The sequence below is a fragment of the Eleutherodactylus coqui genome, chromosome 6 (assembly GCF_035609145.1).
Source record: "Eleutherodactylus coqui strain aEleCoq1 chromosome 6, aEleCoq1.hap1, whole genome shotgun sequence".
Taxonomy (NCBI): domain Eukaryota; kingdom Metazoa; phylum Chordata; class Amphibia; order Anura; family Eleutherodactylidae; genus Eleutherodactylus; species Eleutherodactylus coqui.
The window spans coordinates 221168673-221240761 of NC_089842.1; the positions used below are offsets into that span (position 1 = coordinate 221168673).

The 72089-nt window shown below is 46.9% G+C and overlaps 1 protein-coding gene across 1 annotated transcript; it reads right to left on the minus strand.

Moving 5' to 3' along the window:
• Nucleotides 1–23105: 23105 nt before the first annotated feature.
• On the minus strand, nt 23106–50560 carry LOC136631617 (C-X-C chemokine receptor type 6-like). Its single transcript, XM_066605904.1, has 3 exons — nt 50528–50560; nt 28708–28798; nt 23106–25501 (listed from the first exon to the last, which is right to left on the minus strand). The coding sequence occupies exons 2-3, from the start codon at nt 28756–28758 to the stop codon at nt 24482–24484; spliced, it is 1071 nt and encodes a 356-aa protein (XP_066462001.1). The 5' UTR covers nt 28759–28798; nt 50528–50560; the 3' UTR covers nt 23106–24481.
• Nucleotides 50561–72089: the final 21529 nt, after the last annotated feature.

Below are 72089 nucleotides of genomic sequence, written 5' to 3' on the forward strand. Positions count from 1 at the left end.
TAACATTTCAGTTCCAGCAGTGCAGACAGACCCCAGTAAGATTTCAGTAGTATTAGTAGGGACAGACCCCAATAACATTACAGTAGTAACAGTAGGGACCGACCCCAGTAACATTTCAGCAGTAACAGTAGGAACAGACCCCAGTAACATTTTATTGGCAGCAGTAGGAACAGACCCCAGTAACATTTCAGTTGCAGCAGTGCAGACAGACCCCTGTAACATTTCAGTAGTATCAGTAGCGACAGGCCCCAGTAACATTTCAGTTCCAGCAGTGCAGACAGACCCCAGTAACATTTCATTAGCAGCAGTAGGGACATACCCCAGTAACATTTCAGTAGTATCAGTAGCAACAGACCCCAGTAACATTTCAGTAGTATCAGTAGCGACAGGCCTCAGTCACATTTCAGTTCCAGCAGTGAAGACAGACCCCAGTAACATTTCATTGCCAGCAGTAGCGACAGACCCCAGTAACATTTCAGTAATATCAGTAGCAACAGGCCCCAGTAACATTTCAGTTCCAGCAGTGCATCAGACCCCAGTAACATTTCATTGGCAGCATTAGGGACAGACCCCAGTAACATTTCATTGGCAGCAGTAGCGACAGACCCCAGTAACATTTCAGTAATATCAGTAGCGACAGGCCCCAGTAACATTTCAGTTCCAGCAGTGCAGACAGACCCCAGTAACATTTCATTGGCAGCAGTAGGGACAGACCCCAGTAACATTTCATTGGCAGCAGTAGGGACAGACCCCAGTAACATTTCAGTACTAACAGTAGGGAGAGACCCCAGTAACATTTCAGTTCCAGCAGTGCAGACAGACCCCATTAACATTTCAGTAGTAGTAACAGTATAGACAGACCCCTTTAACATTTCCGTAGCAGCAGTGTAGGCTGACCCCAGTAACATTTCATATGCAGCAGTATAGACAGACGCCAGTAACATTTCAGTAGCAGCAGTCTAGGCAGAGCCCAGTAACATTTCAGTAGTAACAGTATAGACAGACCCCAGTAACATTTCATTTGCAGCAGTATAGACAGACTCCAGTAGCATTTCAGTAGCAGCAGTCTAGGCAGAGCCCAGTAACATTTCAGTAGTAACAGTATAGACAGACCCCAGTAACATTTCCGTAGCAGCAGCATAGGCAGAGCCCAGGAACATTTCATTTACAGCAGTATCGACAGACCCCAGTAACTTTTCAGTTGTAGTAACAGTATAGACCGACCCCAGTAACATCTCCGTAGCAGCAGTATAGGCTGAGCAGCACATTAACATTTCCGTAGCAGCAGTGTAGAGAGAGCACAGTATTTGTAACATTTCAGTAGTAGCAGTACAGACAGACCCCAGTAAGATTTCCGTTGCAGCAGTATAGGCAGAGCAGCAGATTAACATTTCCGTTGCAGCAGTATAGGGAGAGCCCAGTATTTGTAACATTTCAGTAGTAGCAGTATAGACAGACCCCAGTAACATTTCCGTAGAAGCAGTATGGGCAGAGCCCAGTATATGTTACATTTCAGTAGTAGCAGTATAGACAGCCCCAGTAACATTTCCGTAGTAGCAGTATAGGGAGAGCCCAGTATTTCTAACATTTCAGTAGTAGCAGTATAGACAGACCCCAGTAACATTTCCGTAGAAGCAGTATGGGCAGAGCCCAGTATTAGTAACATTTCAGTAGTAGCAGTATAGACAGGCCCCAGTAACTTTTCCGTAGAAGCAGTATGGGCAGAGCCCAGCATTAGTAACATTTCAGTAGTAGCAGTATGGACAGGCCTTAGGAACATTTCCGTAGAAGCAGTATAGGCAAAGCAGCAGATTAACATTTCCGTTGCAGCAGTATAGCGAGAGCACAGTATTTTTAACATTTCAGTAGTAGCAGTATAGACAGGCCCCAGTAACATTTCCGTAGAAGCAGTATGGGCAGAGCCCAGTGTTTGTTACATTTCAGTAGTAGCAGTATAGACAGGCCCCAGTAACATTTCCGTAGCAGCAGTATAGGCAGAGGCCAGTATTAGTAACATTCCAGTAGTAACATTATACACAAATCAAGGTAACATTTCAGGAGCAGAAGTATCGGCAGACCGAAGTTACATTTCTGTTGCAGAAGTATAGGTAGACCCCTCTAGCATTACTGTGGCAGAAGTATAGGTAAGCAGAACAGAGTTACATTTCTGTAGCAAAAGTGTAGGCCGACCCCAGACACATTGGTGTACCATGAGTGCAGGCGAAGCCCATAAAAATTACTTGAATTACATTGTAGGCGAGGGCCCAAAAAATTGGTCTACCGACAGTACAAATGTACCCCAGAAAAATTGCCCATGCCCAACCCAGAGGGCAGGTGAAACCCATTAATTGCTTAGCTTACTGTGGCTTAATTTGTAACTAGGCCTGGAGGCAGCCCAGTTAAAATAAAAATTGGTTCAGGTGGAAGTTTCAATGCTTTAATGAGAATTTAAACGTATAAACATTGTTTACAAAAGTTATATGAGCCTTTTGGGCCACCGAAAAATTGCCCGTTCGGGGTGATTACATGAGGTTTCAGGAGGAGGAGCACGAATATCATACACAGATTGACAAAGGTAAAGGTCCCCATTTTTTACGGTGATAGAGAACAATGCTTGCATCCGCGGTTGCAGCGAAAATAATCTTTAGGTACCGCTGCTGTCCGCTGGTGGAGAAGAGAAGTCTGGGGAAATCCAGGCTTTGTTCATCTTTATGAGTGTAAGCCTGTCGGCACTGTCAGTTGACAGACGGGTACGCTTATCCGTGATGATTCCCCCAGCTGCACTAAACACCCTCTCTGACAAGACGCTAGCCGCAGGGCAAGCAAGCACCTCCAGGGCATACAGCGTGAGTTCGTGCCACGTGTCCAGCTTTGACACCCAGTAGTTGTACGGAGCAGAGGCGTCAGGGAGGACGGTGGTACGATCGGCTACATACTCCCTCACCATCTTTTTACAGTGCTCCCTCCGACTCAGCCTTGACTGGGGAGTGGTGACACAGTCTTGCTGGGGAGCCATAAAGCTGGCAAAGGCTTTGGAGAGTGTTCCCCTACCTGCGCTAAACATGCTGCCTGATCTCCACGTCTCCCCTGCTACTTGGCCCTCGGAACTGCGCCTTCTGCTGCTAGCGCTGTCAGATGGGAAGTTTACCATCAGTTTGTCCACCAAGGCCCTGTGGTATAGCATCACTCTCGAACCCCTTTCCTCTTCGGGAATGAGAGTGGAAAGGTTCTCCTTATACCGTGGGTCGAGCAGTGTGTACACCCAGTAATCCGTAATGGCCAGAATGCGTCTAACGCGAGGGTCACGAGAAAGGCATCCTAACAGGAAGTCAGCCATGTGTGCCAGGGTACCTGTACGCAACACATGTCTGTCCTCACTTGGAAGATCACTTTGAGGATCCTCCTCCTCCTCCACAGGCCATACACGCTGAATGGATGAGAGGCAAGCAGCATGGGTACCCTCTGCAGTGGGCCCAGCTGTCTCTTCCCCCTCCTGCTCCTCAATGCGCTGAGATATAGACATGAGGGTGCTCTGACTATCCAGCGACATACTGTCTTCCCCCACCTCCGTTTCTGACCGCAAAGCGTCAGCCTTTATGCTTTGCATGGAACTTCTCAAGAGGCATAGCAGGGGAATGGTGACGCTAATGATTGCAGCATCGCCGCTCACCATCTGGGTAGACTCCTCAAAGTTTCCAAGGACCTGGCAGATATCTGCCATCCAGGCCCACTCCTCTGTAAAGAATTGAGGAGGCTGACTCCCACTACGCTGCCCATGTTGGAGTTGGTATTCCACTATAGCTCTACGCTGCTCATACAGCCTGCCCAACATGTGGAGCGTAGAGTTCCAACATGTGGGCATGTCGCAAAGCAGTCGGTGCACTGGCAGATTAAACCGATGCTGCAGGGTGCGCGGGGTGGCAGCGTCCGTGTTGGACTTGCGGAAATGTGCGCTGACTCGGCGCACCTTGCCGAGGAGGTCTGACAAGTGTGGGTAGCCTTTCAGAAACCGCTGAACCACCAAATTAAAGACGTGGGCCAGGCATGGCACGTGCGTGAGGCTGCCGAGTTGCAGAGCCGCCACCAGGTTACGGCCGTTGTCACAACCATGCCCGGTTGGAGGCTCAGCAGCGAAAGCCAGCGGTCGGTCTGCTCTGTCAGACCGTGCAACAGTTCGTGGGGCGTGTGCGTCTTCTCTCCTAAGCTAAGTAGTTTCAGCACGGCCTGCTGACGCTTACCCACCGCTGCACTGCCGCGCGACACGGACTGCTGGTGACGTGCTGCTGCTGACACATCTTGATTGCGAGGTAGAGGTTGCGTAGGAGGAAGAGGAGGAAGGTTTAGTGGAGGTGGCATACACCGCCGCAGATACCAGCACCGATGTGGGGCCCGCAATTCTGGGGGTGGGTAGTACGTGAGCGGTCCCAGGCTCTGACTCGGTCCCAGCCTCCACTAAATTCACCAAATGTGCCGTCAGGGAGATATAGTGGCCCTGTCCGCCTGTGCTTGTCCACGTGTCCGTTGTTAAGTGGACCTTGGCAGAAACCGCGTTGGTGAGGGCGTGTACAATGTTGCGGGAGACGTGGTCGTGCAGGGCTGGGACGGCACACCGTGAAAAATAGTGGCGACTGGGGACAGAGTAGCGCAGGGGCCGCCGCCATCATGTTTTTGAAAGCCTCAGTTTCCACAAGCCTGTACGGGAGCATCTCCAGGCTGATAAATTTGGCTATGTGGACATTTAAAGCTTGAGCGTGCGGGTGCGTGGTGGCGTATTTGCGCTTTCGCTCCAACGATTCTCTTAGCGACAACTAGACGCTGTGCTGAGAGACATTGCTGGATAGGGGCCGAGGACAGCGGAGGTGAGGGTGTGGGTCCAGGCCAGAAGATGCTCGTGCCTGTGTCGTGAGAGGGGGGTTGGATCTCAGTGGCAGGTTGGGGCCCAGGGGGAGAGGCAGTGGTGCAACCCGGAGGCGGTCAACGGCCTTCGTCCCACCTTGTGGGGTGCTTGGCCATCATATGCCTGCGCATGCTGGTGGTGGTGAGGCTGGTGGTGGTGGCTCCCCGGCTGATCTTGGCACAACAAAGGTTGCACACCACTGTTCGTCGGTCGTCTGCGGTCTCAGTGAAAAACTGCCACACCTTAGAGCACCTTGGCCTCTGCATGGTGGCTTGGCGCGAGGGGGGGGTTCGGGAAACAGCTGGTGGATTATTCGCTCTGGCCCTGCCTCTACCCCTGGCCACCCCACTGCCTCTTCAAACCTGTCCTGCGGCTGCAATTGCCTCCCCCTCTGAAGACCTGTCCGCAGTTGGCTTATCACACTTGGTGGGGTCAGTTACCTTATCGTCCAGCGGCTCTTCCTTCGAATCCTCTGTGCGCTCCTCCCTCGGACTTAATGCCCTTACTATTGCCTCACTGATAGACAACTGTGTCTCATCGTCATCGTCCTCCTCACCCACTGAAAGCTCTTGATACAGTTGCTGAAAGTCCCCAGCCTCATCCCCCGGTCCCCGGGAACTTTCCAAAGGTTGGGCATCGGTCACGACAAACTCCTCAGGTGGGAGAGGAACTGTTGTTGCCCAATCTGGCAGGGGCCCGAGAACAGTTCCTGGGAGTCTGCCTGCTCCTCAGAATGTGTCTTTTTCATGTAGTGAGGAGGCTGGAAGGAAGGAGGAGCAGCAGCGAGAGGATTCAGAGTTGCAGCAGTGGACGGCGTAGAAGACTGGCTTGTCGATAGATTGCTGCATGCACTTTCTGCCATCCACGACAGGACCTGCTCACACTGCTCATTTTTTAATAAAGGTCTACGATGTGGACCCAAAAATTGTGATATGAAGCTGGAGACCACAGAAACTTTCCTCTCTCCTAATCCCGCAGCAGCCGGCTGCGATTCACCTGGACCAGGAACTGGGCCTATGCCCACACCCTCACGTGGAACTCTGCGTCCTCGACCGCGTCCTAGTCCTCAGCATGGTGGATTAAGAATCGCGCAGACACTGAGCGGTGTAAAAATTTTTGTGAATTATTGCCGCGCAGTTGGTGGCTGCCAGCGGTTATATAACTCAAAATGAAGCCAGAGATAAATTATAAGGAAGGATGCAAGCAGGACTAGCTGTGCAATATGCAATTGTGATGCACCTGAAGTCCCACAGGCCACGCAGTGAAATGCACTGGGTCACAGGCAGCCGTAAAAAGGATTTCTTTTTTAAATTATGTTTTTTTGAATGCAATGCAGGCTATACAGCGTGTATCGGACTTTCCCTCTATGGGTGTCTGTCACCGTACACTGTGCAGGCAGCTGACGACTAACACAGAGCGGTGTAAAAAATGTTTTGTATGTTGGCGTGCACTTGGCGGCAGACAGCGCTTACATTACGCTAACTGCACCGAGCAAAAATTTTTACTGAAGGCTGCATGCAGGCCTTGCTGCGCACTATGCAGTTTTGATGCACCTCAAGTCCCACAGGCCACGCAGTGAAATGCACTGGGTCACAGGCAGCCGTGAAAAGGATTTCTTTTTTAAATTATGTTTTTTTCAATGCAATGCAGGCTATGGAGCGTGTATTGCACTTTCCCGTGTATGGGTGTCCGTCACCATACACTGTGCAGGCAGCTGACGGCTAACAGAGCGGTGAAAAAAATTTGTGGTTTCTTGGCGTGCACTTGGAGGCAGACAGCGCTTACGTTAACTAACTGCACCCAGCAAAAAATGTAACTGAAGGCTGCACGCAGGCTTTGCTCTGCAATACTGAGGTACTACAACTCCCAGCAACCATGGAGTTAAATGCACACGGTCACAGGTAGCCCTAAGGAGGACCGTTGGGATTGTTGTAGACAGAATTCCACACTACCACTGTCCCTGCCTCACCAATACTTCCCCTATACTACATAGTACAGACTACAGCCTGAGAACGCTATAGCTGTAATGGGGCTGCACGCCCGATATACAAAAAAAAAGTGCACAACTGCTCCCAGCAGCCACAACAGTAGTGCCCTAGGTGAGCTGTGGCTCTAAGAAGGACCGTTGGGGTTCTTGTAGACACTAACACTCTCCCTATAGCAACAGCAGCACTGTCCCTAATCTCTGCCAGCGTGTGTCTGCGGCGAGCCGCGGGCGGGCCCACTTTATATACTCGGCGGTCACTTGATCTCGCCAGCCACTCACTGCAGGGGGGTGGGATAGGGCTGGAACTTCACAGGAGGAAGTTGTAATGCCTTCCCTGCATGTCTATTGGCCAGAAAATGGCGCAAATCTTTCAGGGAAGGAAATGGAATTGACTCGAACACCGCGTGATGCTCGTCACGAGTAACGAGCATGTCGAACACCCTAATACTCGAACGAGCATCAAGCACGGACGAGTACGCTTGCTCATCTCTAATTTTGAAGCATTACATGGTATTCATTAAACAATATATGCTTTTACATCAGCCTTCTTTTTTGAAAACTAAAAATTCCCAGATTCCTTAACCGTTCCTCAAAGGACAGGATTTGCAGACCGCTCACCATCTTGGTAACTCTTCTCTGAACTTGCTCCAGTTTGTCTCTGTCTTTTTAAAAGTGGGGTGCCCAGAACTAGACACAGTATTCCAGATGAGGTCTGACTAAGGAAGAGTAGAGGGGGATATTTGCCTCACATGATCTAGACTCTGCTTCTCTTAATACATCCCAGAATTGTGTTTGCCTTTTTGGCTGCTGCATCACATTGTTAACTCATGTTCAGTCTATGATCTATTAGTATAGTCTTTTTCACATGTGCTGCTGCTCATCCCAAAGTAAACTACATCCAGGCCAGACGTTTAGTATGAACTTAGTAAATTCGTCTTTTATCGCTCATCGTTCAGTTTAAACAGCAGCCGTTCAGTAGTGAACAGCCGCTGTGTTATCTCAATGGAGAGGGGTGGGGGAGTGAGAGGAGAGAAATCTCCTTTACTGCCCCGCCCCCTTGCTGGCCACTCCGTGAGCGAGACAGCTCTGCTAGCTCTGGTGCAGGAGCACAGGAGCGAGAAAACACAGGGACGAGTGTCAGGCATCGTTTGCCCGACATTTATCCCGTGTAAAAGGACCCTAAGTATACAAGCCAGTATTTATGGGATTAATCCAATAGATAATAATGTCTGATTTTATCTTTTTTGCTGTGTTGGCAGCATGTTTTTAGCTTTCCTCCTTGGCAACAAGGCAAAAACTATGTATGGCTTGGTAACAGTTCATGCCCACGGAAGTGACATCAGGTGGACTGGAAGAGATGTTAGGCAGGAATCCGTGAAGCAGGGAGCAAGAGCAGGGGAGCATCGGAGAGGCACCAGAGCTGCCAGCTGCAAGAAGTCGAGGAGAGCCATGCTGGGAAATGCCGTCCAGTGTGCTACTTGTCCAATCGAGGGTGTATACTGTTGTGCAAGATGCATGCTTGTCGAAAGTTTGGAAGTCCAGATCCTGGGTCTACAGTAAATGACCGAATGGCAACACTGAGATCCATTGACAAAATGGAAAGGGATTTGCTGCTCACTGAGCAGGCACTTGCCAGAGTAGATGCGGGGGTGTATGGTAGTTCGGGAGAGCAGGGGGAGCAGGCAGCTAGCTAGCTGACAGTTAGAAGGGGTAGAGGGAAGGGAATCAGGGAGGCTAGTCCCGCACTGGCACACCCCAACAAGTTTGCAAAGTTGGCAGACGGGGGGCCGCCATTACAGGGTTAGCAGTGCTGCAGCACGACATGCCCTCTGACCACCAGGGGGATGACTGATCCAGTAAAGAGGAAAATAGGAGAGCAGGGCAGGCTAGAATGGACCTAGTGGGGGGGGGCTCAATTATTAGGGGGACAGACGGGGCAATCAGCCACAAAGACTGGGATCGTTGAACAGATCTTCCTGGCGCTCAAGCTCAACACATCACGGATCGTGTTGACAGATTACTGGGAGAAGCTGGTGAGGATCCAGTAGACAGTGACCTGGAACGAAGTAATAGGAATGGGGGTCGAGCGGGGGGTGGAGTTAGTACATTTAGAACCGATAGAACAGCTAATAGGACCATAAATAGCATAATGAGTATGAAGAATAAGAATAACTGTATAAATTGTATGGCAATGAATGCAAGAATTCTGATCAGTAAAGTGGTTGAGCTTGAAGAGAGAATGTCTGAAGAAAATTACGATATAGTAGGAATAACGGAAACCTAGCTTGATGATAAGTGCGATTGGGTAGTAAATTTACAGTTTTACAATCTCTTGAGAAGAGACCAGGGGAATCAGAAAGGGGGAGGGGTATGTCTGTACGTTAAATCCTACTTAATGCCGAGGCTGCAAAAAGATATAGGTGTAGAAGATGAACACGTAGAAATACACGGAGGGAAAAATAACAAAATCCTGACTGGGGTTTTCTATAGGCTATCAAAAATAACAATAGAAACTGAAAACCTATCAATAAGACAAATAGAAAAGGTGTCAAACCGCAATAAAGTAATTATTATGGGAGACTTTAATTATCCAGATATAATATGGGTAGATGAAACCTGCGGGGCTCACAAGGGCGATAAGTTTTTGAGAATAGTTAAAGATAACTGCCTATTCCAACTTTTGCGGGAGCCAACTAGAGAAAGGGTCCCTCTGGAGTTATTATTAACTAACAAACCGGACAGAATCACAGGGTGCAGGTTAAAGGACACTTAAGAAATAGTGACCACAATATAATTAATTCCCAGTTGCCATTCAATAAGAAGCCTTATCAGGGAACAACAGAAAAACTAAACTTTAGTAAAGCAAATTTTGATCAGCTCAGAATTAATCTTGCCAACATTAATTGGGATAATATCCTCAAAAATAACAGTACAGACAGCAAATGGGAGAAATTTAAAAACATCCTATTAACCTTATATTGGCAGTTCATACCCTTTAAAAATAAAACAACTGCAAGAAGAAGGAAACCAATGTGGCTCAAAAAGAATGCAGGGGGTCAATAAGTGAAAAAGAGAAAGCATTTAAATGACTAAAAAAAGAAGGCAGTGAAGAAGCACTTAAAACATACAGGGAAAAAATGATGTAAGGAAAAGATCAAAACTGCCAAGGAGGAGGCAGAGAGACTGATTGCCAAAGAGAGCAAAAATAACCCTAAACTATTTTTCAATTATATAAACGGTAAAAGGATTTGCACGGAAAGCACTGGGCCATTAACAAATAATGCAGTAGAAACCATAGATGATAATGAAGGGGGGGGGGGGGGGGGGCAAATCTATTAAATAGTTTTTCCTCAAGTGTTTTCACGAACCAAAAAAAAAAATGTCACACGAGATGCAGGGGGATAAAATGAACCCCCCACTAAATATCACCTGGCTAACTAAGAAGGAAGTGCAGAGCCTTTAAAAAAATCAAATCACCAGGCCCAGATGAAATACACAGAAGGGACCTAAGGGAACTAAGTGACTGATAGACAGGCCACTATTTCTTATATATAGGGAAACTATGGAGACTGGAGTTCCACCAGTAGGTAAAATGAGACAGCTCGGTCTGGGCAAAAACATATGCAGCTGGGTAAAGAAGTGGCTCAGAGATAGAAAGCAGAGGGTGGTAATAAATGGTTTGTACTTTGATTGGGCCACCGTCACTAGTGGGGGCCACAGGGTTCAGTATTCAGTATTTGTTAAATATATTTATAAATGACATGATAGAGGGGCTGCACAGTAAAATATCAATATTTGCAGATGATACAAAATTATACAAGGTAATTAATACAATGGAGGACGATATATAGCTGCAAGTGGACCTAGATAGGTTGGGGGCTTGGGCAGAAAAATATTAATAAATGTAAAGTTATGCATATGAGCATGAGAAAAGGATGTCACCAATATACACTAAATGGGGCGCTGCTTGGGAAAATTGATATGGAAAAAGACCTGGGGGTACTAGTGGACTGTAGACTTAACTGAACAAATCAATGCCAATCAGCTGCTACAAAAGCAAATACAGTCTTGGGGTGCATTAAAAGAGGCATAGGAGGGAGTGATGAAAACATTATTCTTCAACTATATAAGGCACTTGTCAGGCCCCATATGGAATACTGTACAGTTCTGGAAACCGGTGCTCAGGAAGGATGTTACAGTGCTTGTGGGGGTTTAATGAAGGGTAAGTAAATTAAGAGACAGAATGGGAGGACTGGAATACCCAGAAAAGCGATAAAAATTGGGATTATTCACCCTGGAAAAAAGACGGTTAAGGGGCGACCAAATAACTTTGTATAAATACATGAGGGGACGATACAAGGATCTGTTTATATCTAGGACTGCAATGGTCACAAGAGGGCATCCTCTACGTCTAGAAGAAAGAAGGTTCCATCACCAACACAGAAGGGGATTCTTTACTGTAAGAGCAGTGAGACTGTGGAACTCTTTGCCTGAGGATGTGGTGATGGCAAAATTGAGTTTAAGAGGGGACTAGATCCCTTTCTAAAGTGCTATGATATTACAAGTTATAGACATTAAATAAACAGCGGGGTTGTGATCTGGGTCTTGGAGTCGGGTTGGAACTTTCAAGAGGTTGATCCAGGGATTATTCTGACTGCCATTATGGAGTCTGGAAGGAATCATTTCCCCCAAATGGGCTAATTGGCTTCTGCCTCATTGGTTTTTTTTAATTTCTTCTGGATCAACATGGGGGAGTGGATACAGGCTGAACTAGATGGACATTGTCTCCCTTCAGCCTAACATACTATGTTGCTATGTTATTTCTAAACTTTAGATTACTACTGTTTGTTCTTTATATATCACCTAGAGATATGTTAGGGATCAAGTCATGTTCTATGGGGTCACCCTTTTCAGAGCTGGAGTAGGGCCAGTTAAGGCAGATTAAGAAAAATAACTTGCTTCCATTTCTACCCCTGTCAGTTACGTTGCTTTTTACCCCTTCCTGTCTTATAATCATTTTACATGGCATTCAGCCTGTCTTCGTCCTTTGTTTCTACATCTGTTAATAGGTTACACCAACAGGACTGAATGGACGAGACAGGTGTGTGTATGTACGTCTACAACCACATTATCAACCGTTCAACCATGACCTCTTCTGACCACAATGATGTCATACATGACTGTCATGCCCATGACAGACAAAATCACCAATGATTGTGATTGACTGCAAACAATGTCCAGGGTCACCAGCTGGCACTTTTTTTCAGTGATCCAGGGATTATTCTGACTGCCAATATTGAGTCGGGAAGGAATTTTTTGCCCCACATAGGCTAAATTGGCTTCTGCTTCATATGGACTTTTTTTTTGCCTAACTCTGGATCAACAAAAGGGATGGAAACAGGCTGAACTAGATGAACATTTTCTCTTTTCAGCCTAACATCTTATGTTAGGGCTTCTTCACATGGGCTCTGCGATTTTTGGCAGCCTGTGTCTACGGCCGCAGTGTGGCTGAAAATCACATGAATGAGAGGTAGCCGTGACCAAGTCGTAGCTACATCTCCCGTTTAAGTGCCCATTCAGACTGCTCCAGGTGTGACGTTTATATGCCCTAGCACGGAATACCATTGGGCAGGGGTAGAGATTTTAGTTCTGCTAAACTCCCTCTCTCTTCCCTCCCCCTCCCCCCCTTTGCCAGCTGTCTCTTGCGCCATCACTAGAGATGAGCGAGCACCAAAATGCTCGGGTGATCGTTACTCGGGACGAAATTATCGCGATGCTCGAGGGTCCATTTCGAGTAACGAACCCCATTGAAGTCAATGGGCGACCCGAGCATTTTTGTATTTCGCCGATGCTCGCTAAGGTTTTCATGTGTGAAAATCTGGGCAATTCAAGAAAGTGATGGGAACGACACAGCAACGGATAGGGCAGGCGAGGGGTTAAGTGTTGGGCTGCATCTCAAGTTCACAGGTCCCACTATTAAGCCACAATAGCGGCAAGAGTGGGCCCCCCCCTCCCAACAACTTTTACTTCTGAAAAGCCCTCATTAGCAATGCATACCTTAGCTAAGCACCACACTACCTCCAACAAAGCACAATCACTGCCTGCATGACACTCCGCTGCCACTTCTCCTGGGTTACATGCTGACCAACCACCCCCCCCACGACTCAGTGTCCACAGCGCACACCAAACTGTCCCTGCCCAGCCTTCAGCTGCCCTCATGCCATGCCACACTCATGTCTATTTATAAGTGCGTCTGCCACAGGAAAAGCAGGCACACACTGCAGAGGGTTGGCACGGCTAGGCAGCGACCCTCTTTAAAAGGGGCGGGATGATAGCCCACAATGCTGTACAGAAGCAATGAGAAATATAATCCTGTGCCACCGCCATCAGGAGCTGCACACGTGGGCATAGCAATGGGGAACCTATGTGCCACACACTATTCATTCTGTCAAGGTGTCTGCATGCCCCAGTCAGACCGCGGTTTTTAATTCATAGACACAGGCAGGTACAACTCCCTATTGTGAAGTCCCTGTGGACCGACAGCAACACAGCTGAGGTAGTAATGTTGTGCTTAATGCAGGTGGGCTTCGGCCCACACTGCATGCCCCAGTCTGACTGGGGTTCTTTAGAAGTGGAAACAGATGCATTTATAATTCTCTGTGGATCCACAGCATGGGTGGGTGCCAGGAAGCCACCGGCGGTACATAAAAATATCCCATTGCATTGCCCAACACAGCTGAGGTAGTAATGTCGTGCTTAATACAGGTGGGCTTCGGCCCACACTGCACGCCCCAGTCTGACTGGGGTTCTTTAGAAGTGGAAACAGATGCATTTATAATTCCCTGTGGACCCACAGCATGGGTGGCTCCCTGGAACCCACCGGCGGTACATAAAAATATCCCATTGCATTGCCCAACACAGCTGAGGTAGTAATGTTGTGCTTAATGCAGGTGGGCTTCGGCCCACACTGCATGCCCCAGTCTGACTGGGGTTCTTTAGAAGTGGAAACAGATGCATTTACAAGTCCTTGTGGACCGACAGCATGGGTGGCTCCCTGGAACCCACCGGCGGTACATAAAAATATCCCATTGCATTGCCCAACACAGCTGAGGTAGTAATGTTGTGCTTAATGCAGGTGGGTTTCGGCCCACACTGCATGCCCCAGTCTGACTGGTAATATATACCTTAACAGTAACCTCGTTGGTGGTAATGTGGTGGTGACTGCGGACCTGGTAGCGCGGTTTTATGTAGTTGGTTTTCGGAATGTGGCCAGGATTAAGTGGGCCGTGGCGGGGGGATGGTGGTGGTGCTCTCTTGTGTCATTAAAGGTGAAATTCTTGGACTGCCACCAGACGGACCAATGCAAAGGTATTTGCCAAGAATGTTTTCATTGTTGGAGGAGGAGGGGGATGTTTTGGAGGCACTATGTGTCCTCTACACGTGTCCGTGGTTATATGCACCTTAACAGTAACAGTGTTGGAGGGAAATGGCCTCGCCGCCATCTGTCTTTGTGAAGCCTCTGTTTCCACACCCCAGTGACATACCATTAGCAGTGGTATAGGCAGAGCCCAGAATTATTAACATTTCAGCGGTAGCATTAGGGACAGGCCCCACTAACATATCACTAGCAGCAGTATAGGGGGAGCGCAGTCTTAGTTCCATTTCAGTAATAGTAGCACTCAAGACAGGCCCCAGTAACATTCCCATTGCAGCAGTTTAGGGAGATAACAAGCAAAAAATAAACTGTCCCACCTTGCTTCTTGTGCTGCAGCTTTAGTCCCATAAGCAGGTATACTCACACGCCTTCACATTGCCATCCGGCTACTTTGGCTTAGTTAGACACACATAATTCATATGCAGGAATCCGGCTTTCGTGAAAAAACCTTGCTTTTATTCCAGTAACTTTGTGCTCATGAAAGACAGAGTACGCGTTTCGGTTCACAGAACCTTGCTCACCTCTAGAGGTGAGCAAGGTTCTGTGAACCGAAACGCGTACTCTGTCTGTCATGAGCACAAAGTTACTGGAATAAAAGCAAGGTTTTTTCACGAAAGCCGGATTCCTGCATATGAATTATAGGGAGATAACAGTCTCTTTCACATTTCAGTAGCTGCAGTATAGACAAGGCCACAGTTACATTTATGTAGCTAAAGTGTAGGCCAACCCCACACACCTTTCTGTACCATGAGTGCAGGCGAAGAACATAGAAATTACTATGATTACACTGTAGGTGAGGGCCCAAAAAAATTGGTGTACCAACAGTACTAATGTACCTCAGAAAAAATTGGCCATGCCCAACCAAGATGGCAGGTGAAACCCATTAATCGCTTTGGTTAATGTGGCTTAAGTGGTAACTAGGCCTGGAGGCAGCCCAGTTGAACGAAAAATTGGTTCAAGTTAAAGTTTCAACGCTTTTAAGAGCATTGAAACGTATAAAAATTGTTTAGAAAAATTATATGAGTGAGCCTTGTGGCCCTAAGAAAAATTGCCCGTTCGGCGTGATTACGTGAGGTTTCAGGAGGAGGAGCAGGAGGAGGAATATTATACACAGATTGATGAAGCAGAAATGTCCCCGTTTTGGATGGTGATAGAGAACGATGCTTCCATCCGCGGGTGCAGCCTACGTATTGCTTAGGTATCGCTGCTGTCCGCTGGTGGTGAAGAGAAGTCTGGGGAAATCCAGGCTTTGTTCATCTTGATGAGTGTAAGCCTGTCGGCACTGTCGGTTGACAGGTGAGTACGCTTATCCGTGATGATTCCCCCAGCCGCACTAAACACACTCTCTGACAAGACGCTAGCCGCAGGACAAGCAAGCACCTCCAGGGCATACAGCGCGAGTTCAGGCCACGTGTCCAGCTACAACACCCAGTAGTTGTAGGGGGCAGAGGCGTCACCGAGGACGGTGCTGCAATCGGCTACGTACTCCCTCACCATCCTTTTACAGTGCTCCCGCCAACTCAGCCTTGACTGGGGACCGGTGACACAGTCTTGCTGGGGAGCCATAAAGCTGGCAAAGGCCTTGGAGAATGTTCCCCTGCCTGCGCTGTACATGCTGCCTGATCTCTGCGCCTCCCCTGCTACCTGGCCCTCGGAACTGCGCCTTCTGCCACTAGCGCTGTCGGATGGGAAGTTTACCATCAGTTTGTCCACCAGCGCCCTGTGGTATAGCATCATTCTCGAACCCCTTTCCTCTTCGGGAATGAGAGTGCAAAGGCTCTCCTTATACCGTGGATCAAGCAGTGTGTACACCTAGTAATCCGTAGTGGCCAGAATGCGTGTAACGCGAGGGTCACGAGAAAGGCATCCTAACATGAAGTCAGCCATGTGTGCCAGGGTACCTGTACGCAACACATGGCTGTCCTCACTCGGAAGATCACTTTCAGGATCCTCCTCCTCCTCCTCCTCTGGCCATACACGCTGAAAGGATGACAGGCAAGCAGCATCTGTCCCCTCAGCAGTGGGCCAAGCTGTCTCTTCCCCCTCCTCCTCATGCTCCTCCCCCTCCTCCTCAACGCGCTGAGATATAGACATGAGGTTGCTCTGACTATCCAGCGACATACTGTCTTCCCCCGCCTCCATTTCTGATTCCAAAGCGTCTGCCTTTATGCTTCGCAGGGAACTTCTCAAGAGGCATAGCAGAGGAATGGTGACGCTAATGATTGCAGCATCCCCGCTCACCATCTGGGTAGACTCCTCAAATATTCCAAGGACCTGGCAGATGGCTGCCAACCAGGCCCACTCTTCTGTAAATAATTGAGGAGGCTGACTCCCACTGCGCCGCGCAAGTTGGAGTTGGTATTCCACTATAGCTCTACGCTGCTCATAGAGTCTGGCCAACATGTGGAGCGTAGAGTTCCACTGTGTGGGCACGTCGCACAGCAGTCGGTGCACTGGCAGATTGAACCGATGTTGCAGTGTCCGCAGGGTGGCAGCGTGCGTGTGGGATTTGCGGAAATGTGCGCAGAGCTGGCGCACCTTTCCGAGCAGGTATGACAAGTGGGGGTAGCTTTTCAGAAAGCGCTGAACCACCAAATTAAAGACGTGGGCCAGGCATGGCACGTGCGTGAGGCTGCCGAGCTGCAGAGCCGCCACCAGGTTACGGCCGTTGTCACACATGACCATGCCCGGTTGGAGGCTCAGCGGCGCAAGCCAGCGGTCGGTCTGCTCTGTCAGACCCTGCAGCAGTTCGTGGGCCGTGTGCCTCCTATCTCCTAAGCTGAGTAGTTTCAGCACGGCCTGCTGACGCTTGCCCACCGCTGTGCTGCCACGCCACGTGACACCGACTGCTGGCGACGTGCTGCTGCTGCTGACACATCTTGATTGCGAGACAGAGGTTGCGTAGGAGGAGGAGGAGGGTGGTTTAGTGGAGGAAGCATACACCCCCGCAGATACCACCACCAAGCTAGGGCACGCAATTCTGGGGGTGGGTAGGACGTGAGCGGTCCCAGGCTCTGACTCGGTCCCAGCCTCCACTAAATTCACCCAATGTGCCGTTAGGGAGATATAGTGGCCCTGCCCACCTGTGCTTGTCCACGTGTCTGTTGTTAAGTGGACTTTGGCAGTAACCGCGTTGGTGAGGGCGCGTACAATGTTGCGGGAGACGTGGTCGTGCAGGCCTGGGACGGCACATCGGGAAAAGTAGTGGCGACTGGGAACCGAGTAGCGCGGGGCAGCCGCCGCCATCATGCTTTTGAAAGCCTCCGTTTCCACAAGCCTATACGGCAGCATCTCTAGGCTGATCAATTTTGCAATGTGCACGTTTAACGCTTGAGCGTGTGGGTGCGTGGCGTCGTACTTGCGCTTGCGCTCAAACTGTGGCGCTAGCGACGTCTGGACGCTACGCTGAGAGACATTGCTGGATGGGGCCGAGGACAGCGGAGGTGAGGGTGTGGGTCCAGGCCAGGAGACGGTAGTGCCTGTGTCCTCAGAGGGGGGTTGGATCTCAGTGGCAGGTTGGGGCACAGGGGGAGAGGCAGTGGTGCAAACCGGAGGCGGTGAACGGGCATCGTCCCACCTTGTGGGGTGCTTGGCCATCATATGCCTGCGCATGCTGTTGGTGGTGCCTCCCCAGCTGATCTTGGCGCGACAAAGGTTGCACACCACTGTTCGTCGGTCGTCAGGCGTCTCTGTGAAAAACTGCCACACCGTAGAGCACCTTGACCTCTGCAGGGTGGCATGGTGCGAGGGGGCGCTTTGGGAACCAGTTGGTGGATTATTCGGTCTGGCCCTGCCTCTACCCCTGGCCACCGCACTGGCTCGGCCTGTGCCCACATCCTGACTTGGGCCTCCGCGTCCTCGCCCGCGTCCACGTCCTATAGGCCTACCCCTACCCCTCAGCATGCTGTATTACCAGTGATTTGATTTCCCAGGCAGGAAATAAATTAGCGCAAGCCTGCTGTTAAACGTAGCTGGCTGCGTATGATTTTTGTTTACGTTCTCCACCCACCACACACGTACCCAGAACGCTGAGGACTGTCAGAGGCAGGCCAAATAGAATGTTTCCCTTTTTTTTTAAAGAAAAGGCCCACTGCGTATATTCAATCAATAATAAATATGTCTTCTGGCCCTGCAAATGTGTCACAGAACTGCAGGGTTGCAGAGTTATTAACTACAGCAGAGCGGTGATTTTTCCCAGGCAGGAAAGAAATTGGCGCAAGCCTGCTGTTAAACGTAGCTGGCTGCGTATGATTTTTGTTTACGTTCTCCACCCACCACACACGTACCCAGAACGCTGAGGACTTTCAGAGGCAGGCCAAATAGAATGTTTCCCTTTTTTTTTTTAAAGAAAAGGCCCACTGACTATATTCAATCAATAATATATGTCTTCTGGCCCTGCCTACACAATTCTGTCCCTGTAGTATTACTGCAGGGCGCAATGCTCTGCACAGCCGATTTAAAAAAAAATAAAAATATGCAACACTGCTAACAGCAGCCTGCACAGTACTGCACACGGTTAAATGTGGCCCTAAGAAGGACCATTGGGGTTCTTGAAGCCTACACTCTCTACTAACACTCTCCCTGCCTAACCACCACTTCTGTCCCTGTAGTATTACTGCAGGGCGCAATGCTCTGCACAGCCGATTTTGAAAAAAAAAAAAAAAAGGGCAACACTGCTAACAGCAGCCTCCACACTACTGCACACGGATAGATGTGGCCCTAAGAAGGACCGTTGGGGTTCTTGAAGCCTACACTAACTCCTAACGCTCTCCCTATAGCAGCACCAGCACGATAGTACGTTCCCTCAGCTAACTCACAAGGCATCTGAGGCGAGCCGCGGGAGGGGCCAACTTTTATACTCGGGTGACACCTGATCTCGCCAGCCACTCACAGCAGGGGGGTGGTATAGGGCTTGAACGTCACAGGGGGAAGTTGTAATGCCTTCCCTGTCTTTCAATTGGCCAGAAAAGCGTGCTAACGTCTCAGAGATGAAAGTGAAAGTAACCCGAACACCGCGTGGTGCTCGTTAAGAGTAACGAGCATCCCGAACACCCTAATATTCGCCCGAGCATCAAGCTCGGACGAGTACGTTCGCTCATCTCTAGCCATCACTTATGGCCGGCCATTTTTACACACCGGACAATCGCCTATCTGAACAGATGCATTGGGACTCAGATGGTTGCTGCTATAAAATGCTCATGTGAATACAGCGTTACCATGTGTTTTCGCAGCTTATTAGAAAAGCTACCTTTCCTCCTTAGGGACCTAGAAAGTAAGTGAGTGAGGAGACTTATAAGGTCATTCATGCTCCTCTAGGTAATATGCAAATAAGGAAGATGGAACAATACCTCTGCAGCACCAACTATTGGAAGGCAGTATTCCTGCAAATCAATGTTAGACTCTTTATCCAAGCCTCGTAACAATGACTGTGAATTGAAAGCAAAGCCAGAATCCACACATAGACAACTGTTTGCCCCTCATCAGTGTGTAGTAGGTTGCTGGCTGGCCTAGCAAGAGGCCTGTTATTTGGGTAAGCAACGCTATCTTTTCTCCTTAGGGAGAGAACCTAGAAGGTGAGGAGTGAAGAGACTTATCAGGTCATTCATGCTCCTCTGGGTAATATGTAAATAAAGGAGATGGAACAATACCTCTGCAGCGCCACCAATGGGAAGGCAGCATTTCCAGTCATTGTTACAAGGCTTGTATAAAAAGTGTAACATTGACTTGCAGGAATGCTGCATGAACGTGTGATATGCTGGCATGTGCAGTGCACTCGTTACAGAGTCAGTCAGTTACAGAGTCTGTCCATTCCATAGTCCGTCCGTCTGTCCCTCAGTTAGTCAGTCAGTCCTGTAGTCCGTCTGCCTGTTAGTCATTCCTTTAGTCTGTCCCTCCCTCAGTTAATCAGACAGTCCTATAGTCTGTCCATCTCTCAGTTAATCTTACAGTCTGTCTGTCTCTTAGTCAGTCAGTACCCTACTCTGTCTGTCCCTCAGTTAAGTCAGTCGGTCCTTTAGTCGCGCTGGCTAATGTGTGATCCTTTATGGCCCCCTGTCCTCGGCCATCGTGCATGCGCAGAACAAAATTCTTGCCCCGTGATAAGCCACACCCCAAGTCACCCCCTCTTTTAACCATGGATGGTATTTTTTCAGGAAAAAGGTGGCAACCCTGCCCGAAACCCAAATACTTAACTTCCCCTGGTTTTCAGAGTGCCGCAGCAGCGGGTGGAATTGTGTGCGCCTGGCTGTCTTCTCTCCTCTCCTGTACTCCTGCGGGACCAATGAGGAGAGGTCAGGGAGGGAAGATCCCGGGTGCACACACTGCTGTCAGTGAGTGCATCCCGCAACAGAGCCTGCAGAGTGCTTACTAGCCGGGGAGCAGCAGCTGGTAATCACCTTCATGGTGACCCCATGTCCTGAAAGTGGGACAAAAGCAGGACAGATGTCCCGAAAGTGGGACCCTGGGGAAGGTGGGACTGTCCCACTTTTGTCCTAAAGCAGGACTGTTCCACCTAACTAAATCAGGACATCTTGTCACCTTAGTTTTACTCATATGCCTGTGAGCATGAACTGGGTGAGGGCAGCTGGGTTACTTTATATGTCTGATATTTGTCACACCTGGTCACATTTGGGTCACACAGCCTTTCCCACATAGGAAGTCTCCTTTCCTGCAATGCCACAGCAGTGATGGCTCCTCACACTGGGTCCTGCATCTATCTGACTGAGGTCAGCTGGACATTGGTGTTGTTGTGCCTTTATCTGCTTGAGGGTGAGATTCATGAGAAGAAATCAAAACTTTTTTTTCCTTCAAAATAAGTTAGATGAAAATTAAAGCGAAGAAAGTAAACGTTCCACTGTTATCAGGAGATCTTTATTAGACAGAAGGAACAAATTAAGGGATACAATATAAATGGACAAACCTTTGGTAAACAATTGGAAATAACATTGAAGTTCTCAGGCAAAGGGTACGGCTGGACCCTCACAATGGTCTGGCAGCCAAAACTAAGCCCCTAAGTAATCGCGAAGTAATGGCTGCATAACTTGGCGAAATAAAAAAGGTAATATTACCAGCAAAATCATGTGACCCCTGATAACTGAAAGTAGGCATGGTATCAGCCATATGTGCCTGCCATAGCATGAAAGTCTGGTCTTACACTCGGCGCCTGAATGAGTGAAGGAAAGAGGGCAAAAAAAACGATACAGTGGCGCAACTTTTTTTTTAGAAAAATGTGCACATATTAGAATAAAAATGTCGTTCCTTTATTAAAAATGGTGGATATTAACCCTAATAACAGTATATTTCAGTGTGGAAACAGTTCAGTGGGACTGTTTTGTGTCTTCCTCTGATTTCTGAATAGGGGAGCATAAGTGCTGATATAGGCTTTGCATTCTTATCCCATATAGATGAATCGGAGTCCTATAGTTGTTGAGGCCATGTGCAGCGTCCTTTCTTCTAGAGGAAATCTACATTTAATAAGTGACCAACATTTTGCAGTGGTTTGGTTGCCAAAGGTCATTCACATGGTGTGGTTGAGATGTAGTGAAAACTGCACCAAAAAAGACTCTAGGGACAGGTTTGCTATGATTCATTATGGTTGCCAATCCAGCTGCATTGAAAATTGTGACCGCGTTGAAAACCATTCTAAAAAGTGGTTTTCCTGATACAGTTTTTGGTTGGTTTTGACAACACCTCAACAGCACAGTATAATATAGCTTTAATATAGAAGTCATGTACTACAGACTTACTAGAAGGGTGAATTCAGATGAACATACTTTTATCCCCTTATGTAATAATCAGGGCTGTATAATGGGACAAAACCAAACCACTGATCTGTATGGGATCTCAATAGGATTTCAGTGCTTTGGTTTTCATGGCCGTGATTTGTACATTTTTAATGTCAGGACATTTCGTGCTGATCCATTATAGACTAGCAATAATATAATGGGCAGCACAGTCACTCTGTCACTATTTATATGTATATTACCCATTTTTTAGGGCACATAACATTTCTCAGCAATAACGATGAGGTGTTTATACAGGGACATGAGTATTTTCTGGTTATCATCTCTGCTACATCCACAGGGCCAGAAATAAGCCTAGTTTGACATAGCTCTAAGTTTAAGGGTACGTCATGGCAGGCTGGTACTTCCGCAAAATGATGTACCCTTACGTCATCGGGTTAGCGCGAGATCATGACTGATCTCGCGCTATCCCGCAGCGGGAGCCGGCTGTCAGTGGTAGCCGGCCTCCTGCTGTTAACCCCTTCCCTGCCGCGATCTAAGTAGATCGCGGCAGGGAAAGAGTTCACAGAGGGAGCGCGCTCCCTCTGTGTCTTCAGCCGGCTCCCGCGATGTTATCGCGAGAGCCTGGCCTGTCGCCACGGCAACAGGACGCCAGACACTGGCGTCCTGTAGTGCCAATGCCTATGATCGGTGTATAAGCGATAAGGCATGGCAGGGCAGTAGCTCTGCCATGCCTTATCACAGCGATCATAAGTGCTGTGGTGCAAGTCCCTCAGAGGGACTCAAATAGTGTAAAAAAAAAAGAAAAGAAAAATGAAAAAAAAATAAAAATGTAAAAAAAATGTAAAAAAACCCCTTTTTTCTGCTTTTTCTAATATTAGCATAAAAAAAGGTAAAAAAAAATTTAAATTGCACATATTTGGTATTGACGCATCCGTAACGACGTGTACAAAAAGTTGAGCATGCTTTTTATTTTGTACGGCAAAAAAAGGGAAAAAAAAAACGCTAAAAAACAGAGGCAAAATGCAAATTTTTAGCATTTTGCCTCCCAAAAAATGCAATAAAAGTGATCAAAAAAGCCGTATATTCCCCAAAATGGTACCAATAAAAACTACAGCTTGTCTCGCAAAAAATAAGCCCTCACAGAGCTACGTACATAGAAAAATAAAAAAGTTACAGGACTTTGAATGCAGCGATAGAGAAAAAAAAAAAGATTTCCAAAAAAAGGGGGTTTTATTGCAAAAAAGTGGAAAAACCTAAAAAAATATAAGAATTTTGGTATCGTTGTAACCGTACTGACCCGCAGAAAAAATTTAGTGTGTCATTTATGCTGCATGATTAACGCTGTAAAAAAAAAAAAAAAATCTCTGGCAGAATTGATGTGTTTTCTCTCCCTGTTATCATAAAAAAAATAAAAGTTTTACGATATAGTCTATGTACCCAAAAGGGGCACCGATAAAAACTACAGATCGGCACTCAAAAAGAAAGCCCTTATACGGCCGCATCGACAGAAAAATAAAAAAGTTATGGCTTTTGAAAAATGGAGATGGAAAAATACCAAAAATCGCTTGTTCCTCAACGCCAAAATAGGCCGTGTCATTAAGGGGTTAACAGCATCTATGACATATATGACGGGTCCTCAATGAGTCATTATTTTCTCCGACTGACTTATAAGTATCTTGTGGGTAGATATGAGCAGCAGGCTACATGAATCTGACTATTAAGAAGCAACAAAGCTCTAGAACAGAACTAATAGCAAAGTGTAAATGGAGCCAGAGGAAGTAGTTACGCTGATCATACACCTTAGACGGAAGCAGGTTAGATGGTTGAACAACCATTGGACAATCATTTCACACATGCAGACATACACACTTTGGCCAATATTGGCTATTACAGTCCTTCAAATTGATCATACATGTTCAATCACAATGGGCAACGGACAAAAAGATCTTTCTGGGAATCTTTCAATGAAAGATCGTTCGTTCACATGAAAATGACAAACGTGGCTGGCAGTCTGTCATCGATTGGATGAAGAATTCATTTATTGTTAACCCTTTCCAATCCAATTTGGATTCAGAGTTTCCTAAAAGGCTTTCTCTTTTTGCTGTTATACAACAGTGCCATCTGCTGGCTAAAGCCAGTATGTGTGCACCAGAGAGGATCCGACTGTGGAGTGGCCGACAATAGACGGTAAGAATACCCGGCCGGACGTCTTCTGAAATTGGAGCTGTACAAGCTTCAATCAGAATGTAGGAAGACGTCAGACAGTGGATTGGAAAGGGTTAAATGTCCCCTGGCAAAGGATTGTTTTGATTGCAATTGTCCATTTTAATCAACTTTGGTCTAATGTGTATGAGCAGCTTTACATTCACTGCTTCTCTTGACTTTCTATCATAGGACGCCTTCATGCACATAACCCTTTACACACTTGTTGTACATATGTTTGTTGAAGCAGACACATTCTTAGAGTCTCCATCTGTGGTCCGGAGATGGTCAGTGGTCTCCTCTCGTGCCTTACTAATACCTAAACGTTTCAGCATTTTCCAGAAATGCTTTCTAAATTTTGTACCAACAAAAAAATACAGGATGGGGTTGAGGCAGGAGTGAATGTAAGCAATGGCCTCCATTATGATGCTCACCGTTCTAAAGGATATGTCTGACTGAAGTGTCTTATCTAGGGTGTATGCCAGGACAAGGGCATTATGGGGCAGCTGTGTAGCTATAAACACAAGCACTATGGCCACTATTATCTTAATTGACTTTTTTTTCTGGACGCCTCTCGCATTAACCAAAGTCCTTGCAATGAAACTGTAACAAATGATCATGGAGGTCAATGGCAATATAAAACCCACAGTCATTTGACATGAAACCACCACAAGCTCCACGGTGGGAGGCTCATAGAACTCAAAGCATTCTGCTCCGTTATGAACCTTGTTGTACAGAAACTGGGGGATGGCAAGGAGCAGTGCCAGAGCCCAGAGGGCGGCACATACGCCAGTCCTCCACTTGTGTTTAGTCACTTGGTATTTATTTGCCTTAGTAACTCTACTGATAGATACAAATCTGTCAAATGTGATGGAGGTGAGAGTCAACATGGATGTATAAAGGTTGACTCTGTATGAGCCCCTTACAATCCTACACATGACATTACCAAACACCCAACCGTGTGCTGATTCATATACCAGGAAAGGGAGAGTGAGCAGAAAGAGGATGTCTGCGATGGCCAAATTAACCAAAAATGCATCTGTGAGGGTCTTCACCTTCTCATATAACACAAACACAATTATTATCAGAACATTTCCAACAAGTCCAAGAACACACGTTGTGGAATATGCTGCAGGTAGAAACAGGCTGTGGAGCGGATCGGGCCCATTGGTGAAATTCAGATGGTCTTCATAAACCTTGTTGTTCAGGTGAGTTGGGTAGTCTATATCTTCCATCTATAGTGTAATTAGAGAGAAGTGTAAAAGAAACTGTGATTTTCATTTGGTGATTACAAAGCTAAGATCTGTTATATATGTTCTCAGTGAAAACCATACACTGGCAAAAATCTTACCACTATGACTACTTGGACCAGTAAGGCTGGAGATATCACAGCAGCTATGTAGCACATGCATGTGCTGGAACATATTGGTTTTTACACAAATACATGCACAATAGAGATTAGTGTAAAGCACAGCTAGATAGAAGATCCGTGAGAATTAGGCTTGGTTTCTGTATATTGGATTGTCCTACTATGTAGTATTGTCCTACTATCTTAAACATGTAGAGTATGCAAAATGATTGACTTAAAGGGTACCAGGCCAATTATGTACTTATGCCTAACATACATTTTCCCTTCTCCCTAATACATTGATATGAGGGGTTCATAAATATGTAGTGGGTGTTGCCTATGGAATCCATTCATGCTGGACAGGCTCTGGGGGTGAAGTATCTTCTTCTCTGCACTCAGCCCCCTTGTGGGAATATCTAGGGCAGTGGTGGCAAACCTATGGCACGCGTATCAGAGGTGACACGCAGAGCCCTCCCTGCTGGCACGCACTGCCATTGGCTGCTCACCCCATTAGTGAATACTGGCAGGGGCCACGGCTTCACTGCCGGTATTCACCCAGCCCCTCTGCTAGCAGTGCTAATTCCAGCACACACTGTGATGTCAGTGTGCAGCCGGGATCCTCCTCCCCCCTCCCCTGACGTTTCCTCTTAGGTTCCGCGAGAGCAGGGGAAGGAGGCATCTGGCAGCACACTGACGTCACAGTGTGCACAGGGATCAGTGCTGCTAGCGACGCACTGGGCAGAGGAGCAGCAGCGCTTCCATGAGCAGGAGGGGGTAAGTATGTGGGTCTGAGGGGGGCACTATTACTGCTGCGGGCCACTTTGGGGTGTCTACATTGCTACAGGGGGCAGCTGTTGGGGGTCTCCATTGCTACAGGGGGCCGCTGAGGGGTGTCTCCATTGCTACATGGGGCTGCTGAGGGGGGTCTGCATTGCTACAGGGGGCCATTGAGGGGGTCTCCATTATTACAGGGGGCCGCTGTGGGGGGGCTCCATTGCTACAGGGGGCTGCTACGGGGGGGTCTCCATTGCTACAGGGGGGCACTGAGGGGGTCTCCATTGTTACAGTGGGCTGCTGTGGAGGGTCTCCATTGCTACAGGGGACCACTGAGGGGGGTCTCAATTGGTACAGGGTGCCGCTGAGGGGGGTCTCCATTGCAACACGGGGCCGCTGAGGTGGGTCTCCATTGCAACAGGAGGCCGCTGAGGGGAGTCTATGTTTCTACAGGGGGCCGATGAGGAGGGTCTCCATTGCTACAGGGGCTGCTGAGGGGGGGGGGGTCTCCATTGCTACAGAGGGCCACTGAGGGAGTATCCATTGCTACAGGCAGCTGCTGAGGGGGTCTCCATTGCTACAGGGGGCCACTGAGGGGGGTCTCCATTGCTACAGAGGGCCACTGAGGGGGGGTCTTCATTGCTACAGGGGGCCACTGAGGGGGGTCTCAATTGGTACAGGGTGCCGCTGAGGGGGGTCTCCATTGCAACAGAGAGCCGCTGAGGTGGGTCTCCATTGCAACAGGAGGCCGCTGAGGGGGGTCTATGTTGCTACAGGGGGCCGATGAGGAGGGTCTGCATTGCTACAGGGGCCACTGTGGGGTATCTCCATTGCTACAGGGGGCTGCTGAGGGGAGGCTTCATTGCTACAGGGGGCCGTTGTGGTGGGGTCACCATTGCTACAGGGCGCCACTGTGGGGGGGGGGGGTGTCACTATTACCACTGGGGCCGCTGTGGGGGGTCACCATTACCGCTGGGGCTGCTGTGTGGGATGTCACTACTACCGCTGGGGTATGTTTACACATGACAGAAATGCTGTAGAATGTCCTCAGTGGAAATTTCCGTGACAAATTCTACAGCATTTCCGGATCTAAAAGCAGTCAAAATCTGCACCCTGTCTATTTTAAAACAGCCCTGTACCTTTTATAACGACGGGGGTAAAATCATACGTTGTGATAAGCCCCACCCCCTGATGTGTTGGCACTTTGCGATAAATAAGTGGGTTCTGGTCTGCAGTTTGGGCACTCGGTCTGCAAAAGGTTTGCCATCACTGATCTAGGGAATGGATGGGACAGCTGGTTTTGATAAAAGGAACAGTACTGTGCAAAAGTTTTAGGCAAGTGTAGAAAAAAAATGCTGCAAAGTAAGAATGCTTAAAGGGGTTCTGACATAAAAAAAAATGTTTTAATTACCATGCCTGGCTAGGACCGATCGTCAGGCATGTCCCCTCCAATCGGCATCCTCTTCTGTGGCTTCTTGAAGCAGAGCTGGAGTGGTCAAAATGACCACTTCCTACTCTGCTCCGTCCGTCAGCTACTTCCAAGGTCAACGGACGGGCCGACCACGTCACAAGCAGTGCTTGCTGTGGGCGGCCCGTCCGTCCTGCCTGAACTCCCGAGTGCTGCGCATGCGCAGTGGAGAGGTGGTCCGCCCTGGCTCCTGTCACAGGGCACCTCTCTTCTGCGCCTGCACGCAATCCCGCACGTCGGAGGAAGAAGACTGCCTGCTGGGAGATGACCCCCGCAGCACAACAAAAACGGGACACAAGGTAAGTATTAGTTTTCGTGCTTCAACAGGCCAAAAGTCGTGGGTTCCCTGTCTCCATTAGGCAGACCAGGGAACAATTTGTGAAGGATCTCGGCAGGGAGGTTGTTCCATACATCATGGAGAACTAAGCACAGATCTTCTGTGGATGTCGGCTCACTCCAATCCTTCTGTCTCTTCATATAATCCCAGACAGACTGGATGATGAGATCAGTGGGGGCCACATGACTACATCCAGGACTCCTTATCCTTCTTCACACTGAGGATGGCTCTTGATGACATTGGCTGGATGGGTCGTCTTGCTGCAGTATACATTTGGAGCCGATCAGATGATTTCTATTTTTTTTTTAAAAAAATCTTACTTTGCAGCATTTTTTGCACACCTGCCTAAAACTTTTGCGGAGTACTGTACATTTTGATAACTTTGTGGCTACTGGAACATCAAAAAGCAAAAGAACTCTGAAAATATCAGCTTTTTTCCAGGTTGGCTTTTTGCTTGGAGAAGCTGTATATGTCCCCCAGAACTATCACTGCTGGGTGCTGTGAAGTCACTTACATTGTGGAGACTTATCCTGCTGTCCTGTTCAGAGCTGTAGACGTATTGCATTGCGTTCTGCGGGGCTGCAAGGGTATTGGTGCAGATCTCCCTGTAAATAAACATCATAATATGCATATGATAGAGAAAAGATACAGGGCAGGAGGTGACTGATTTCTATTAAAGCTTTCACAACTGATAAATAGTGACATTAACCCTTTCCAATCCAATTTCTATTCTAGTTTTCCTAGGGGGCTTACTCTTTTACTGCTGTTATACAACGGCGCTATCTGCTGGCTAAAGCCAGTACTGCATGAGGTGACACGTTGGATAGGCTCCGACAGCAGAGAGGCTGGCAATATACAGTAAGAGAACCCAGATGAACGTCTTCCAACATCCAAGCTGTAGAGCCTTAAATCATAATGTCTTCAGAGGTCAGACAGTGGATTGGAAAGAGTTAAGTGGGTTCATTGCGTTATCCGTGGTGATAATTTGGCCACAGGTAAAGCAGTGCACGCTTTCCATAGCGTTGCAATGGAAAGCACAGCCCTACTGTCCACGAGCGATATTCCGTCACGGACGTGGACAGGGGGCCCTAAGACTTGGGGAGTAGGAAAGACACTCAGAGCTCTCCTGCCTCCTGAGCATACTGCAGGTTCACCGAGATGATCTCCCAATTACTACTTGCCTATAGGTCAGCACAGTTGCTATGAGAAAGAAGTTTACATCTAATCTGATGATAAAGCAAATTATTTCACTATCTGATTTCGGTACTGACTCAAATGTGATTATTTCTATAAATCTGTCCAATTGCCCTGACAGTAATTACGTTCCCACAATAGAGGATTCCTTCACATACAATTCTGACTAAATGGAATCTATCATCACAAAATAGTGGTCATTAATGGCTGCACATCCAAGTGGAAGAATGTATCAAGTGGGGTACCACAAGGCTCTGTCCTAGGCCCAGTGTTGGTCAACCTTTTTATAAATGATCTGGAGGAGGGAATTGATGGGAAACCGATCAAATTTACCGATGACGCAAAGCTAGGAGGGATAGATAACAATAGGGAAGAGAGAGAGAGTATTCAGAAAGATCTAGAAAAGCTTGCACAGTGGGCAGCGACTAACAGAATGGTATTTAACAAGGAGAAATGGAAAATCCTACATCTGGGCAAGAAAAATGAAAAAAGCACATACAGAATGGGAGGAATTGGGCTAAGCAGCAGCACATGTGAAAAAGACTTAGGTATACTAATAGATTATAGACTGAACATGAGTCAACAATGTGATGCAGCAGCCAAAAAGGCAAACACAATTCTGGGATGTATTAAGATAAGTGTAGAATCTAGATCATGTGAGGTAATTATCCCCCTCTACTCTTTCTTAGTCAGACTTCATCTGGAATACTGTGTCCAGCTCTGGGCACCCCGATTTAAAAAAAGACATAGACTTTAGAGCATGTTCAGAGAAGAGTTACCAAGATGGTGAGCGGTCAGCAAATTATGTCTTATGAGGAACGGTTAAAGGATCTGGAAATGTTTAGCTTGCAAAAAGGATGGCTGGGGAAGAGACTTAATAGCAGTCTACAAATATCTGAAGGGCTGTCACAGTGCAGAGGGATCAGCCCTATTCTCATCTGCACAAGGGAAGACTAGAAGCAATGGGATGAAACTCAAAGGGAGAAGACACAAATTAAATATTAGACAGTGAACGGGGTCGATGAGTGGAACAGGTTACCACGGGAGGTAGTGAGTTCTCCTTCAATTGAAGTCTTTAGAGACTGGACAGACATTTGTCTGGGATGATTTAGTGAATCCTGCACTGAGCAGGGGGTCGGACCAGATGCCATGGAGGTCCCTTCCAACTCTACCATTCTGTGATTCTAAATGCCTCACTTGAAGCACCTGTTTAGCATCACTCGCCGCTGCTAAACTCCCTCCCCCTCCCCTTTTAGTGTTTTTTGGTTCAAAGACAGGGCTAGTCCTATATTTTTTGGCAGCATGAAATTTCGGTCGCTGATGTTAAGCACATATGTGCTATATTTTTTAGTCTGACATTTTTGCGCGGCCAAAAAATTGTTTGCCTGAATGCATATATTGGAACCCAAAGCTTCAGATTTTCACAATTTTTTTGTGCTGCTAAATTAACTGAGATGAAACACTCATGTGAATAAGATCTTACAGCTGACACCCACCTGCAACAGCTGCAATCAGCTTTCACGCTGATCACGGCTGTTAACCTTTCTGACAGCATGCCCTGATCGGAGTTTGGGGGTCCCAAACGAACCCCGTGATGATATTGCAGGGTACTGTTCAGTTGCTATGGCAGCTGGGGGCCTTCTGAAAGCTCTCAGGGCTGCCATTGCAGATTGCATATCAGCCATAGTGGTTTAATGTAATACTACTGTATTACAACATACTGCAGGAGTGATCAAGGCATCACAAGTTCATGTCCCCTATAGGGGCTAAAAAAATGTAAAAATCACTTTAGAGAAGTTTTAATATTTATTAAATAAAAGGTAATAAAAGTAAAAAAAAAAACATACAAGTCTGACCTATCAATGTAGCGCATTATTTACGACACACGGTGAACGTAGTAGGAAATAAAAGAAAAATATAATGAAAAGTGATCAAAAAGTTGTATGAACTCCAAAATCATAGCAATAGAAGCTAGAGCACATCCCGCAAAAAAGAACCCCCATACAACTATGTCGGCAAAAAAAGAAAAAAGTTATGGCAGTCAAAAAATGGCAGCAGAAAATAATAAAAAACAGCAAAAAGTTATATAAAATTTGGTATTGTTATAATGGTACTGACCCCCAGAATACAGATACCATGTATCATATTTCTGCTGCCGTGTGTTCACAGTAGAAACAGGAACCCCCAAATATGGCGAAATTGTCCTTCTTTTTGCATTTCATTTATTTTTAAGTTTTTCAGTAGAGTACATTACATAGTACCATTGAAAAGCATAACTCGGCCCACAAAAAAACAAACTCTCAGACAGCTATGTGAATGGATAAATAAAGGAATTACGATTTTTTGAAAGTGGGGAGAAAAAATGAAAAAAAAAAAAAGGGGCCACGAGGAGATGTCCCGAGGCAGCAAGTGGGGTTATACACTTCTGTATGGCCATAATAATGCACTTTGTAATATACATTGTGCATTAATTATGAGCCATACAGAAGTTATAAAAAGTTTTTTACTTACCTGCTCCGTTGCTAGCGTCCTGGTCTCCATGGTGCCGACTAATTTTTGGCCTCCGATGGCCAAATTAGCCGCGCTTGCGCAGTCCGGGTCTTCTGCTGTTCTCTATGGGGCTCCGTGTAGCTCCGTGTAGCTCCGCCCCGTCACGTGCCGATTCCAGCCAATCAGGAGGCTGGAATCGGCAGTGGACCGCACAGAAGAGCTGCGGTCCACGAAGATAGAGGATCCCGGCGGCCATCTTCAGCGGTAAGTATTGAAGTCACCGGACCGCCGGGATTCAGGTAAGCGCTGTGCGGGTGGTTTTTTTAACCCCTGCATCGGGGTTGTCTCGCGCCGAACGGGGGGGGGGTTTAAAAAAAAAAAAAACCCGTTTCGGCGCGGGACATCTCCTTTAAGGGGTTAAAACTGTGTAGTGTCCAATTGATGTTTCCAAAGCCAGTTTATAAGATCCAACCTATTAAACAACGGAATAAGCAGCTTGAGCGCTTGTGATATGAGTAGAGATGAGCGAACCTACTTGTTTCGAGTAATTACTCGATCGAGCACCGCGATTTTCGAGTACTTCCGTACTCGGGTGAAAAGATTCGGGGGGCGCCGGGGGAGGCGTGGCGGAGCGGGGGGTAGCAGCGGGGAACAGGGGGGAGCCCTCTCTCTCTCCCTCTCCCCCCACTCCCCACTGCAACCCCCCACTCACCCACGGCGCCCCCCGAATCTTTTCGCCCGAGTACGGAAGTACTCGAAAATCGCGGTGCTCGGGCGAAAAAGGGGCATGGCCGAGTAGGTTCGCTCATCTCTAGATATGAGCAGACACCGCTACGGTACAGTGCTGATGTTGTCCCCCCTTCGTCAGCTCCGAGGACCAGTGCAAGCCGTTCAGATATAAGAGAATGGCTGGTGTCTCTAATGCTCCTCACAGATCATCTGTATGCACATTTTAACAAAGAGCAGTGGTTGTTGTCATGTGGTTAGCCTCACACAACCTGGGGAGCCGCACCACCTTTATTCATCCTTTAAGATGAAAAGCTTTTCTGCCTGCTCATTTTTTATATTTTAAAAGGGATCTTCCAGGGCTAGAATATAGGTGATAAGGCAGCAGAAACACACTCCTAAGCTCTTGCTCATGACCTGAAGGTTGCAAGTACAATCCCTGATTGGTGTTGGTAGTCAGCTCAAGCTTGACTCAGCCTTTCAAGGTCAGTGAAATGAGTACTCAGCTTGTTGGAAGGCAATAGCAAAACATTCTACCTAGAAATTAGTCATGATTTGGTGCGTGCTTTACCTTTATCCTTCGGACAGATCATCAAATCCGATCTGTGGGGTCTAAGGGCTACTTCACATGTAGGCTGTGAACAAGGCTCTTGCGTAAGTATTGGTGCATTTTACTGTACTTTTTGCACTTGCAGGGCAGGTTCAATGGGTGCAAGACACTTTTTTCCCTCCACCATTTCAAAATTCTCTTTAGTCTAATGAGGTCCAGATTTGTTTTTTCCTCACAGTTTTGTGCACTGTTTCACGCATCCCGTTGCATATTATGTGCACATTTGCGCACCCTCATAGACTTCGGCACTGTCACAGTGCAGAGGGATCAGCCCTATTCTCATCTATACAAGGAAAGACTAGAAGCAATGGGATGAAACTGAAAGGGAGGAGACAGATTAGATATTAGAAAAAACTTTCTGACAGTGAGGGGGATCAATGAGTGGAACAGGTTACCATGGGAGGTGGTGAGTTCTCCTTCAATGGAAGTGTTCAAACAAAGGCTGGACAAATATCTGTCTGGGATGATTTAGTGAATCTTGCACTGAGCAGGGGGTTGGACCCGATGACCCTGGAGGTCCCTTCCAACTCTACCATTCTATGATTCTATGGGGCTCTTTGGTCTGCATATGTGAACAAAATAGAGCATGGTCTATGTTTTTAGTGCATTAGAAATGCCATGGTCAGAAAGGGTGCAGGAGTCAGCCCCCCACCAATCTGAGGTTCCTTTCACACGGGGCAGTTTGGTTGCAATAAAAAACACACCAAAAAGTGCATGGGTGAAACCATGTGTGTTTTTACTATGTTTGGAGTTAAATGTAGCAAAAAACGCATGCAGGGAAGAGTAATAATATAATGGAGAAGGAGAGGTATAGCGAGTAAGAACAAGGTAGAAGAAAGCTGGATAAAGAGCAGTCAGAGACAGTTCCCTCCCTGATGTCAGATATGGTGCATTATACTGAGGGCGGTATCTCCAGTCACCAAGCTCCGGATTCTGATGTACGAAAAATGGACAGTATTGGCCGTAACCTTGTTTTGTCTGAAACTGCAAATAGATGTGATTTATACTATTTCTCCCTTACCCTGACTCCTAAAGCTCCTCCCAGAAGGAAATATCTGCATTACGCCACCTGCTAAGCTGCCCCTCGCTCTGTCCTGCTGCACATCACAAACTACAACGACCATTTCATTTTTTATAAGGTGACCAGACATCCCGAATCAGGTGAGATAGTTCTGCTTGGGACCCTGTGTCCCACCCTCCGCCGGGACTCCAGCGGGACAGCCATTTGTCCCGCTTTCGAGACATTTGTCCCGCTTTTGTTCTGCTTTCTGGTGACACAAATGGTATAGATTTTGACATTTTTCTTGGATGCAGAAATGCTGCAGAATTTGATCCCTGTCTCTTTTTCAACTGGCCCTGTACTTTTCAGAACGCTGGAGGTAAAATCATATGTCATGATAAGCCCCGCCCCTGACCACACCCCTATGCCCCGCTTTGACCCTGGGAAAATCTGGTCACCTTACCTTTATTATTGTAGCATAGTGGATGGGAGTCAGAATACATAGCCTTCATAAATACAAGCTGATCCCCAACTTCTGCTTCCTACATATGTTGGTGTTATAGAAATAAAGAATCTTATATGGAGGCAGCTGGTTACTGGAGGTGGACACATATAGTATAGAGTCATGTCAGATTGGGGAAACTTGGCATCGTAATTTTTAATACATTTAAATGAAAATATTCTGGCTACGAGTAGTGTTGCTCATCTTGATCAGCTGGGTGATAAAATAGTTCTGATTTTCGCAAAATCGAATCTGGTTAGTCTGAACTATTTTTTGGTTAAAATGTCAGGAAAATTGAATTTCCCATAATGCCTGCTGCATAGGTCAGTGTGCATCCAATCAGCACACTCTGCCCTCCTCCTGCTTCCACATTGTTTCCTCCTCCTCCTCTTCCCAAAATTAAAACTCTCAGCTGTGTGTATATTACAGTTGTGTCCAGTCTAGGTAGAGTTGCCACCTGGCCAATATTTTCCAGGCCAGGCTGGTGCTGGTATTTATTTTTTACCGGCCCAATTAAAGGCCGGTATTTTGGTCGGGTTGCTGTGTCCCCTGCAGGAATGAAGAACACATCTGCCACATGCAGCAGATGTTTTCTTCATCCCCGTGGGGAATAAAGATTTCCCTACTGCAGCTGTCAATGTGATTGGCTGAGCACCTACAGGGGTCACTGTGAGATGTCACCATTACTACAGGGGGCCGCTGTGGGTTGTCACCATTACTACAGAGGCCCCTGTGGGATGTCACCATTACTACAGGGGCCGCTGTGGGATGTCACCATTACTAAAGGGGGCCGCTGTGGGATGTCACCATTACTACAGGTGGCCGCTGGGAGATGTCACCATTGCTACAGGGGGCAGATGTGATATGTCACCATTACTACAAGAGCCGCTGTGGGATGTCACCATTACTACAGGGGGCCGCTGTGGGATGTCACTATTATAACAGGGGTCACTGTGAGATGTCACCATTACTACAGGGGGCTGCTGTGGGATGTCACCATTACCACAGGGGCCCCTGTGGGATGTCACCATTACTACAGGGTGGCGCTGAGGGATGTCACCATTGCTACAGGGGGTAGCTGTGATATGTCACCATTACTACAGGGGGCAGCTGTGGGATGTCACCATTACTACAGGGGCCCCTGTGGGATGTCACCATTACTACAGGGTTGCGCTATGGGATGTCACCATTACTACAGGGGGCAGCTGTGATATGTCACCATTACTACAGCGGCCGCTGTGGGATGTCACCATTACTACAGGTGGCCGCTGGGAGATGTCACCATTACTACAGGGGGCAGCTGTGATATGTCACCATTACCACAGGGGCCGCTGTGGGATGTCACCATTACTACAGGGGGCCGCTGTGGGATGTCACCATTACTACAGGTGGCTGCTGTGGAATGTCACCATTACTACAGGGGGCTGCTGTGGAATGTCACCATTACTACAGGGGCCGCTGTGGGATATCACCATTACTACAGGAGGCCGCCTTTGGGATGTCACTATTACTATAGGGGCTGCTGTGGGATGTTACTATTACTGCAGGGGGCCGCTGTGGGATGTCACTATTACGGTATTATTGTATCTTGTCACCACCGGAAGCTAGGGGTTTGACAGGGGTAGCATGCCCCTGTCACACCCCTAGCCTGATTGGCTGAATTCCTGAAGGTCCTAGAAGCAGCGTCCTCATAGATTGTTGCCTGGGCTGGACGGTTAAGGTTAGGGGTTCGTGTTCATGTTCGGCTTACATTATTCACTTTCAACACTTTCATTATACAGGGGTTACAGGGGTAGCAAGGAAGCATTTACAATAAATAGTCTAAGCCTAACATGAAGACAAACCCCAAACCCTAACCGTCCAGGCCAGGCAACAATCTATACACACGCTGCTGCCATTCTTGTTGCCTGTCCCGTGGCGCTGCCACCTCCAAGCTGCAGCAATCCCGTTGTCTCCTGCCGGCTCAGGCAGTCTCTCCGGCCGGCGCCGCAGCCTCCCCCGCTGGCTCAACATCTCCTGGGCACGCTGCTGCCGGTGCCGTCACCTCTCACTGCCTTGCCACTCTTGTCCCCTGCCGCCGCAGCTTGTGCATACTGGCGATCTCCTGCCGCTACTGGCGCCACCGCTTCCACGTTTGACACAGGGCTCCTCTGCAGGCTACCTCTGAACGCCGCCAACGTTCCCAGGTTTAACGCTGTCCTCCACTGCAGGCTGCCTCTCAACGCCGCCATCGCTCCCAGGTTTCAGGCTGTCCTCCTGTGCACGCTGCCTCTGGATCTTTAGTGGCCTGACAGGACCTGCACAGCAGCCTGCTCTGCAGCCAATCAGGTACAGGGGGCGTCACTGCCCTATCACTCCTGTCTCCACCAGTATTCCCTGGTGGCGTCAAGATACAATAATACCCACTATTACTACTGGGATAGCTGTGGGATGTCACTATTACTACCAGTGGCCGCTGTAGGATGTCACTATTATTACTGGGGGCCACTGTGAGATATCACTATTACACTGGGGGCCGTTGTGGGTTGTAACTATTACTACTGGGGGCCACTGTGAGATGTCACTATTACTACTGGGGGCCACTGTGGGTCTCTATTACTACTGGGGGCCACTGTGGGGTATCACTATAGGAGGCCGCTGTAGGATGTCACTATTACTATCGGGGCCGCTGTGGGGTGTCACTATTAACACTGGGGCTGCAATGTGGGGTGTCACTATTACTACAGGAGGCTGCTGCGGGATGTCACTATTACTATTGAGGGCCGCTGTGGGATGTCACTATTACTACTGGGGCTGCTGTGGGGTATCACTATTACTACCGTGGGTCACTGTGAGATGTCACTATTACTACAGGGGGCCACCTTGGGATATCACTATTAACACTGGGGCTGAAGACTGCAGACTGCAGCATGTTCTCGCGAGTAGATGACACTAAATCACACTAAACGTCATCTACTTGTGAGAACATGCTGGCCTGGATTCTATGCATACACACAGCCACTGGACAGGATCCAGGGGATAAAGGAGGAAAAAAATGCTGTGATAAGCCACGCCCCCAAGCCACGCACTTTTTGTTTTACCATGGGCAGTATTTTTTCGTGGCAAAGGTGGCAACCCTAAGTCTAGGCCATGCTCTTTGAAGGAGGGCTCTCCTCACAAAAGTGTATGTTATCACATATTACGCAGTACCAATCTCACATTTACAATCAATTCTGCCTCTTGCACACAGCTCGCAAAATGGCACGTATTACAAGCGTGTAACTGCCAAAATAGTGTATGGGGATTATTGGCACGCAGAAAATACACATGTCATTGCTGTGTGCCTGATGAGTGGGAAAACGAAAAAGCAGAGTGTGATTGTTCTCAGTGACAGAAACCATGTAATCTTGTAGATATGATACCTTTTAATGGTTAACAAAAATACATGATGTTACAGCAAGCTTTTCAGGCTTCTTCTTCAGGGTAAGGGAGTAGATCTGAAGAAAAATGCATTTATACATAAATATGAACAGGCACAGACATGAAGTGATTAATTTGCACTTAAAATATCACTACAAGATGGGTAGAGGAGTAAATACATACATAGTCTACTAATAAGGGATGTGAAAGTTTTATGGTCCCTGAATTTGTGTTAGGGGGTCATCAGATTTTTTATATTCTCCACTGATGTAGATAGTCCCCTCTGATATTCATTCCGTTCTGGAGAGTGTCAAAGTTGGTAATAAACTTGTACTCCAAAATTCTCCTGTGACATAGAGATTCGAAATTGCCTTTTAATATGGCAACCTGCATATGTTGTATGTTGTGTCCGTGACTAGACAAATGTTCCACAGTTAATTCTGTCTTTCTCTCTTTAAGGACTCTTTCACAGGAGCGTATATCGGTCACTGTTTTCATGGCTGCCCGATATACGCTACGATGTGAGGTGTAAAAACTCATGAATGGGTGCACAAATCTAACATTTGTGCCTGTTCAGACAGCATGGGCCCCAGCGTATATACGCCGAGGCTACCATGCCGTTGCCCCTTCCTTCCCCCTCACCGGCTCCCCTCCTCTCCCCTCCGGCTGATTGGAATGGGCGGGGGCGAAGCTAAGCGCAGCCCCGTCCCCTCCCATTGCTGGCTGCAGACAAGAGGATAGAGTTTAGCTCCGTCCCCGTCCCACCCCTTATCTGTAGGCAGCAATGGGAGGAGGAGGGGCAGGGCTTAGCTCCACCCCCACCCCGCTACCTCCCATTGCAATCAGCCGGAGGGAAGGAGAGAAGAGGGAGTTTATCAGTCACACCTCCCACCTCCCTTCTCCGGCCGCTAACATTGGCTCCCTTAGGAGCCCATGCAGCGGCCGTCTTATTCCAGCCCAAAAAATAGTTCCAGGACTATCTTTTGGGCCCGACATAAAAATGCCCAGAACTATGTTGGCCATGTGATCTGATGCTTCGGAATCCAATGCATCAGATCACAGAGTATATTGGCCGATATACGCTCATGGGAAAGAGCCCTAATTGTATGGTGATGAAACCTCATAAGCGGTGTCGCTGCAAAATACACTAATGTGAGAGAGACCCGAAACAGCCTAGACTGCATGCTGATACAATGTAGCAAAGTATTAGGCCTCATGCAGACAGCCAGGTCCGATCCAGCTGCAAGAATCCTCACAGCGGGATGCGAGCCGTGCCCCTGCAGTGACCCGTGGCTCACAACCTCCAGAGTCTCCTCTGCTCTGCTATGTCCAGGCTGCCGCCCAGGATACGAGGTTGCATTGAAAACATCGCAAATGAGAATAAAACCATTGAAAATCATTGATTTCATTATCATGCGTTTTCAATCACTCTCGCATCTCAGGGAAGTCAGATCGCCAGGGGGTGTGAACCCTAAGGCTGCAGGGCAGGCACACATCAATGCACATGCTGCAGCTCCGGGGCAGCCGCCATCTCAGTGCTGCGTCTTGCCAGCCGGCGCCTCTGTGATCCATGATGGCAGGTTCCCTGCTCACCGCTCCACCGTGCTCTGAGGACTGCTCCCAATGCTACTGCAGTCCGCACTTCTGGGAAAGCCCCTTTCTGGGAATCCTTAGTAGCCTTCCAGGAGCAACAGACCAACTAGCTGTGCAGCCAATCAGGTACAGGGGGCATCACCCCCTGTCAATCTTGGCTCCACCAGGAGTTCATGGTGGCGTCAAGATACAATAATACCCATTCTGCAATTTCTTTACTGTGCGAGTTTTAAAATCGCAGCTCTCTGCATAGGATTGTATTATCTAATGCAATCCTATGGCAGCGTGCATAGCAGAAATTCAGAATTTCCGCCGTGTGCATTTACCCTTGGAGAGAGATTTGTGCCGCTGCTGATGTATGTAGCTCACAAAGCATTGTCTATACTGGATACAACTGTAACACAACCTCAGCTGAGACAAGAGCAGTGCACAATTTTGCAGCTTTGGATGTCAACGGTGTTCTCAGCCACTGCAGTGATCATAAAGTCTGTTAGAAAATTACGTTATTTATGTAGTCATTTAATTATTAATCTAAAATCTGTGTAAAACACATTGTACATGCACAGTAGGGACTTATTTACATGAGCGCATATCTCCTCCCTTCTGGCTGTGTTTCAATGGGAGTGGGGGGATAGGGACGGAGCTAGGATTTTCATTTTTTTGACAATTGTGTCATTTTAAAAACAGTTTTTTTGTACAGCACACAGATGAATGAAGAATTTCACCCCAAAATGGATTCCCCTGTTTGTCTTGTGTTCGGAAACATACCATTTGTACCCCAATCTGCTTACTGGACACATGGCTAGGCCTGTGAGGGTACACCCGATAGATTTCAGGGCAAAACTGAATAAATTCCTGGCCCCATTGCAGAAAAAAAATTGACTCCCTAAAAATAACCCCCCCCCCCCCCCCCCACACACACACACTTTTTGGCATTCCCTAAATCTTAGATAAAGGAAATTATGTATACTGTGTAGTATGTCTGAAGACAGGGGTAATTACGGGGCCTGGTTGGGATGAGCACATGGAGCAATAAAACTCGGTATACCTCCTCCCATGCTTTTTTGGAGGTATTTCTTGACCCCAGCGGCAGGGATGGGGTGTAAAAAGTGGCGCTCTGTGAGGCTCCGTAATCTTGCTGAGGTGCGGCGGTCTCACACAGAAGGCGATCAAGCTGCTCTTGGAACTGCAGGAAGGCGAGCGTTCCCGGGCATTCCTGAAAATTACGTATTACAGGTAGCGATCTGAATAATGCCGGGTTCACGCGGCCGTATGTGGAATCCGCTTGTGGAGGCCCGCAGCGGATCCCAGCTGTGAGCCCGGCTGTGACCCTGCGTACGGCCAAGTCATGTACTGCGCATAACTGCCTACTCACACAGGCGGTCATGCGCAGGACACAGTTTGTTTGCTTATATTTCCTGCTCCGCCGCTTAGCAATGACACGGGTACCAGCAGCCCGTATATAATGTAGTTGCGTATGGGCTGCGGGTATATCCGCGACCATGGAGCACAATGGGCTGTGTGTTGCAGAGATCTGCAGTAAAATAGAACCTGCTGCGTTCTAATTTCTGCGAGTGGATTACGTAATTCTAACCCACTAATGTGGGCGGAATTGTGTAATCCAATGCATTTGATTTATCCGCATATTACCGCAGATCAAGCGCATGCGGAATCTGCAATTTCTCTCCAGTCGTGTGAGACCGGCTTAAGGCAGATCGCTTATCTAGCACTTATCATGTGACCGGGGACAGCTCAACGAGGCCACTGGTCACTGCTCCAGGCTCTCAGCTACCTTTGGTAGCCAGGAGCAAGGGGATTTCAAATTTCCTGGGCCATCCCCAGCTTCTGCGCATGTGTCCGTTATTTTGCATGCGCAGAAGCCAGGGTAGATCCATTGAGAGGATCGCGTCTGGGTTCAAATGTCGAGGCCTGCGGTAAGAAGTTTCATCTCCTCTCGCCGAATGCATTGGAGAGATTAAACTTCAACTTTTTTTTTTAACTTTTACGTGATCGCCATTATCTATTGGATAACGACAATCACGTGATTGGGGACCGCTCACCGCAATCTTGGCTATCTTTAGTAGACAGAAGCACGGAGATTTTAAATTTTCCGGGCCCTCCTCAGCTTCTACACATTTGCATCCACCATTTTGCTAATGGGTACATGCACCAAAATTGGGGAAAGGTCCACAGACAAACATCCCTTTAGGAAACATTGCCGGAGTCCTTAGGTACATAATTTCATCTCCGCTCACGGATATGATCCCGGGCGGCGCCTGCTAATTGAGTATAAGCAGAGCAGGGCAGGTGTTTGAGGTTGTAATATATGCAACTTTGATTTAATGAATTCTTTTATACAAATGTTTACTCATTGCCAGATCTAAGCATGATCGCCATTATCCATAATTTTTTTTTTTATTTGAATTTTTTTTTTGTCTTTATATTATTTTTTTGCTTTTATATTATCATGAATGAATAGCCAAGAGCTATCTGTTATTGGCTGAGCGCTCAGCCAATAGCTAAGCAGTAGCTGCTATTGGCTGAGCCCTCAGCCAATCTGTACAGCCCTTTCAGGAGGCGGGGATTTTTAAATCCCTGTCTGCTGAAAGTGCTGGACAGCAGTGCCGGGGAGCCAGCAGGAGGACGCGGCTGACAGCAGGAGAGGTGAGTAACTTTTTAATTACTTTTTAACCACTTTTTTATGATTATCGGGGAAGGGCTTATATTTCAAGCCCTTCTCCGATAATCATTCTGCAGGGCTTGTCAGAAACCACTGCTTTCAATGGGATCGGCAGCAGTGCCGATTCCATTGAAAGCAATGGGATAGCATGCCGTGGACTTCTGCCACAGCTGTGACAGCTGTCACAGCTGTGGCAGAAGTCAGCGGCATTCTCCATATCTTTTCAATGGGGCTAGCGCTGCTGCCGCTGGCCCCATTGAAAAGACTGGCGATGTCGCAGCGATATCCCAGCGATTTTGGATATCTGCCTGCGTTTTTCTCGTACTGCGATGTGAGACTTTAACTTTAGAATCGCATCGCAGTGGAGAAAAAAACGCCAGTGGATGGGAGCCCTAAGGGAGTGATGTAACCCCCATAATCAGGTGATCAAGACTCCTTACGGCGTGGAAACGCGTCCTGTGTAGACGTCTGACTGTTTTTATGTAGCACTTCATTCAATAAAGGCTTGTGGACACTATCTCTGTGAAGACAGTTGTTTAGATTGCCAGATCTAAACATGATCGCCATTATCCATTGGATAATGACGATCACATGATCAGGGACCGTTCACTGCGGCCCTCAGACAAATTTTGGTTGGGGATGAAATCTGCATTGAGCAGGGGCTTGGACCAGATGACCCTGGAGGTCTCTTCCAACTCTACCATTCTGTGATTCTGTGAAGTACAGATTGGAGACGGGAAGAAGTTTTTCCCCTAAAATTAGGAAAATTGGCTTCTAGCCATGGGTTGGGGGTTTGCCTTCCTTTGGATTAACATGAGGAAGAGTGTGTAATTGGCTAAACTGGAAGGACAGAAGGCTTTTTTAAACCTTAAACACTATGTTACTATGAAGTTGTAAGGGTCGTTCTCTACTTACAGGATTCTGGGTCTACACTACACAAAATATGTTAAGTACGCAGTTGCTTCAAACTTTAAATTGACACTTAACACAACAAAAGCCACTGCAGTCCTCAAAGTCATGGGTCAGTACTTAACATTATACCCAGCTTTCTGGGTGCACACTGAGTACATCAATAAGGCCTACTGCACACAGACGGATTTGCATTGCGAAATCCGGAGTGGGATTCCGACTCCAGATTCTGCAGCAGATCCAGCCCATAGCATGCTATGAGAAAATGCAATTTCCTGACCATGAGCGGAAATTGATTGTGATTTTCCGCTCGTAGGGGAGAAATCGCAGCGTGTTGTGATTTTGTGCAGGCTACGCACGGCTGGCTAATAATGAATTGAGGCTTGCAACAGAGGCCAAAAGCAATAAAAAAGGATTTAGGGGGTATGTCAAAAGCGAAAAAAAAATGTCAAAGATGCTTTTGGATGCTTACAAGATGAAAATGGTGAATTGGTTACGAAAAGAGATGAGCGAGCATGCTTGTCCGAGCTTGATACTCGTTCGAGTATTAACATACTCGATGGTGCTCTTTACTCGTGAGCACCACATGTTCGAGAAAATTTTTGGACCCCTCCCCACTTTACCACTTCCTGCTGTGAAGTGCCAGCGTGTGAAAGAGAAAGAGGGAGGGAGAGAAGAAAAAAAAAAGCTTGGCAACCGGCGGGTGCATTGCAAAAATGCTCGGTTCTCCCATTGACTTCAAGGGGTTCCTTACTCGAAGAGAGCTCTCGAATATTACAAAAGCTCGGCTCGAAAAATGAGCACGTGAGCATTTTGGTGCTCGCTCATCTCTTGTCACGAATGATGTTGAGAAGGCCAAACTTTTAAATTTCTATTTTGTATCTGTTTTCTCACAGAAAGTAGATGTAACATCAACTGATCTGCCCTGTGCTATCGGGGGAATAAAAGAATGCAGGCTATATATAAGCAGAGAGATGGTGTGAGAACGCATAGCTAATGAATTCAAGTCTCAAGGTCCAAATGAATTACTTTCTAGGATACTAAAGGAAGCAGCAGAAGTAATTGCTGAACCACTCGCCATAATCTTTAAAAATTCGTGGAGAACAGGAGAAGTCCCAGAAGTTTGGAAAAGGGCAAATGTTGTTGCTATCTTCAAAAAAGGGCAGAAAGTAGATCCAGTAAACTACAGGCCTGTGAGCCTAACTTCTATACTAGGAAAGATCTTTGAAAAAAAAATTAAACAGCATGTATGCAAGTACTTGGATAAGAATGGAATAATTAATCAGAGCCAGTATGGGTTTGTAACGAACAAGTGTTGCCAAATGAATCTATTTCCCTTCTATGACAAAATCACCGACTGGGTTGATCAGGGAAATGCGGTGGATATAGTATATCTTGATTTTAGTAAAACAATTGACAAAGAGTCTCATACCATACAAAAATATGGGATTAACAAGGCAACTGTTAGGTGGATTCACAACTAGCTGAGTGATCATATTCATAAGACTGGTCATAAATGGCTGCACATCCAAGTGGAAGAATGTATCAAGTGGAATACCACAAGGCTCTGTCCAAGGCCCAGTGTTGTTCAACCTTTTTTATAAATGATCTGGAGGAGAGAATTGATGGGAAACTGATCAAATTTGCCAATGCTTGAACAGTGGGCGTCGACTAACAGAATGGTATTTAACAAGAAGAAATGCAAAATCCTACATCTGGGCAAGGAAAATGAAAAAGCACATACAGAATGGGAGGAATTGGGCTAAGCAGCAGCTCATGTGAAAAAGACTTAGGTATATTAATAGATTATAGACTGAATATGAGTCAACAATGTGATGCAGCAGCCAAAAAGGCAAACAAAATTCTGGGATGTATTAAGAGAAGCATAGAATCTAGATCACGCGAGGATTAATTATCCCCCTCTACTCTTCCTTGGTCAGACCTCATCAGGAATACTGTGTCCTGTTCTGGGCACGTCACTTTAAAAAAGACATCGACAAACTGGAGCCAGTTCAGCGAAGAGTTACCAAGATGGTGAGCGGTCTGCAAATCATGTCCTATGAGGAACGGGTAAAGGATCTGGGAATATTTAGCTTGCAAAAAAGATGGCTGAGAGGAGACTGGATAGCTGTCTACAAATATCTGAAGGGCTGTCACAGTGCAGAGGGATCAGCCCTATTATCATTTGCAGAAGGAAAGACTAGAAGCAATGGGATGAAACTGAAAAGGACGAGACACATATTAGATATTAGAAGAAAACTTTCTGACTGTGTGGGTGATCAATGAGTGGAACAGGTTACCACAGGAGGTGGTGAGTTCTCCTTCAATGGACATATTCAAACAAAGGCTGGACAAATATTTGTCTGGGATGATTAAGTGAATCCTGCACTGAGCAGGGGGTTGGACCAGATGACCCTGGAGGTTTACCTCTACCATTCTATGATTCTATTAGGCACACAGCACACACAGACACCACTCATCAGGCGCACAGCACTACCTGACACCACTCTTCAAGCATACAGCACTCACCGACATCACTCATCAGGCATACAGTACTTACCAACACCACTCATTAGGGACACAGTACTCACCGACATCACTCATCAGGAAGATGCACTCACCGACACCACTCATTAAGTGTACAGCACTCACAGACACCACTCATCAGGCGTACAGCACTCACCGACACCACTTTTCAAGCGTACAGCGCTCACCGACACCACTCATCAGGCATACAGCACTTACCAACACTACTCATCAGGCACACATCACTCACTGACATCATTCATCAGGAAGATGCACTCACCAAACCACTCATCAGGCGCACAGCACTCACCACCACCACTTATCAGATACATTCACTGACACCATTCATCAGGCACACAGCACTCACCACCACTACTCATCAGGTACACAGCACTCACCACTACCACTCATAAGTCGTACAGCACTCACAATCACTCATCAGGCACACAGCACTCACTGACACCACTTATCAGATACATTCACTAACACTGCTAATCAGGCACACAGCACTCACCAACCCCACTCATCAGGCATGCAGCACTCACAATCACTCATCAGGCACACAGCACTCACCGCCACCACTTATCAGATACATTCACTAACACTACTGATCAGACATGCAGCACTCACTGACACCACTCATCAGGCGCACAGCACTCACCGCCACCACTCATCAGGCATGCAGCACTCACTGACACCACTCATCAGGCACACAACACTTACCAACACCACTCATCAGGCACACAGCACTCACTGCCACCACTTATCAGATACATTCACTAACACTACTCATCAGACATGTAGCACTCACTGACCCCACCAATCAGGCATGCAGCACTCACTGACACCACTCATCAGACATGCAGCACTCACTGACACCACTCATCAGGCATGCAGCACTCACTGACACCACTCATCAGGCATGCAGCACTCACTGACACCACTCAACAGGCACACAGCACTCACCGACACCACTCAACAGGCATGCAGCACTCACTGACACCACTCAACAGGCACACAGCACTCACTGCCACCACTTATCAGATACATTCACTAACACTACTGATCAGACATGCAGCACTCACTGACACCACTCATCAGGCGCACAGCACTCACTGACACCACTCATCAGGCATGCAGCACTCACTGACACCACTCATCAGGCATGCAGCACTCACTGACACCACTCATCAGGCACACAGCACTCACTGCCACCACTTATCAGATACATTCACTAACACTACTCATCAGACATGTAGCACTCACTGACCCCACCAATCAGGCATGCAGCACTCACTGACACCACTCATCAGGCATGCAGCACTCACTGACACCACTCAACAGGCACACAGCACTCACTGCCACCACTCATCAGGCACGCAGCACTCACTGACACCACTCATCAGGCATGCAGCACTCACTGACACCACTCATCAGACATGCAGCACTCACCGCCACCACTTATCAGGCACACAGCACTCACCGCCACCACTTATCAGATACATTCACTAACACTACTGATCAGACATGCAGCACTCACTGACACCACTCATCAGGCGCACAGCACTCACCGCCACCACTCATCAGGCATGCAGCACTCACTGCCACCACTCAACAGGCACACAGCACTCACTGCCACCACTCATCAGGCATGCAGCACTCACCGCCACCACTTATCAGATACATTCACTGACACCATTCATCAGGCACACAGCACTCACCGCCACCACTTATCAGATACATTCACTAACACCACTCAACAGGCATGCAGCACTCACTGACACCACTCATCAGGCATGCAGCACTCACTGACACCACTCATCAGACATGCAGCACTCACCGACACCACTCATCAGACATGCAGCACTCACTGCCACCACTCATCAGGCACACAGCACTCACTGACACCACTCATCAGGCATGCAGCACTCACTGACACCACTCATCAGGCATGCAGCACTCACTGACACCACTCATCAGACATGCAGCACTCACCGACACCACTCAACAGGCATGCAGCACTCACTGACACGACTCATCAGGCACACAGCACTCACTGCCACCACTCATCAGGCGCACAGCACTCACCGCCACCACTCATCAGGCATGCAGCACTCACTGACACCACTCATCAGGCACACAACACTTACCAACACCACTCATCAGGCACACAGCACTCACTGCCACCACTTATCAGATACATTCACTAACACTACTCATCAGACATGTAGCACTCACTGACCCCACCAATCAGGCATGCAGCACTCACTGACACCACTCATCAGACATGCAGCACTCACTGACACCACTCATCAGGCATGCAGCACTCACTGACACCACTCATCAGGCATGCAGCACTCACTGACACCACTCAACAGGCACACAGCACTCACCGACACCACTCAACAGGCATGCAGCACTCACTGACACCACTCAACAGGCACACAGCACTCACCGACACCACTCAACAGGCATGCAGCACTCACTGACACCACTCAACAGGCACACAGCACTCACTGACACCACTCATCAGGCGCACAGCACTCACTGACACCACTCATCAGGCATGCAGCACTCACTGACACCACTCATCAGGCATGCAGCACTCACTGACACCACTCATCAGGCACACAGCACTCACTGCCACCACTTATCAGATACATTCACTAACACTACTCATCAGACATGTAGCACTCACTGACCCCACCAATCAGGCATGCAGCACTCACTGACACCACTCATCAGGCATGCAGCACTCACTGACACCACTCAACAGGCACACAGCACTCACTGCCACCACTCATCAGGCACGCAGCACTCACTGACACCACTCATCAGGCATGCAGCACTCACTGACACCACTCATCAGACATGCAGCACTCACCGCCACCACTTATCAGGCACACAGCACTCACCGCCACCACTTATCAGATACATTCACTAACACTACTGATCAGACATGCAGCACTCACTGACACCACTCATCAGGCGCACAGCACTCACCGCCACCACTCATCAGGCATGCAGCACTCACTGACACCACTCAACAGGCACACAGCACTCACTGCCACCACTCATCAGGCATGCAGCACTCACCGCCACCACTTATCAGATACATTCACTGACACCATTCATCAGGCACACAGCACTCACCGCCACCACTTATCAGATACATTCACTAACACCACTCAACAGGCATGCAGCACTCACTGACACCACTCATCAGGCATGCAGCACTCACTGACACCACTCATCAGGCATGCAGCACTCACTGACACCACTCATCAGACATGCAGCACTCACCGACACCACTCATCAGGCACACAGCACTCACTGCCACCACTCATCAGGCACACAGCACTCACTGACACCACTCATCAGGCATGCAGCACTCACTGACACCACTCATCAGGCATGCAGCACTCACTGACACCACTCATCAGACATGCAGCACTCACCGACACCACTCAACAGGCATGCAGCACTCACTGACACGACTCATCAGGCACACAGCACTCACTGCCACCACTCATCAGGCACACAGCACTCACTGACACCACTCATCAGGCATGCAGCACTCACTGACACCACTCATCAGGCATGCAGCACACACTGACACCACTCATCACGCACACAGCACTTACCAACACCACTCATTAGGCACACAGCACTCACTGACACCACTCATCAGGCACACAGCACTCACTGACACCACTCATCAGGCATGCAGCACTCACTGACACCACTCATCACGCACACAGCACTTACCAACACCACTCATTAGGCACACAGCACTCACTGACACCACTCATCAGGCACACAGCACTCACTGACACCACTCATCAGGCACACAGCACTCACTGACACCACTCATCAGGCACACAGCACTCACTGACACCACTCATTAGGCACACAGCACTCACTGACACCACTCATCAGGCACACAGCACTCACTGACACCACTCATCAGGCACACAGCACTCACTGACACCACTCATCAGGCATGCAGCACTCACTGACACCACTCATCAGGCACACAGCACTCACTGACACCACTCATCAGGCACACAGCACTCACTGACACCACTCATCAGGCACACAGCACTCACTGACACCACTCATTAGGCACACAGCACTCACTGACACCACTCATCAGGCACACAGCACTCACTGACACCACTCATCAGGCACACAGCACTCACTGACACCACTCATCAGGCACGCAGCACTCACTGACACGACTCATCAGGCACACAGCACTCACTGACACCACTCATCAGGCATGCAGCACTCACTGACACCACTCATCAGGCACACAGCACTCACCGCCACCACTCATCAGGCACACAGCACTTACCAACACCACTCATCAGGCATGCAGCACTTACCAACACCACTCATTAGGCACACAGTACTCACTGACACCACTCATCAGGTAGATTCTAGCCACAGGATTTCACCAGTACAGTCAATTAAAATGAATGGATATAGCTTAAGAGCTCTGTAGAGACATATCTAACCATTTTATACCTACAGGAAACTATTATCCCAGACACACAAGGTTAACAGCAAATGATGGAATATTACATATGAGAGACTTCTATGACTGTTGTGATAGAGGCATATGACTATAGAACCCAAGACATCATGCTGCTAATCACTTAATGGCAATGTAAATGTGAATGGGGCATGAGTTTCCACTTACCTCTACAACAGAGTCTTCATGCTGTGAGAAAAGCTTGCACTGTGGTATCTGTACGGTATTGAGCATCTATGTATGTAAAGCCCCTGCTGAGCAATCACTTCCTGCATGTCAAAAAGAACACACAAGCAAAAAGGATGATATGAGCTAAGAGAAGAATGTATTTTTTGCAAGCTAAACCATCCCAGATCCTTTAACCCTTCCTCATAGGACATGATTTGCAGACCGCTCACCATCTTGGTAACTCTTCTCTGAACTACCACAAACAATGCATCCATACTGTGCACCTAAACACCTAAATAATACTTCTATACTGTTCACCTAAACAATACTGGACACTAGGGATGAGTGAGTATACTCGCTAAGGCACTACTCGCTCGAGTAATGTGCCTTAGACGAGTATCTCCCCGCTCGTCCCGAAAGATTCGGGTGCCGCCGCAGCTGACAGGTGAGTTGCGGCGGGGAGCGGGGCAGAGCGGGCGGGAGAGAGAGATCTCCCCTCCGTTCCTCCCTGCTCTCCCCCGCAGCTCCCCGCCCCGCGGCGGCACCCGAATCTTTCGGGACGAGCATGGAGATACTCGGCTAAGGCACATTGCTCGAGCGAGTAGTGCCTTATCGAGTATACTCACTCATCCCTACTGGACACCTTAAAACTGCTGTCATACTTCAGGCACAAAGAATGCTTCCATACTGCAGGCTTAAAGGGGTTGTCCCGCGCCGAAACGGGTTTTTTTTCAACCCCCCCCCCCGGTCGGCGCGAGACAACCCCGATGCAGGGAGGTAAAGAAAGCTTACCGGAGCGCTTACCTTAATCCCCGCGCTCCGGTGACTTCAATACTTACCGCTGAAGATGGCCGCCGGGATCCTCTGTCTCCGTGGACCGCAGCTCTTCTGTGCGGTCCATTGCCGATTCCAGCCTCCTGATTGGCTGGAATCGGCACGTGACGGGGCGGAGCTACACGGAGCCGGCATTCTACACGAGCGGCCCCATAGAAGACAGGAGAAGACCCGGACTGCGCAAGCGCGGCTAATTTGGCCATCGGAGGGCGAAAATTAGTCGGCACCATGGAGACGAGGACGCCAGCAACGGAGCAGGTAAGTATAAAACTTTTTATAACTTCTGTATGGCTCATAATTAATGCACAATGTATATTACAAAGTGCATTATTATGGCCATACAGAAGTGTATAGACCCACTTGCTGCCGCGGGACAACCCCTTTAAATACTGCAGTCAGACTAGAGATCTAAACAATGCTGCCATATTGTGCACCTCTTATGGCCACTGGACAAGGCCAATGGTGTCTATTACCTCCTCCCATCATTGGTCATAGCCAATGCAGTGTGCATGCAGTGTAGCATGGAGGTACCGGGAATAGCTCATATAGGGTTCAGGGTCCAAACATGCTTTTAGTAACAAACTTTAATTAAACATTAAGAGAAATTGGGTAAACAGTTTAAGTCTCATTTCTGGGTGCGCCACAACTCTATACAGGTTGGCTATTATGGAGGATCCATGTTAGCGGTATTGCATTAAGGCTGGGTTCACACAGGGCGGATTCCCGTCGGAAATCTCGCGGTTTGGCCGCAACAAAAACCGCAAGATTTCTGCCGGGAGAACCGTCGCGGTTTAAGCCGTGGCGGCTATGAAGCGGCCGGCCGCTTGCTTTTCCGTTGCGGCCGGCGCTCCCATAGAGGAGAGTGCGGCTGCAGCGGAATGAAAAAAAGAATGGACATGCTGCATATTCTGAAACCGCGGCTGCGGCGGCCGCAGCCGCGGTTTCAGCTGGATTTACCGCAGCGGATTAGCCGTCCCGTGTGGACGAGCTTTCTGAGAAATCTCGTCCACATGGCTGGGTAATCCCGAGATTAGCGGCCGCAGGCGGACCTGCTGCGGCAAAACCGCGGCAAATCCGCCCTGCGTGAACCCAGCCTTAAGGTCCAGTACCCATATATCAGGTTTCTCAAAATCCTTACCAAGCAACCGGGGTTTCACTCTAAGGCTGGGTTCACACAGGGCTGATTTTTCGTAGTTTTGTCGCGGTTTTTCCGTTGCGGTTTTGACGCAGAAGAACTGCTTCTGCGGCAAAACCGCTTCAAAGGTTAATTTGGGCTTGCGGATTTTCGTGCAGAAAAATCCGCGTTTTTTTCCGCAGCGCTTTTTTACTTTTTGTCGCGTATTTGTCGCGTATTTGGTGCGGTTTTGGCTGCGTCCATAGAAGTCTATGGACAAAAAAGCACTGCGGAAAAGACCAAAGGATGAACATGCTGCATCTTTTAACACCGCGACGCAATTGCATTTCTGCACTGCGGCTGTGCAGAATAAATCCGTCCTGTGAGAACAGCTTTTTGGCCAATCTCATTTGTGCTGCATTGCACTGCAAACGCAGCGGTTTTGCCGCAGTGCGGATATGCAACGGCAATCCACGGCAAAACTGCGGCAAATCTGCTCTGTGTGAACCCAGCCTGAGTCCTCTTTTTCCTGTGTAATGAGTGTCTCAGAAGTCTTTACCCAATCACCAGTAATGTAGTCTTAGCAAGTCTGTATCACAGAAACATTATGGTGCAGAAGGGAGTAGGCAGAAGTCTCTTCAGCGCTTGTAGCTCAGCCTTTATGAGGAGCTCACGCCTGTAGGACTGATCCTGTGCACCGCAGCTTCTCTCGCATCAGGGAGTATCCCTCGGTCCTCACTCCACAGCATGGCTGCAAAGACTAAGAGTTCTTTTAGACAGGAGCGCAGGAGCAAACAAGCTAGCGGTGATGTCACACACTCATTCAAATAAGAACCGGCTCATCTAAAAGGAACGTAACATGAGTATTCCCAGCCCCTCACATTGCAGCAGTTGAGTAATGGTAAATTTGGAAGGGACCTCCAGGGTCATTGGATTTTACAGGGTCATCAGGTTCAACCCACTGCTCAATGCAGGATTCACTAGATCATCCCAGAGAAATGTCTGTCCAGCTTCTGGAGACTTTATTGAGGGAAAACTCACCACTGCTGGTGGTTGCCTGTTCCACTCATTGATCACCCTCACTGTGTAATATCTAATCCGTTTCTCCTCCGTTTCAGTTTCATGCCATTGCTTCTAGATCTTTTTGAATCCTCTCTCTCTTTTAAAGTGTTAGCTATCCCTCCTAGCTTTGTATCATCAGCAATTTTGATCAGTTTTCCTTCAAGATTATTCATAAAAATGTTGACCTGGGTCCAGGACAGAGCCTTTTGGTACCTCACTTGACCCATTTTTCCAATTGGATTTGCTGCCATTTATCCTCACACTGCAAATAAGGGAGATGGAACAATACCTCTACAGCGCCACCTATTGGATGGCAGCATTTGTTCAAATCATTGCTGGACCCTTTATATAGGTCTGTAGAGCAGTGATTGGGAAGTGAAAACCAAGCCAGAATCCATACACAGACAGCTGTTTGGGGTTTTTTGCCCCTCTTCAATGTGCAGTAGGATCCTGGTTTGGCTAGTGAGAGGCCTGTGACTTGAGGAGTGTTCACCAAAGGAGAGAGGGAGTGACTGGAGATGGAGAGCAAAGACTCTTTATAGATGCTGCACCACAGCACAGAGACCCAGGATGGCCATGTGAAGAGTTCCCCTGGGATACCTGTCTGTTAAGCCCTGCTGGAATTTCAGGGATGAGGAAGAGCTGCGGGACCTGCTGCTGCTTCCCACCACTGCCCCATGGATTCTGCCACCACCACAAACAGCCCTGGTGTTGCCATGACAGGAAGCACCGCCACAGTGCTCAGCCAATCAGAGGCAGCGCTCAATAGAATCACAGGGCAAGTAAGGATATATGCAGAATATTATTACACTCTTATAAATGACAAAAATTATCAATACACCTCAGTTAAAAAATGCATTATAGTCTCACCGAACGTTTTAACCCAGCAGTGGTGGTCGCCTACACACACCCTGAAAGTAACGCAAATGTCATCCAATATCTTGTCAGCGACTGGAGGATAAATATGCATTTCCCAGGCATTGGCTTGAGATCATAAAATTATAGAATCATAGAATGTTAGAGTTGAAAGGGACCTCCAGTGTCATCGGTTCCAACCCCCTGCTCACTGCAGGATTCACTAAATCATCCCAGACAGATATTTGTCCAGCCTTTGTTTGAACACTGCCATTGAAGGAGAACTCACCACCTCCCGTGGTAACCTGTTCCACTCATTGATCCCACTGTCAGAAAGCTTTTTCTCATATCTAATATGTCTTCTCCCTTTCAGTTTCATCCCATTGCTTCTAGTCTTTCCTTGTGCAAATGTTAATAGGGTTGATCCCTCTGCACTGTGACAGCCCTTCAGATATTTGTAGACAGCTATTAAGTCTCCTCTCAGCCTTCTTTTTTGCAAGCTAAACATTCCCAGATCCTTTAACCGTTCCTCATAGGACATGATTTGAAGACCGCTCACCATTTTGGTAACTCCTCTCTGAGCTTGCTCCAGTTTGTCTATGTCTTTTTTAAAATGGGGTGCCCAGAACTGGACACAGTATTCCAGATGAGGTCTGACTAAGGAAGAGTAGAGGCGGATTACCTCATGTGATCCAGACTCTATGCTTCTCTTAATACATCCCAGAATTGTGGTTGCCTTTTTAGCCCAAAAATATAGCACATACAGTATGTGCTTAAAATCAGCAACCAAAATTTCATGCTGCCAAAAAATATAGGACTAGCCCTGTCTTTGAACCAAAAAACACTAAAAAGGGAGGGGGAGGGAGTTTAGCAGCGGCAAGTGATGCTAAACAGGTGCTTCAAGTGAGGCATTTAGAATCACAGAATGGTACAGTTGGAAGGGACCTCCATGGCATTTGGTCCAATCCCCTGCTCACTGCAGGATTCACTAAATCATCCCAGACGTATGTCTGTCCAGTCTCTGAAGACTTCCATTAAAGAAGAACTCACTACCTCCCATGGCAACCTGTTCCACTCATCGACCCCCCTCACTGTCTAATATCTAATTTGTGTCTTCTCCCTTTGAGTTTCATGCCATTGCTTCTAGTCTTTCCTTGTGCAGATGAGAATAGGGCTGATCCCTCTGCACTGTGACAGTCCTTGAGATATTTGTAGATAGCTATTATGTCTCTTCCCCAGCCTTCTTTTTTGCAAGCTAAACATTCCCAGATCCTTTAACACTTCCTCATAAGACATCATTTGCAGACTGCTCACCATCTTGGTAACTCTTCTCCGAACTTGCTCTAAAGTCTATGTCTTCTTTTTAAATCGGGGTGCCCAGAACTGGACACAGTATTCCAGATGAGGTCTGACTAAGGAAGAGTAGAGGGGGATAATTACCTCACGTGATCTAGATTCTACACTTATCTTAATACATCCCAGAATTGTGTTTGCCTTTTTGGCTGCTGCATCACATTGTTGACTCATGTTCAGTCTATGATCTATTAGTATACCCAAGTCTTTTTCACATGAGCTGCTTAGCCCAATTCCTCCTATTCTGTTAGTGCTTTTTTCATTTTTCTTGCCTAGATGTAGGACTTTGCATTTCTCCTTGCTAAATACCATTTTGTTAGTCGCCGCCCACTGCTCAAGCTTTTGTGGATCTTTTGGAATATAGTGGTACCACGGGTTGTGAGTGCCTCAGTTTGCGAGTTTTTTTTACTTGCGAGCAGGCTCTCTCCTGGATTTTTGCTCTGATTTACGAGAAAAAGTTGAGTTACGAGCCTGCTTGCAAGTCAAAAAACTCACAGGCTGAGGCTCAGGGGGGTCTATACTCACCTATCGCCAGCGTTTCATCCTCGCGATGGTCTGAGGTACTGCTGCAGGCTGTCGCACCCTCCTCCACGCCGACAGAGCATTGCTTTCTGGATGCAGGGCTTGAATGCCCCGCCTCCATCAAGCTAATCCTCTGATTGGTTAACTTAGCACCAGGTCAGCCAATGAAAGCCAGCGCTGGGTAACCAATCATGGCCACTTAAGCGCTGCATCCAGAGACCAATGCTCTGTTGGCATAGAGAAGGATGCGACAGCCTGCAGTAGCGCCACAGACCATAGCGGAACGCCGGTGGTAGGTGAGTATTGATTTTTTTTTTCTTTTTTAACTTGTAGTTAGTTTCCCAATTGAAATGTATTGGAACGCATTAATGGTGTGTCAATTCATTTCAATCGGGAAAAGTGCTTTGACATGAGTTTTTCGGCTTAAGAACTCTGTCTTGAAATGGATTAAACTCATATGTCAAGGCGCCACTATACTCTCTCTCTCATCCCTAGTGTTAGCTATCCCTCCTAGCTTTGTGTTGTCAGAAAATTTGATGAGTTTCCCATCAGTTCCCTCCTCCAGATCATTTATAATAATGTTGACCAACACAGGGCCTAGGACAGAGCCTTGTGGTACTCCACTCGATACATTCTTCCACTTGGATGTGCTGCCATTTATGACCACTCTTTGAGATTGCATATTTTTAACTAGCTAGCCTTTGCTTAAGTCAATGTTCATGTGCACTCTTTGTTTTTTTTGTCTGAGGGTCCACCTTAGTTACATATCTCCAGCATGTTTGTTACAGTAGCGTAGGTGAAGCATCTTTGGACATTTGTTGGAGTACCACAATGCATACAGCAGCTGGACGATGTGGACTTTCTTTAGCAGTCTATATAGCTGAAGTCTCAACAGCTTTGTTCTGTCAGCGATTTGATGCGTTACTGGGCCTCGCTTCTCAGTTACAGAGTGCCTTCTTTCTCGTGCCACTGTCCATCTTAAGGAGGCACAGAATCTCCAGGACATGTGGAGGCTTTCTAACCTGATTCCTCATGCCTCTTGCTGCTCTCTCTCTCTATGCAATGCAGTCTTCCAAGGCTGAGTACCACTGGGATCACTCTCCAGCTTGTTACACTCTCTCACCCAGTGACTGGCTCCTTCAGTTCCCACATGAGCACACCCAGCCTGTGCACCTCTGTATCATCCCCAGTCCTCCAGACATCTCACCTGATTTCTACAGCCAAAGGGAAGTAGTATGCAATACTTCATAGAGAAATACACAAAAAGCAGTAATGTATGATGGGCAGTAGACGTTGCCCTTATACCATCCAAGGAAAAATCATCTGAGCCTCTTACACCAGCATCTCTCACAGCTCTCTGTGTGGCGATTTCTTTTCTGGCATTGTCTGTGAAGAGTTTCTTCAAGTAGCTCCATGCTGAAGGCTCTGTGAGGCCTGGGTCATCAACTCCCACCAGCGAGCACCTCGGCCATGCTGTTTTTGCCAGTGTGTGATGGCACCTAGATGACAAAGCATGGGGTGAGGTCTACATCTGTTTTGATGGTCCAGTTGGGGTTTACTTAGGGCAGAAGGTGAAAGAGTGGATTTGGAAGGATGAGTACGTAGAGATATTTTCTCTCCTAAGCTTTTATTGTACTTGAGAAAGGCCAATTGCTGTATGGCCAAAACGCGTTGTACTAATAAATTGTGGAACTTGATTGTCGCTGCCGGTTTTGTTTGATACATCCCCCAGGAGAGGTAGGCGCCTGAGCACAGGTGCCTCCGTGAAGTAAGTTATACATCAAACTTACTTTATACTTCTATACATTCCATCTCTAGAACAATTTGAGCGTTGAGATTTTTTCTTTTTTTTGCCTTTGTCTATCCCTCACTCCATCATTCCACATGACTGGAGTTTTCTCTAGCTGCTCTTCTACGCTGTATTAAGATGTATTAGTGACTGTCTGTACCTCCACCATCTTCCCCACTGAGAGAGATCATCAATAACGCTATACCTCCACTATATTCATCTTTGGCTATCTAATCAGCGAGCGCCACCTGTTACCCATTATCTCGGATTCACCACAGAGGAAGGAACGGTGGCATCACCCGTGACAACCGACCGCCAAGGAAACCATGTATTGGGTTACCCCTTTGCAAAGCCTGGCCTTGGTTATTTGCATGGATCCCATGCTACCGTCAGCGTGGGAGACAGTAGAGCCCTGTGACAAGGCCCAAACTCTACCCCGCTGTCTCTTAGGCTGAGGGCTTGCTCCTTGGACACTGCACTACTAAGACTGGGTCACTCTTTTCTTGGGGTGCCGAAGTTATGTGGCAGGCTATTCATTCAGGTCAAGGTGGCAGCTCCAAGTTGGGAGTTTGCTGGCAGTACAATAAGGGGCAATGTAAGTATTGAGCAGCTTGTAAGTTTCAGCATGCCTTAAAAAGGGAAGAAGGCCAGTGGAATTGGAAGTTCTTCTGGAAATGAGAATGGTGTAATAGGGTTGCCTATGGGATTATGGTCTCCTGGGTTAGAAAGGCATTTTTGACACTTCAAAAACAGAGAATCACAGCAAACGGTTGTGGTGTTGACTAGCAGGAAGCAGAAAGTAAACAGTACAAAATAAAATTGTAGGCCTATCTGGCCACTTACTATACTATACTATACGTAAATCCACTAACAGAACTGAGCCTAATGCACAACTTCCAAACAAAGTGCACAACTAGTAGCAAAACTCAGTTTCTCTCAGGTTTCAGGAGTAAAACAAGGCCACCATCTTTTGAGCTGTCTGCTCTTTAAGGCCTTAGTCAGATGGGCGTTTTTAGCCGCGATTTGCACATGCGCATGCGTCCGGCGATTTTATAAAACCATTGCTTTGCAATGGTATCGGACACATGAGCGCTTTTTATGCGCTCGTCCGATAAATTATAGAACAAAAAATCGCAGATCGCACCTATATGCGATCTGCGATTCCTGTTCTCGTCTCTATATGCGCTCAATGGGGCCGGCGGCAGCAGCGCCGACCCCATTGAGAACATATAGAAGACAAATCATTCTTCTCTGCCACAGCTGTAACAGCTGTGGCAGAGAAGAACGATGTTTGCCCATTGAATTCAATGGAGCGGCAATACAGCCGCTCCATTGAAAGCAATGGGCTGCCGGCGTGCGCGGGGTGAATTGTCGGGAAGGGGTTAAATATATAAGCCCTTCCCTGCAATTCATCCTAAAATGTGTTAAAATAAAAAAAAACTGTATACTCACCTTTCCGCTGCAGCCGGAGTCCAGCCGCGGCCGCTGTCAGTTCTCCTGAACTGCTTCTCGGCACTATTCAGCCGGCGGGGCTTTAAAATCCCCGCCTGCTGAATGATCTGCCTCTGATTGGTCACAGCCCTGACCAATCAGAGGCAGGTTTCACTCACACACCCATTCATGAATTCATGAATGGGTGAGTGACTGCTGCCTCTCAGCGCTGAGCCAATCAGGGGCAGGTCTGACTCACATCCATTCATGAATTCATGAATGGGTGTGAGTGAGGCATGCCTCTGATTGGCTCAGCGCTGAGCCAATCAGGGGGCAGGTCTGACTCACACCCCCTTCACACCCACTGCAGGACGGCCGCGCGGAGCTCCGGCTGCCGGGAGAAGGTGAGTATACATTTTTTTTTTTATTTTAACACATTTTAGGATGAATTGCCGGGAAGGGCTTATATATTTAAGCCCTTACCGACAATTCATCCCGGGCTCACCCGCAGCGCATTGCTTTAAATGGAGCCGGCTCTATTGCCGTCTCCATTGAATGCAATGCGCTGGACAGCTCCGGCCCGTTTCTAATGAAACGTGGCTAGGAGCAGATTTTCAGGCGATTTGCGGGCGACTTGCGCGCACCGGTCACGCGATTTGCGGATGCGCATCCGTCATGCGATCCGCAAATCGCGCGAAAAAACGCCCGTCTGACTAAGGCCTTAAAGTACACTTCAATGGAAAAGGACCACACCCAACTTCCCACACTGCAGGCACAAGGACTTTTACTCAGGTTCTAACTGAAACCCTGAAGCCAGGAGGTACACTGTGTCCTTGCTTCAAAAGCCCTTGACTGCCTTTTAGAACACACAAGACAGGAACCTGGGAGAATTGAACACATTTTCAAACACTTCTCCTTTGGTCCTATTACAATAGATACCCAGACAGGTCTGCAGCTCGGCTATTGCTTGAAGGTTTTAGTGTTGGTTGTCATGTACTCCCACTTCCCCATGCGGACCTATTTACCACCTGTAACCATAATTCGGCTTACCAGCATGCTGTTTTAGTTTTTGACAAATTAAGAAAAGAGATGTAATTGGGATGGATTGTAGGTCCTTTTGTGTAGGTGGCTTTAAAACAGAATGTCACTGTGATGTAAAGATGCTGGTAGATTGTCACCCATCTTTCCGGTCTGGGGAAAGTTGAGTGGATCTAGATAGATGGTTTAGTGTATTTTCTGCTAAGCAGAGTTCAACCATATTCATTCCACTGCTCGATGGAATGCTCGATGAGGTTACCACGGGAGGTGGTGGGTTCTCCTTCAATGGAAGTGTTCAAACAAAGGCTGGACAAATATCTGTCTGGGATGATTTAGTGAATCCTGCACTGAGCAGGGGATTGGACCCGATGACCCTGGAGGTCTCTTCCAACTCTACCATTCTATAATTCTAAGTGGTCTAGGAACAGGCGGGTGGAACCTGGGGGCCAGTAGATGACTGCAACGCGCAGGGTCAGTGGGCAGAAGAGTCATAGGGTGTGGACTTTGAATGACTGGAAGATGAGCGAGGGAATGACCTGGAAGGTACAGTCTGGCAAGAGGAGGATGCCTACTCCTCCACCGTGCCTGTCTTTCAATCTGGGGGTGTGGGAGAACTGCAGGCCATCAGTGGCTATTGCAGCAGGAGACGTGGAATCGGACTGCTGTATCCATGTTTCGGTGAGGGCGAGCAGGTTGAGGTATTTGGTGGTGAAGATGTCGTGGATACTTGAGAGTGTATTGAACGTGGATTGGGAGTTTCATAGAGCGCATTTGAACAAGGCAGGAGGAGGGACACATGGGCTAGTGGGTAGGCTAATAGGCTTATAGGGTGGTTTGGTATGATTGAGGGGGTATTTTGATAGAGAGCAGCACGGGGTGGGCCATGGTAGAGGGATATGTCCCCTGCAGCTAGGAGTAGTAAGGTAGCAAGGGTGAGCAGGTGTTTTTTTTGGGGTGGCTAAGGTGTTTCTTGGCTGGGTGGGTAGGATGGAAGTGTCTGAAGAAGGTGAAAAGTACATTGGAGCTATACATGGGTGAGAAGAGCAGTGAAGAACTGATATGGATGGAGACTGCTGGGGTTGGGCGTAGGAAGAAAGTGTTAAGGCTTGCAGTGAGGATAACGGTGGAGGTTAGTGTGAAGATGACGCTATTTATGTGCAGGGTGTGAGTTGGCATGGAGTTTACCTGTCTCCTGCTCTGTCGAACTGCACTGTTCAACTGCAGCATTCAACTGCATAATGTGATTGTTCCCAGCAAGAGAAACCACGTAATCTTGTAGATATGATACCTTTTAATGGCTAACAAAAATACATGATGTAATAATAGCGAGCTTCCGGACCAACGCAGGGTTCTTCTTCAGGCTTATGGATTGGATCTGAAGAGGCATGGATATTTATACACACTTATAACATACATACTTATGACAAGGCACAGATATGGATGTGATTGGTTTGCAAGAGGTACACAGACATTTTTAGCTAAACACTGATAAGGGAGTGAAAGTTTATGGTCCCTGAATTACTGTTGATGGGGGTCTTATCTGTGCAATAAATGTCTCACACTTCCCATTCACGCATAAATCCAGGGGAATAATTTAACCCAGTATTCAGCGTGTCAAAGGTTGTTATCAATTTATATTCCCAAATTCTTCTGTGGTTTTGTGACTTGAAACCACCCTTCAATATCAAAACTCTCATATCTCCTATGTCATGTCCATGGTTAGAGAAGTGCTCGGCCACAGGCAATTCTCTTTTTCTGTGTTTAATTGTGTAGCGATGAGATCTCATCCTTGCTTTCAGTTTCTGTCCTGTTTCTCCAACATAAAGCCCCCCAACAGGACATCTACTGCACAGGATCAGGTACACAACATTGGACGTGGAACATGTGAATGTCCCAGGGATCTTATAGTCCTGCTGTGTGTTAGGGATCCGTATCCTGTCCGCAGTCAGTATATGTGAGCAGGTCTTACAGCTCCTTACATTACAGGGATAAGTTCCTTTTTGTGTGTCAGAGGGTAATAAACTCCTGATTATAAAGTTCCTCAAGTTAGGAGGTTGCCTGTAACACAGAAGCGGAGGGTCCTGGAATATGGTTTTCAGGCGGTCATCCTTGTGCAGGGTATGGTGGAGTTTCTTTGCGGTTTTCCTTAGTACCTCTAGTTGCGGATTGTAGGTCACTACTAGAGGCACACGATTGTTTCTTTCCTTCTCCTTGTATTGGAGTAGTTGATTCCTGGGTATCCTGGTGGCTCTGGTGATTTGATCATCAATTGAGGTGGGATGGTAGCCCTGATTTATAAATGTCCTTTTAAGATGGTACAAATGTTCCTCTCTGTCTGTTGGGTTGGAGCAGATCCGGTTATACCTGATGGCCTGGCTGTAGACAGTGGACTTTTTGATGTGTTTAGGATGGAAACTGTCCCATCTGAGGTATGTAGGCCGATCAATCGGTTTTCGAATCCCCAACACACAGCAGGACTATAAGATCCCTGGGACAGTCACATGTTCCACATCCCATGTTGTGTACCTGATCCTGTGCAGTAAATGTCCTGTTGGGGGTCTTTATGTTGGAGAAACAGGACAGAAACTGAAAGCAAGGATGAGATCTCATCGCCACACAATTAAACACAGAAAAAGAGAATTGCCTGTGGCCGAGCACTTCTCTAACCATGGACATGACATAGGAGATATGAGAGTTTTGATATTGAAGGGTGGTTTCAAGTCACAAAACCACAGAAGAATTTGGGAATATAAATTGATAACAACCTTTGACACGCTGAATACTGGGTTAAATTATTCCCCTGGATTTATGCGTGAATGGGAAGTGTGAGACATTTATTGCACAGATAAGACCCCCATCAACAGTAATTCAGGGACCATAAACTTTCACTCCCTTATCAGTGTTTAGCTAAAAACGTCTGTGTACCTCTTGTAGCATTTCTAGCCTGCCGACCTTTCCCCCCCCCCCCAACAGTAATTTAGGGACCATAAAACTTTCACTCCGCTATCAGTGCCTAGACAAAAAAAGTTTGTTTGCTGTTGCAGAATTCCTTTTAAGTGCAAACCAATCACATCCATATCTGTGCCTTGTCATAAGTATGTATGTTATAAGTATGTATAAATATGCATGCCTCTTCAGATCCAATCCATAAGCCTGAAGAAGTACCCTGTGTTGGTTCGGAAGCTCGCTATTATTACATCATGTATTTTTGTTAGCCATTAAAAGGTATCATATCTACAAGATTACGTCGTTTCTCTTGCTGGGAACAATCACATTTTGCTCTACTGGCCAACACGGTACCAGGTCTTTGTTTTCAACTGCATAAGACACTTAGTGCTGGACACCCATGCATGACCAGCCCCATGCGTGGCGATGAGGCTAATACTAGATTTATAATTCAAATGGCAAAACTAGAGCTGGGAGTGGCTAGTTACATTACACTAGTCAACCAGCTGGCCCCATCCTCCCAAGGCTAATGAACAGGTTGGGGGGTGGTGAAGATGTTTATTGCCCTCTTTGAATAAACAAAATGTGCACAGCAACACTAAGATGAGACTGAGGTGGGGGAAAATGCTGTTGGGGAGGAGATAGGGAAAAATGCAGGGGGTAACAAATGGAGTCAATTCAGTTTGAATGGAGCAATAGAACATACCATTCACACAAACATATTATGACATTCAATGAATATACTATATCTACCGCATTTTCATGATCAACCCGGTTGGTGATTCAGTCATAGAAGGAGATTAGATTAGTCTGGCATGACTTGTTTTTTACAAACCCATGCTGGCTCTGGTTAATTACATCATTCTCACCCGAGTACTTGCATACATGCTGTTTAATAATTTGTTCAAAGATCTTTCCCGGTACAGAAGTCAGGCTTACAGGTCTATCATTTCCTGGGTCCACTTTCTTCCCTTTTTTGAAGATAGGGACATTTGCCCTTCTCCAATCTTCTTGGACTTCTCCTGTTCTCCACGACTTTTCGCAGATTACGGTGAGTGGTTCAGCAATTACCTCTGCGGCTTCCTTCAGTATCCTAGGATGTACTGCATCTGGACCTGGACACTTGAATTTATGTAAGATAGCTAAGTGTTCCCTTACCATCTCTTGGTTTATAGATAGTCTGCATTCTTTTATTCCCCCAATAGCACAGGGAAGATCAGCGGATGTTACATGTACTTTCTGAGAGAAAACAGATACAAAATAGGAATTTAAAAGTTTGTCCTTCTCAACACCACTTTTAACCAATTTACCATTTTCATCCTGTAAACATTCTATAGCATCCATGACTTTTCTTTTGCTTTTGATAAACCTTCCAAATCCTGTTTTATTGTTTTCGGCCTCTCTTGCAAGCCTCAATTCATTATGTGCTTTAGCATTTCTGACACTTGCCCTACAGTTTCAGCAGGACTGCATTATATTCTTCTTTAGATATTCCCCCCGCTTTCCATTTGATGAACATATATTTCGTTCTTTTTACCATGTATTTAAGTTCTGTGTTCATCCATCCTGGTCTCTTTAAATGCTTCCCATTCTTCCTTCTTTTAGGGATTGTTAACAATTGTGCTTTGAGAATTTCATTTCACAATATTTTCCCAACCTTCTTGGGACTTTCTGTCCTTATGAACATCCAGCCATTGGAACCTTTCTACCCTCTTTGTGAGTTCATTAAAATCTGCCTTTCTGAAATACTTGCTCAAATATCTATAAATTAGGGGACCTAGAGGTGACTACACAGGACACTCCTGACATTTGAGTCTTCTCAGGTCTTCCTCCCCTTTTTGCCCAAAATTCAAGGATAGCATGATCACTGCCTCCTAAGGTCCCAACGTACTTCCTCAACCATTCCCTCCCTGTTGGTAAGAATTAGCTCCAAGATAGCAGATCCCCTTGTTTTCTCTTCTACCTTTTGGAAGATAAAGTTGTAAGCAAGAGCGGATAAGAATTTGTTGGATCCATTACTTTTACCTGAGAGAGATTCCCAACTAATGTCTGGGCAGGTAAAATCTCCTAAGATCACAATGTTGTGCTTCTTTGAGAGTTTGAAAGAGTTCATCCATATTTTCTGCTTGTGCAGACGGCCTATAGTAAATGTCTACAATGGTTCTGTTGTTCTCTCCTTGTATTCTCACCCAAACAGTTTCTACTGAATTACCATTTTCTGAAGCTTGAATCTCTGTGGACATGATGCTTTCCTAACATTCAATATGATGCTTTCCTCGTCCCCTTTTATTAGGTCTGTTTCTTCTAAATAAGTTGTATCGTTCAAGCCTTGTATTCCAATCATGTATATCAATCCCACCAAATTTCCATGATGACTATGACATAGGGTCATTCCATGTCAAGTGGCCTAATGTTCCCTGTTGGACCACCTTCAATTTTACTGACATTTTTATAGAATGTTCATATCACCTGTATGAAGTTCTGCAAAGTTTCACCCTGGTGTATAGCTTGGTTGAGGCACTAGAGCCATTTACATAAAAGGCACTCTTCCCTTGCAGAGGTTGTTTAGAAAAAATATTTGTGTTGCCACTGTTCTTGATCTAATCAAGCTATCTCACTGAAACTTGGTGTACTTGGTCAACTTTTTGTGTATAATTCGAAATTTTTGCAGGCAGGAGGTTTAAGGTTTATAAGCATTGGTTTGATGGCTAATAAGACACAAAAAGGCTGCTAAATGTTGTCACAACAAAATTGTTCACAAGTTTTGGATCCTATAAGTTATTAACACCTACCGGTAGCTTCAATAAGCTGGAATATGGCCATTGACTAGTACAAGTGCCACCCAAAGTACTGTTTGGCTTCTTTGGCAACTTTAGTAATACAAGGCACAAAATCCAAGAGACGGACATGCAGGCTATAAACATCAGAATTGAGGTTGGGGAGGAATAACAGGATGAAACCAGTCCTGCGGGCCTAGTTATCTGATAGGAACAGCTCCTGGACAGGGAACACTCCAGAGGAGGATAGGGGTAGGGTCACTCTACCAACTCTCGGTCAGACAAGTACCTCCACCAGGCGATCCCAGACTTCAGGACGCGCGGGTGTGTAAAACAAACAATTGAGTACCTCTGCACTAGGCCTTGACAGACTGGACTGGCTCTCTGCTCACTCTCTCTCTGGGGCCCACTTACAATTCAAACTGGAGACAGGCATTCCGGGAAACCTCTCTTCTTCTTCCATCTTCAACACACAAGGGCTGAAGGTGCCCCCATATGCTTCTGTGTTTCCTCCTCTGGTGGAACTCAAGATGGGAGACAGATGGAAGACCTTTTCCTGCTCTCATGCACAGACATTTATACTCTCTGTCACACCACATGATAGAATTGCTACATTCACAGGCAGTCAGCTCACACTTTGCAGACATTAACCTATCACACGCTGCAGCTGTGAAATACACATAACAGAATGACTAGACATTTTTCACAGTGCATCAACACAGGACATACATGTATGACATTATGGAGGGAGCCAGGAAAGCTAGTACTGAGCCACTACACCCGCTGTTTAACCTTTTACATGCCGCATGTCGGTGCAACCAGGACATGTAAAAGGCTGATGGAGAGAGGATGGTGGTGCAGTAGAAGAACCCGTGGAGTTCAGTGATCACCTGATGGTTGGCGGTCACTGACATATTAGACAACAGGCTGACTTCAGATACCTTAGCTGTGCCATTCCTTGTAATGTCTAGCAGCGCTTACCTTCCTGTATAACAAGAACTCTATATGTTTGACTTCCTGGCAAGCAGAAGACATTGCAGCTTATAGATGATTATGCCCAACCACAGAATTAATCTTCAGAGTCATCTATGTATGTACTTCACCACAGCGCAGCCATGAAAGGTAACAAACGAGAAAAGCTAAAAACAAGTGAGGAAACCACAAACTTGGTGCAGTGTGCCTCTATTACAGAGTCATGGACTCCGTGTCAGAACAGACAGCTATTGATTGACTCTTCTTCATCAGGATACGAGAAACTCCATTGGTGCCCATTGGAGGAGTTGCATAATGCACTCCTGTAAGATGGTCACTTCTTTGTGTAGCCCTTGATCCTACTGTGGGGTCCCTATGCCAGAATGTCACGCTGGAAGAGGAAAACAGGCTTGTAATTTACCTTATGCCATGAAGAGGGCAACCTAAAGGATAGGGGAAAAAAGTTAATTCTGATACAACCCACAGTAAAAGGCAGAGGGCTTGACTGTTCCAGGCAGGATACGTACAGGGATTGGCAGTTATAGAGAGTCTTAAAGGCAGAACTTACTAATGCTAACAGAATAAACCCACACAGAGGGCATGCAGTGTATGGGTTACAGTTCCTCAATGAGGGCACACAGCATAATGGTTACAGTATTGACTATCTATCCCCTATCTATTTATCTATCTATCTATCTAATATCTATCTATTTATCTAATATCTATCTAATATCTCATCTATCTATCTAATATCTATCTAATGTCTATCTATCTATCTAATATCTATCCATCTATCTATCTATCTATCTATCTAATATCTATCTATCTAATATCTATCTATCTAATATCTATCTATCTATCTAATATCTATCTATCTAATATCTATCTATGTAATATCTAATATCTATCATCTGTCTCATATCTCTCTATCTCATATCTATCTATCATCTGTCTCATATCTCTCTATCTCATATCTATCTATCATCTGTCTCATATCTCTCTATCTCATATCTAGCTATCATCTGTCTCATATCTCTCTATCTCATATCTATCTATCATCTGTCTCATATCTCTCTATCTCATATCTCTCATCTGTCTCATATCTCTCTATCTCATATCTATCTATCATCTGTCTCATATCTCTCTATCTCATATCTATCTATCATCTGTCTCATATCTCTCTATCTCATATCTATCTATCATCTGTCTCATATCTCTCTATCTCATATCTCTCATCTGTCTCATATCTCTCTATCTCATTTATCTATCATCTGTCTCATATCTCTCTATCTCATATCTCTCATCTGTCTCATATCTCTCTATCTCATATCTATCTATCATCTCTCTATCTCATATCTCTCATCTGTCTCATATTTCTCTATGCAAATAAGGGAGATGGAATAAATCCTCCACAGTGCCACCTATTGAAAGGCAGCATTCCTTCGAGTCAAAGTGGGACTTGACTTGACTCGAAGGAATGCTGCCTTTCAATAGGTGGCACTGTGGAGGATTTATTCCATCTCCCTTATTTGCATATTACCCAGAGGAGCGTGCGTGGCCATTTGAGTCTCCTCACTTAGTTTATAGTATATAGTTGCTCTCCCTAAGGAGAAAAGAGCGTTTCTGACCCATATCTCTCTATCTCATATCTATCTATCATCTGTCTCATATCTCTCTATCTCATATCTATCTATCATCTGTCTCATATCTCTCTATCTCATATCTATCTATCATCTGTCTCATATCTCTCTATCTCATATCTATCTATCATCTGTCTCATATCTCTCTATCTCATATCTATCTATCTATCTATCTATCTATCTATCTATCTATCTATCATCTGTCTCATATCTCTCTATCTCTTCTACGGCTGGTATAAGTTATACATCTCCCTGTATATACTGTATATAATTTCACACTTTACACACAATTAAAAAACGCATCAAAAACACATGCAGTTTTTCATAGTGAATGTGGTCTTTAAATACTGCATACAGGGGTTTTTTATGTGCTTTTTCTGATTGTGCTTCTAAAGTACAAAAACATGAACACACCCTAAGGCCAATCTCACACGTGTGTTCAGAAAGTGCAGCTTGAAATCGTGGCATTTTTACCAGAATTTCGAGCAGCGTTTTTGAACACATGGTACCAATTGACAGCGCTTTTTAATGCACCCCGTCATTGTGATGGGTGAGGAGGTGCATTAAAAAACACAAAAATGCAAAAATAAAGCAGACAGCTCACTTTGTTCGAGCGCAGGCTTGAGTATCCCCATTAAAATCAATGGGAGTGTTGTACCGCGGTTATAATGAAGCTTGGGACGGCGCACTAATAGCGGTAAAAAGCGGTGTGTGTGTGAGAGTGGCCTGTGGGGCTGCAAACAAATTTTCATGTAGTGCAGGAAATGCGTCACGTTTGGAAAGATTATGCCAAGGGGCAGATCATGTACGGAAATTCGTTTGGCAGCTGTATGCAGCACGATCTAGGTATGAATACAGGCGGGTGGAGGCCTGGGAGGAGGGGGGCCCCGAGCTGAACCTTTGCAACTGGGCACCTGAACCTTCAGGTACACCCCTGGTTCAGAACCATTCAAATTTTTCCGGGGCACCTACAGTTAAGGAACTTTCTTTGACCAGGCAATCTCCGGCTAGGCCAAAGCTTTTGTGGGTCAAAACAGTCAAGATGGCTACCATTCAGTAGGATCTCAGGATCACTTGTGTGCTCGCTGATCAGACCCAGCTTTCCATTCTCATAGGTTAGACTAGTTGATGCAGCTCATTGTCAGTCTCGTGTAGCTGTGTCCAGCTGCATCTGTCACTTGCTGTACCTTCTACTGCTAAGTGCATCACAACAGCCAGCGGTGCCTTAAGTAGCCCATTTATAGTCTGAGCCTCGCCTTAATTGAACCAGTGTGGCACTATGCTCCAGCTTCTGCACCCATGAAAAAACGGTATGACCTATGTTCATGTCTGTAAGCATATAGGAGCATAACCAGTAGTGAACTAGTAAAAGGGCAAAGCAGCTGCAAGAAAAGTGCTTCTACCCTGTTTCCCCGAAAGTAAGACGCGTCTTATATTAATTTTTGCTCCCAAATATGCGCTATGTCTTATTTTAAGGGGGTGTCTTATTTTTCAATGAAGAAGAATTCCCATTTATTGTTTAACAAAAAAAAAATGAACATTTATTACCATATATACTGCACAGAACCGTAGTTGTCACTACAAACCAATATAGCTAGACAAACTGTGAAAACAAAGCAAAAATTACTCAATGACAGTCATGTCATCATCTTCTGGCACAGAAAATTTGCCTGACTCACATACAGGGCCACAAAAAATAAAAGCTGTAAAGTACCTTGCTCCCACACACTGTCTGGAGACTGTAATGCTCACCCCCTAAGGCTGGAAATACGCTCTGTGAGAACCCAGCCTTAAGAATCACACATATGGTTGCCTGACTCACAAACAGAGCCATAAAAAAAAATAAGGGCTGTAATTTAAGTAACGTACCTGTCTGCAGACAGAAGTTCCTCTTGTAAGCAGGTATGGTATTGCAGCTTCCGGCCACCAGGGGGAGCTCATCACAGCAGATGTGTACAGCAGCAACAGAACGAGAGTATGGAGTTTTCAAGCCAGCAAGGGGAGCTCACAACAGCACACTCGTACAGCACAGGAGGAGGTAGGAGACAACGGGGATGGCAGCAGGGGACAGGCCTCTTGACTTGCCTGCACACTTTAGTATGCCTTATTATCGGGGTGTGCCTTATATTTGCGATTTCTGCAAATTTCTTAATGCGTCTTATTTTCGGGGAAACACGGTAGCATATAATGGTATTAGTGTGTAACTGCGCGGCTGCTCCCAGTCACTGGACTAATAGCAGTCTAGTGCACAGGAATATCCTCCAGCTCGGACAGATTCTCAGAGTGCAGTTGCAGGAATTCATCTCAAACACCCCATAACACCCATTGCTTGTTATCTTCTATCAGACAATTCCCTCTACTGAGAAGCGTTATTATTTGTAGTGGTCTCTTGATACAACATGAGTGTATTCTGAACCTTCACCGGACACCAAGACCTCTATGTACTGTAAACCATCAGATGGAATACGGCAACATATCCACAGTGGTAGGAAAAACTGCAGTTAATGGTTTTCATTCACTTCTCCTTGTCTCTGATCACATAGGTTTAATACTCTGTAGATGCCTGTGGTAATATCCCAGGTTATAGAGTAGTAGTGAATCTGTGCATGCATCACACAAATTGTAATAATACGCGTTTTGTGACCTTGACAAGTAACAGTGCCCCCTCTGTGTTCTCAAAAAGTAAAAGCTATGTAAAACTGTAAAAAAATCCCCGTCAGTCCAGTTTAGCCGATTGTCCTGCAATGTTGATCTAGACAAAGGTAGGGTCCCTTCCATATAAGGTAGAAGTCAATTTTCCTCGTTTTAAGGAAACATTCTTTCCAGACTTTAATCTGACAGTCAGCATAATCCCCGGATCACCGACCCTTCTGAGTAATCAGTGATATAACATGTAATATTGTAACACTCAAGAAAGGTGTCCAGGCCTCTCTAATACTATTATATCTTATCACCATCACCGCATCCTCAGGAGAGAGTTCCATAGTCTCGCAGCTGTTACAGTAAAGAACCCCCTTGTTGTAGAAATCTTCTTTTCTCTAGAGGTAGAGAGCGCCCTCTTGATACAGTCACAATACTGGGTATTATAAATGATGGGAGAGATCTCTGCACTGTCCCCTGATATATCTATGCATAGTTATTAGAGCGCCCTCTTGTTACAGTCCTGGGTATAATAGATGATGGGAGAGATCTCTGTACTGATCCCTGATACATCTATACATAGTTATTA

Bases quoted from the DNA above. Each gene is read 5' to 3' on its own strand.
- LOC136631617 (XM_066605904.1), bottom strand. From the start codon at position 28,758: ATGCAATACGTCTACAGCTCTGAACAGGACAGCAGGATAAGTCTCCAC. The intron at 25,502-28,707 runs GTAAGTGACTTC...ATTACACTATAG, and splicing joins GCAGGATAAGTCTCCACAAT to ATGGAAGATATAGACTACCC.